Below are 60,948 nucleotides of genomic sequence, written 5' to 3'. Positions count from 1 at the left end.
GCTTCTGGGGGACAGGCTGGCTTTTACGCACCCGACTGGGGCTCCTGGGGGCAGAGGCCTCCCTTCCCTCTCAGCTTCGGGGCTCACCAGGACTGAGATGCGTCTCCCCTCAGACTCGGGGCTCCCCGGGATAGGGGCAGGGTCCCGCCCTCAGAGTCGGGGCCTCCCGGGACACGAGCTGGATTTCGGCCTCCCTCCGCGTGGGGGAAGGGGCTGTGGGACCAGCCGGCTCTCGTCCGGCGGGAGGGGGGGCTCCCCTGAGGCCCTGCCCCTTTCGTGACAGGCCCGAGGTGTCCGGTGACCGAGACACTCTTCGCTGGGTGCAGGGTGCGGCTCAGGGCGTGGTCACCGGGGGCTACTTAGGGCCGCCGGCGCGGGGGCTGGCGCGGACGCCGGCTGCGAGGCTGCGGCGCCGAGCGCGGGCCATGGCGTGGATGCTGGACTGCCTTTTCGCGTCGGCCTTCGAGCCCCGCCCCCGCCGCGGTGAGTGGGGCCCGCCGAGTCGGGGGGCTGGGGTCCTCGGCCGGGGGGCTGCCGGAGGCTGCCGCCCCGGCCGGGCGCCCTGGGGCTTGGATCGCCGCCCCTTCGCCTCCCTTCCTGAGGGCTTTTAGCTAATTGTTCCTGGCTCGAGGACTGCCCCGTCGAGGCCCCGCATAAATCACCGGCTTTGCCGGGAACAGCGAGCAATCGCGCTAATGGCTCGGCGGGACGCGGGGCGAGCGCGGGGGCGGAGTCGCTGGCTCAGCCGTCCTCGGGGACAGCTAGAGCGTCGGGGCCAGACACTTAGGAGCAAGAGTCCTGAAACCTAAGGGCCTTACAGGCCCCAGGATGACTGTCCCCGGCCCGGCAGCTCAGGCCCGCGAACCCTGAAGATGGAAGGGGGGGGGGGGGGGGCGGGGTTCCTTTTGCTTTGAAGCCTGTCCCCCATGTGCCAATCTTAACTACAGAATATCGACAGGGACCCCTTAGGATCATCACATTCAGCCCCTTTATTTAAGAGATGGTGACACTGAAGGCCAGAGATGGCAAAGGCCTGCCCAAGGTCACACAAGGAGTTGGCAGTCAGTCTGTTTCTGCAGAGGCTCTGTCAACTGCCCACTCCCCTAAACCGCCCAATGGCAGAGGCCTGGGGTCTTTAGTCTGGGTCTTCCCATGGGTACTTTGAGATCAGTGCTGTTTTCCCTATCCCTGTGGAGTTGAGGGCATAGGTGTACAAAAGATCCCAGGGCTAGGGTGCTATGTGGGTGGCCTTTCCTGGGAATTGCTTCTATAAAGTACATTTTGGAGACTCATTTATTTTTTTTTCCTCCTTAAGTTTCAGGAGACTTGTATTTTCTTTTTGAGATTTCCCAGGACCCCCACCCACACTGTCCTTCACGCTCCCTTGGTAGGCCCCACCCCCTCTAGGCTGCCACCTGCCCCCACTGCCACCTGTTTTTCCATAGTCTCCACCTCCAAAATCTATATTGGTGAGAGTGCGTCATTGGTCACCAGCCATAGACCAAACCTGGGGTTGTCTCCTCTTTCCTCTGCCCCCTCACAGGGAGGGGAGGGGAGGCAGAGAGAGGAGGGGCCTAGGCAGTTTAATGCTGCAGAAACCCGTTTTTAGTCTTTGCCAGCCAGAGCACCCTGCTGAGAACCATCCCAAAACTCTGACCTACTACTAGGGGGCTGCAGCATGCTTAGCAAGTTTAAGTGCAGTCTCTGGCAGGCCACACGTTCTCTGAGAAAGAAAGAAAGATCTGCATACACAGAGAGAGTTTCATTTTTTGTTCTGTATATATTTTTTTTAGTTTATGTGATCCTGGTATATAGAAGACAAAAATAATTATAAGGGAGTTTTATAAGATGCCTTTTAAGGCCTTTCAGCTCAAACACCCTACCCTTGAACAGGGGATGGAATGAACCATTCCACTCCTGCCTGACCTGAAAGCTGTGACTCCAATGAGATCAAGGATACGAAGTCTCCTTTATGAATAACCCCATTGAGAAGAGGGTCAGTATCACACAAGTAGCCCATTCCCAACTAAAGACAGTCATTTCTATTAGAATTAGAAGCTTTTTCCTTAAGCTGAACCCAAATCTCTTTTTCTGGCTCTGGTGCTGATCTTCATGATCCTTCCAAGAGAACAGGGCCAACCCTCTCCGTTCCCCACCCCCACTCACCCCTGTTTTCATCCAGGCCAAACCTCCCCAGTTCCTTCATCTGTTTAACACGTGACACGGCTACAAGGCTCCTACCCACATCTAGCTGCTCTTCTTTGAACGTGCTCCAAGTTGTGAATGCCCAATGACCTGACATAAAGAGGATTTCCAGCTGTGTCCCTGTAAACATAGTCCTGGATGGTTGACTTTCCCTCTGTTGGAAGACCAGGTTCACACTCATGGTACACAGACATGTAGCCGTAAACACACACATATGTACACATTCCCACCTGCAATGTCACCAGTGCACACATACTGCACATGCATCACATACTTTTCACACACAACATAACCACATCACACATGCACATGCCACACACAAATCCCTTGTACATGCCACATAGTTCACACAAATTGCTCATTTATATTGGAAGTACTTTCTTCACCTGAAGAAAAAAGTGAACTCAAGTTCTTTTCAGAGTCTGTATTCTATAGTTGTCTGACATATATTTGCTACTGCATTTCCAATCTGGTGAGACCTGTCCCCCTACATATGCCAGTGGGATACACCACTGCCTACACCAGTTCTACTACTTGTACAGAGCAGCTAATATATGTGAAGTGCTACCCAGATGCTGGGCCCCAGCCTCAGTCCTTTCCATATGTGATCTCACTTAAGTCATAGAACATCATTTTGAAATAAGTAATTGGTTTGGGGGTACAGTTTTTTGGCCAGGTAAGAACTAATTCACTTCAGTGTAACTTTGTGGTAACTACCGAGATTCTCTAGGGCTCCAGCTGCCCTTGGCGGCTCCTCTCAAATGCCTTCCAGAAATCCTCAGGAGTCAGAGGGAGGGAGTAGCTGACTGACGATTGGGAAGACTAGGGGAAGCATTCTCAATGTTCCTTTACCCACCCAACCACCTAACCACCTCTTGCTTGGGACATTGTTGGTATGTCAGAGCAATCTTTGGAGGGTGGCAATGGGCAATCAATGACCATATGAAGACATCTGGGAGAAGCATCAATTAGGTGTGGAAAGAATGGGGACCCAGAAAGGACTTCTTTCCCAGGGAAAGGGACAGCACAATTGACCCACTTGAAATTCTGTCCCCAGTTCACTTCTGGCATTGGATTTAGCCTCAGACAATCGGACTTCTGTAAAGCAGCCAAAACTCTAAAGTTGAAGGGACCCTAGGGCCCACTTTACATACAAATTTGATCTTTTCTGGGGGATGGGACCCAATCGTTGCACTGAGACCAGGCCTGGTTGCACTGCACAGGATTACTTTCCAGAGTGGGGGCAAGTTTGCCAATGAGACGCCCTGATTCTCTGATCATGGCATTGGACGAGCACCCCCATCCACCAATGGCAAGACTTCCTGAAGTGCCTTTGAAAATCATTTGTTTGCACCTCAAAAGACATTTCTCTAAAGGAAAAAAAAAGGTGACACTCCAGAGCTTAGGTTCCTAGGTTAGGCCACACTTTACCCATCATAGTATAAAATGCAGCATCTGTGTGATGAAAACCGGCAGAAAATGATACTCTTGCAAGTGTATCTCAGGTTCCAGCAGTAGAGCTGACATTCATCAAGCTTAAATATCAAATGACAGAAAGCATATTGGGCATTGATGGAGCAGGATACCAGGTCCCTGAGGGTGATGATGGCAACAATGAATGCAACGTCATTCCTTTTTTCAACTTATCAACCAAGACAGCCTAAATTTCCACTTGTAGGGGAAGGGTTAAATAAAATATATGACATCTCCACTTGTTAGACTAGTCTACACCCATAAAAATGCTGTTTATGACAAAGATGTAGCAACATGGAAAATGGTATGATTTATGTGTCAAATATGCATTTTTAAAAAGACTGGAAGAAAATTCAGCAACGAGGTCAAGTAAGAGACCCTATTAAGTTGATAGGATAATAGTTCTTTTTTCTCTGCTTCCCAAAATTTTTATCGAGTTTGTTCTTAAATTACTCTTATATTTTAAAGAGATTCTTGAAATGCTAGTTGAATGTAAATAGTCCATAGAATAGTCCATATAATATAGTCCATACAATAGTCCATACAATAATTATAATTATCTAGAATCCCACTATACGTAGTTTAAGGGATATTTTTCCTTCAAATTCTAGTGTAAATGTAATGACTAAATCAGGTCAGCCAAATGTGATCTTCCCAATGATCATGAAATGTCCCTTAATACAGGGTGGGAAAAGGCAGAATGGGCTTGAATCCCAGACCCACTTTCATAGTCTTGCAATGAGCGTGTCTTAACTTCTCTTAAAATAATGTAATAATGCCTACATTTTCAAGTTATAAATAGTAATAGTTATTATTTTAATAGCTATTTAATAATAGTTGTATTATTGTTATTGGCGATATCATTATTAAGTGCCTTCTATGGTTCAGGTGTCAAAAGATGTGTTTTATATCCTTCTCCAAATATTTGCTGTGTACCAGTCATCTTATACAAATGATCCCATTTAACTTTCATAACAACTCTTTGAGGTATTACCATCTTCACTATAAAACAAAAACTCAGAGAGGTTTAGTAACTTGCTCACTGCCACACAATAGCTGAGCAAGGACCACAACTCCTTTCCGTCTGATTTCAAAGCCTGCATGAGATTAAAAGAAATAACATTGGCAAAGCTTCCATTACTATGCTGGTACAGAAGCAAGACATTTACTAGGTGGTCAATATGATGATGATGTTTCCTTGCCCAGAGTCCAAATTCTGGTCTTTGATCTGCTTGATTACTTATAGATTCCTTTCTATGAAAAGGTGCACATTTCAACTGGAAAGATGCAATGCAAACACCACCTGTGTTCTTATTGCTGGGGCTCTGAGTCACTAGGAAACGATTTCTGTTTCCTTCTGGCAGTATCATTTGCTCTCACATGTATCAGCAGAAGTAGGTAGATGGCATGTTTGATGAGCCTTGGCAGCTACTGTCATGTCTCAGACACAGTTCTTGAAAAACCCCACACAGCTTCCTCGGGACAGGCACCTGCTACCCAGTAACTGGGAGGCCCTTGCACTCACTGATGCTTAAATGGCCGGGGCCGCTCTCAAACCCTTGATCGAGCAATTCTCTGTACCGTGTAGCTGACCCCTGTTACCCCCTCCCCCTTTCCTCTGCAAAGCAGGGGCTAAAGGACCTCCTCAGAAGCAGACAGGGATAGGAACTAGAGAAAAGCTTAAATTCCTAAATCCTCAGAGGGACTCACTAATAGATTATCTCACATGGTGGAGTCTAGGGTCTGTGAGGGTAGCATGCAGGATGAATACGAGAGGTGAAGAAGAGGGAGGAATCGAAGGCATCTTCCAGAGGCTGAGAGCACCTGGAGCCTGGCCGCTCAGAGCTTTTCTGCCATAAATCTCAATACCCTGTAGCCTCTTCATCCCTCCATGGGATTATATCCACCCCCTCCCCTCAACTTCTTAAGCTCCACTCCTACCTCCACCCCAACTCTGCCCAGATGCAGCTTCAGCGTGTAGTGACTTGTTTTTGTCTCTAGAGGGAGGCAATAGCATCAGAGAGGAAAGGGCCCTGATTGGGGTCTTCTCTTATACTTTACAAAGCGTAGGTTTTACTTTCCTTTCACTGCGAACGGTTAGATAACTAATTGGAACAGTATTTTAGGTGTTGCAAAGTATATTTCAGAGAAACATCATCTCTCCCCTCATCTACCCCCCCCCCAACGTTGGTGGCTGCTAGAAAAAGGGTGGCCTTGGGAGCCCCTCCTAATTTCTAGGTTTCGTTCAGAAAACAAAACAAAAAACATAACGGAAGTCGTGGGGGCAGTTTAGCCAGGGAATATTCACCCTGTCTTTCTCTGGGGTACAATGGCACACATTTAAGAGACAGGGTCAGAACTGGCTCTGATGTGAGGGCTGGGAAGTGCAGTCCATAGCTGGGATGGGAGGAAGTCTAGATGCTGAGCAGGTAGTTGGAAACTTTCCTATATGGAATATTACATCTGAAACCTTGGTCTCATTAACACTGCCAGGAGAAACTGCAGAGTGAGAATTGGACTTAGGGTCCAATTCTTCCGGGCTGCATTAGGCTATCAAAACATCACCCTAAAAGAAGAGGGGCTATTTCAAGAGTGTCAGACACACCAGTAATGAGGAAAATTGGCAGCTTAGTCAGTCAGCTTCAGTCCCTGAACACCCCAGTTGGGACACTTTGGGCTATGTGGGTGGGGGGTGACTTAAGCAAGAGAGGGAATTATCCTTTTCTTGAACATTTACTAGATGTGTTAGACATCTGGCTGACACTTTCCATATTTTACCTCCTTCAGTCATCTGAGCATGTCTAAGGCAGGTGTTAACATCTCCAATCTACAGATGAGAAAACTGAGGTTCAGAGAGATGAAGTAACCTTCCCAAGATCACACAGCAAGTAAGTGATGGAGCTGGGATACAAACTCAAAGCTGTCTGAAGGTCCTTATCTTTAAGGGTTTTACTCACATTTTCTTGGGAAAACCAAGATCTTTCTCTTCGATAAAATTCCCGTTTTGGTGCCTTGCTCGTATGGGTTCTTGTTTTTAGGGTGGAAACAAGCAAATTTCTGTTTACATTTGGCAGTAATGGAGGTTGTTAAAGCATTTTTTTCCACCTTTGCAATTCCTCATATAATTCTGTTATGAACTCCAAAGAGAGAGAGAGACTTACAGTGGGGATTTTAAGCTCCAAAGGAAGTGTGTGTGCATGCGTGCATGTGCGTGTGTCTATGTGTGTCTACCCCATGGTGGTGGCAATGTTGACAAGGGTCCTGGTAGCCCCTCCTCACCCACCATTGATGTGGGTTATGCAGCCTAGAAGTGCATCTTTGGAGTTAGAGCCTTGGAGCTTTTGGCTTCTTTAAAAGTGAAGCTTGTCCCCCATTTCACAGGTAAGAGTACTGGACTGGAGTGAACCAGTCACGAATTCAGGTGAGACTCAGACAACAGAATTTACATAGGTGGTCCCGTGGTTGAGTGGTCTGTGTGTAGGGGTGGGAGGCAGAAGCCTGGCAGGATGGCAGTGAGGAAGTGGACTTGCTATATTCAGAGGAGGGTGAGGAGGTAGCAGGCTGGCCCCCACAGCAGCAGGAAAGCCACCGGCCTGAGACCAGATGCTGGAAAACACCAAAGTTTGCATGAACTTCCTGGACAGACTTCAGCAAGGGGCTTCAGCTAGGCTGTGCCCTGTGGGACTTTGACTTCTCTAGAACCACTTTCCCCACTGCACTTAAAAACAAAAACAAAACACAACACTTTCTGGCTACGTAGTCGTTGAGGCAATGCTTCTCTTGCCCACCCAGGATGAGGTGCTGACCCAGGCCCAGCTGGCGGGGAAGCTTTATGGATCTTACAGCTGCTTCTCGTCTGCACACCAGGCTCATTTGTGCCAGTTGAAAGGGCACAATAATAACAGTGGCAATTTAAATCGTGCTTCTTGCTTTCTGCTTTCCCCCCTGAAAAGTGGCAAAGTGACTCACCACTGTTGAATTGTCCCTCTCTATCCACCCCCTGACCTCTTTGCGGCAGTCTAGGCTGGTTCCCTGGGGGCTCAGCTGGAAATCTGTTCTTCCAGCGGCCCTTTAGCTGTGATGGAGCCAACCCCCCTCTCCCCCCAATAAATGTGTTCCAAAAAAAATGCGATGTATTGTTTTAATTTGAAATTCTCAGATAAGACTGCTTGGAAGGGATCAGGGCAGCAGGAACCCCACTAGGTAGGCACAGTGTTCCCCCAAACATGAATAATACAAAAGGGGGCTCATTCAAAAATCTATTGGGGGGGCTCTGCTTATTTTTCTGTGTGTAGTTTGATATGGAGATGACTGGTCTGCTTGAAATTTACTACATATCAATTTCTGGTGGTAGTGCCATAAAAATGGGTCAGGGGGAACTGTGAAATCATTCACTTACTCCATCCTGATCCCTCACCCCCATTCCCATCCATGCTCAACTCCCCTGACCCTATGGCTAGAAAGTGCTCCTTCTCTGCTCTTTCTTTCAGCACCAGCCTAAGGAGAGCTCCCAGAACTGGAGCCTGAGAGGTGCTTATGAGCCTAGAGTAATTAAAAGATTTTGAGGTGTCAACAAAGCAGGTATGGTGGAGAAGCTATCAGCTGTCTCAGACACAATGAAAATAATCATGCTGAGCACTCTTGGTGCTGTCAGTAAGCTCAAAAGAAAGATTTGTTGGGAAGTGATACTGTTTGATAGAGACCTCAATGCCTAGCAGAAATGAGGGATTCTTGGTGAAGCTGCTAGGAAAAGAAGAAAGGTTTAGGGAGCTAGGCAAACCTGGATTCAAATATCACCTCTACCTCCCACTGGCTGTGTGACCCTGGAGAAGTTACTTAACTACTCTGAGTTTGATGTATGATGTGCAAAACAGTGATTAAGTCATAGCTCTATTACCTCACGAGGTCCTTGTGAAGACTCCAGACAATGCAGGCATAATGCCTGGTATACAATAAGTACTTAATAAACGGTAACATAATGATCATGATCATGATGACTATTATTATTTGTACCATATACCAGGCATTTACTACAGGAGCCCAAAGTTTAAAAGGAGAGACAAATAACTGCAGTTATGTATGATGCTGTCATGGGAAGTATGAAGAGAGCAACTATGATGGCTCAAAGGAGGGAGCCCTCAACTGGGAGGGAGGGCTACAGAAAAGCAGAGAAAGTTCTGTGACTCCGAAGTGAGTTCTTAAAAAATAAGTAGGAGTTTGTCAGGAGGTCCAGGGGGAAAGGGATTGCAGGCAACCATAGGTGCCCACACAAAGCCAAAGAACTGTGAAACAGCCAGGCCTTGAGCAAACAGCTGGGCTTGGCTGGGCAGGAACTGGGATCTCCTGGGGGGCGGGGGAGGGGATGAGTGACCAAGAATCTCTCCAGTTTACTCCCACCAGCCCCAGCACAGCGCCTTAGGCGCCCTACCTGGCCAATCCTGGGCGGCGCCCTCCTCTTCTCTCCTCTAGGCAGGCAGGTAAGCTCACACCCAGCCCCCCGGGGGGCCTGGTGCGCACCGCGGGGGGTCGTCGGACCCAGACCCGGCAATTCGGGGCACGAGGCGACTCTGCCGAAGTCGCGGGCCCCTAGCTCCTTCTTCGTCCCAGTCCTGGAGCAAAGTCCCCCTCCACCCCCAATTAAAAAACAAAAACCATCAAGCACACAGTCACTTGCGCTCTTTAGACAACCCCATGCTCTCACACACTACACCTGTGAAAACCACACGGCGACCCCCCTCCAAGACACACACACAGCGGGTCTTCAGCCCTCCATCCTAGCACAGACATTGGCTGCAGGCGTCCCCACCACACACAAGAGCACTTCACACTCACACACACACACACACACACAGTGCACCCTGACACAACCTTTGAACACACACGCCTTAAGTAAGCTCACATATAAAGACACCCTGCTCACAAACACACACTACACACCACAACAATCACCGCCCGTAAACCCATCTTGACCCAACACAGCTAAGGGTAAACACACACCAGACAAACACATGCACACAAGCTTCTCCGGGCACACAAACATACACACCCTGCACACACATATACACTACAGCACGACCACAGACCCCGGCAGAAGCATACATCGAACACACCCACATCCAGACCGCACCCACACAGTCCCACTCCAACCAGGCAGAAACGTACAACCTACAAACGTGCACACACAAACACACGCTCCACATCGGAGCTCAAAGCAAACCCACTTCACACTCAGCACTCGAACTAAAGCATGCAACACACATCCCACACCCAGCCACACACGGAACTCACACACAGGCGAGCCGCACTTGCGCGCGCACACACACGCGTACATGCATACATACATACACACACAGCCCGCCCCCTCCTTCCCTCCGGGCGGAAGAGAAGGGGGCGAGGATGGGAGGAGGGGGAGGAAGGAGGGGGATGGGCGGGCGAGGCGCTGCGGCCACAGAGGCTCTTTTCCCTTTGACCTGGGTGTCGTCCCCATTAGCCCGCCTGTTCCCCATCCCCAAGCAAAGGGAGTGAGTGAGTTGGTCCAGATGGGGTCCAGTCGGAACCCGGGAAAACTGGAAGGCCCGGGGAACCCGCCGGCTGGCGGAGGGCACGTGAGCTCCACGGAGACCCTGATTCTGCGTTGGTCGACCCTGCCGGAGGCTCCTCCCCCCAGCAGCCCCCCTCCCAGATCCCGTCGCTGCTTAGACCCCAGCTCCCCGCGACCGGGGGGGGGGGAGGTGGGGGGGGGATGGGGGCGGGGTGGGGGGGGGAGGTGGGGGGGATGGGGGCGGGGTGGGGAGGGGGAGGGTGGATGCCGCTTCCTCTCCCTCCAGGGAGCGTGAGCAACTGTTGGGGGTGGAAAGCTTTATTGGTTTCAAGAAGTAAGGAGTTTAGACCTGCAGACAAGCTTTTTGCGAAATTCGTTCTAATCTAGTTTGAAGACGTCTTTTCCTAGAGACCTCACTATTTTGCAAAGCCACTAATTTTCACATAAAAGGCGATGGCTATTAGGAATCACCGACACCGCGTTGGACACATAGTAGGGCGCCTTTTGTCACCAAATTTGGCAGGGCTATCTGCAGTCCAGCACCAACCTCGACCCCTTTTGGGCAGGCGGTGAGCTTTTTTTCTGGCACACAAGCCCTCCGGAGGACAGCCGCCTCGGCCGGGGAGCCACCGGCGGCAGGGGGCGGTAGAGTCGCCGAGGGTGCTTTGCCCTTCGGGTAGCATAGCCGTCGCCGGAAACTCTGAGGTCCCCTCCCACTGTAGCGAACTACAAAGGTCACTCCAGAATGTTCCGCGGCCAGATGACCATCTGGCTCCTGTCCTCCGCCTGCCTCCTTTCTGTAGAGGTGGACCGCGGGTGTCGGCGAGGAGAAGGAGGAAGAGGACTTCCGCCTGAGGCGGCGCATTGTGTAAAGCGCCTGGCGGTGCAAAACGCACAAGCTTCAGAGTCTGCATAGGTTCGAATCCCCACTCTGCCACTTTGCAGTTGATTGCCTGGCTTAGGCTGCAGGTTGGTTGTGAAATTTAAAGGAGGAAATACATGCAAAATGCTTATTCCAGTTAAGACCCCAACGATGTCCATTCCCTCTCCCTTACCCTCACTAAAGATAAAGATTTGGGAGATTAGGGAAGAGGGGGATCAGAGACTGAAGAAATGGCCACCAGGTATTGCCTCTAAGCCAGAGGCTAGACAGTAGCATTCAAGTACTTAAGCAACGTGCTTTGTTGAAGGGAAACACCCGCAGCAGTGATTTTAGTGGTGCCATTCACTAGCACAACACATTTCAATTCACCACCACTCTGCCCCTCACCTCACCTCTCAAAGGAACTTCCTGATTCATTCCCACCCCCACCCTGAATTCCTCTCCCCCTTTCCAAGTTGCCACCTTATTTTATTTTTTTAACGGGAGTGAACACTCCCTGGATGCCAGGGACACCTTCTCTTAACTTATGCCTTGCCAGTGCCTAGCACAGTGCCAGCTAGAGCAGAAGGTGTAGACATGCGGCAAATGAGGCCCTGGGTGGAATCCCTTGGAAACACCTAGACTTAAGGGTACAGAGGGGTTATCGTTAGGAGCCTAGAGAGAAGAATCCAGTAGCAGCACCCCAGGCACTGTGAGGGTGGAGAACAGTGGCTTTTAAACAGAGTGCTATTCCACTCCTCCTCAAAGCCCTCCATCCCTCAAATTCTCCGGAAGGGGGGGGGCGTTGTCTCACTGTGGCCAAGGCTTCTGCAGTCCATTAAGAAGAAAGCTTCTTTCCTGGAGGTCAGAGGCCCTGGCCAGCTAAAAGGTGAGTCACTGTCTCAGAGTTGGGCCGCAGAGGTGGCGCTAAAGTGGTGATGAATTAGTCCAAGATGGAAAGGGGATGTTACCTGAGTGATGATCAGGAGGGTAAAGCAGAAAGGTGAGCCCTTGAAGCTGGGACCCAGTGGTAGAATGTCTGTACATTAAGCATAGTCCGCTCCTAACCGCCACACTTCCTCCCCCTCCCCCCAGTCCCAAAGATGGCTGCCTAGCTTCTTAGCGGAGAAAGTGGAGTGGAAAGCATCCTTTCTGGGGGATGTTTGGGAGACCTGGTTTCTAATTCTGACTCGGTTACTTGCTGCGTGACCTTGAGCAAGTCCTTTTCCTTCCTGTTCTCAACACCAGAAGGAAGTTAAGGGGGAAAGGGACTCTGCTCGAGGCCCTGTGCTAAGTATTTTGGCAATGTTATTTCCACACAGTCTTCTCTGTAATGCTATATGGTGAGCATTTATCCCATTTTGCAGTTGAGAACACTGAGGCCGGGTGATACTCAATCGTCTGCTCTCTAATATATCATGCCATCTCTATGTATTTATGTTACCAAGGTAATCATGGTAGCTCAAGCCAGTTATCTGTCAGCCCTCTGCCTAAATTGGTTCCTTATGCACTCAGGTTCAGATTATGTCTCTCGGCTGCCCCTAATGCCAACGGCATTGGTTGGTTACCTAGGTGGGTTTCTCTTTTCATCTTCTATGACACCCACCTACCCCCAGCTCAGATCTTTCCCTGGCTTATCAGCATAACATCTCACATGGGAAAGCAAGCATCACCCGCAAGTTGCACGCCACTGTCTGTCCCTTATCCTGAGGGTGGGGGATCTGGCTGCGGGATGCTGCTGTAGTGAGGAAGGGGAGCAGAGCTGCCAGGGCCAGAAGGAGGGGCTGCAGAAAAAGACCAAGAGGAGAAAGAGGATGCCAAGGACAAGTTGGACCAGCTCCAAACTGCTGCTCCCTCCCTTTCTCCCCCTCTCCTCATCTGGTGCTCTAGAATGTATAAAGGGGCAGTACCCAGCCCATTTTCAGCAGGAGAGGGAGAGATCCTCTCCTTCCAGGGAAGGGAAAACCACCCTGAGCATTTAAATTACACTGCTGTGTTGGGTAAGATTAATTTAATTCCTGAGGGAGGGTGGTAAGAAAGAGGAGCAGGGGAAGAGGGTGCCTTTTTGGTATTGCTGGTGCTGAGGTGGTACTTAAAGCGAAAAGAGTGCCACCAAGGCTGCTTCGAGAGCCAGAAGCTCTCTTCCTTTGCTAGGGCTTAAAAGAGACTTGCCACTGGGCTTCTGGATCTCATTTCCAATCCGGATCCAAGAGCCACAACTCCGAGCCTTTGGGGAATAAGTTCACGTCTTCCAGAGCTGCCCCAGCACCTACGGATGTTTATCCTTCCTCCTCTCCTCTGCCTAGACTCTGCTCTGCCTCCTTCCCTCTCGCTAGGCTCATCCAGCCTCTGGCATTCTTGATTTCCTTCTCCTCTTTCTTTTCCATCCAGTTCCTCTGTCAACAACTCTCTCCATCCATTTGCTTCATCCAGGAGAGGAGAAAATTCAACTGGGAGGGGGTGTAATTGTGTATTTGAAATTCTCCCCACTTGAGATCTTGCCTTCATAACCCCATATTGCCCTTGTTGCGTCAGATGAGAATATTTAGTGCTTGTGAATAATACATTTTTGCTTGGATGAGTAGTGATTTGAATATATGTTTGTTGGACTGCAGATTAAAACAAGGCATTTTTTGGAAGTAATATTAGAAGGTAAGATGGTTTGGGCAGGTGTGAATGGCCTTCTGACTGCTCCAGATGCCAAGAAGATAGAAAGACTCTGTGTGTGTTGAGAAGGGGGTTACTGAAACCATTCTCATCCAGATGGGTGGAAGAATTCTGCTTGCTCTTGCTGTTTATTCATTTATTTATTTTTCTTGCTGTTTATTGAACTCTGAACAAAAGGATCTTTTTTGTCTCTGAGTTTGGAAGAGCAGAGGCTTTGGATGAGATGGCAAACAGGGAGTCAGAAGAGTGAGGCAAGGAGGCTCTGGGCGTTGTTCCTTGTGTCCAAAGGGATACCACCTGCCCTTCAGTGCCACAGACGTCAGGGCAGAGGGGAAGTGGAAGTGATGAGGGGTAATAACACGCATTCTGAGCTGGGTTCCAGGAATTCTGGGCCTTCCTCTTAGCTTGGCCACTAATTAGCTCAATGACCTTTGGTGAGTTTCTTAGCCATCTGAACCTCCACTTGTGCCTTAATGTGCCCTATAATGTGAGATAGAGTGCCACGGCCAGGGGAAGAGAAAGGGAGCCCTCAGAGGAAGGGACTGTTAGGCTGAATCTTGACAGGGAAATCAGCTTTGAATAAAGTGCGAGATGATTGAGGGGTACGGTTAGAAAGAGTGGGAGTAGCCCAGGGAATTTAGCAAACAGGTATGCGTAAGGCACTGAGTTGGCTGCTGCGTAGAAAATTGCTATGAATCAGCCCCTGCCCCACCGCAGGAGCTTCAGAGAGAGCGCGGGGGAATCTGAGCCGTAGAGCTAAGCTCTCCGCCGAGCCTGCAGCTCGTCCCAGGACGGGTCGTAGTCGCGCCGCAGGACTGACCAGCGGCTCACGCAGCCGTTTATTCCGTGGCCGGACCAGGAGAGTCGCCAAGAGGTAGTGCAGGGGCAGGGCTCCAGGGGCCTGAGTGCACCCGAGGGGCTGCGTGGGAGGTGAGGACACTCCGGGCGGAGGCCGGACGCGCGGGAGGGAGAGGAAGCCTGCGGGGGCTGGACGAGGTGCCCAGCGTTGCGCGTTCAGTGGCTCCAACGTGGAGCACGCAAGAAAGATTGCATTTTTCCAATTCACGGCAGCGGCAAGCAGCAGGAGTGATTTTTTGCGCGCGGCGGGGCTTTGTTTAACTTTGCAGGTTCTGCGCGCTCTTGAGCCACTTAGGGGCGAGACGCGCGGGGCGCAGTCCCGCCTGACCGCGCGCTGCAGCGACAACCTGTAGCCCGGGACGTGCCTTCGAGGGGAGGGAGCAAAGTCAGGGCCGGCCGGTTCCTGTCCCCCTCCCCGGCAGCCGGCCTCCACCCCACCCCGCCCCCATCCGCGGTCACCTAGCTCTGGGTCCGGGGCTGATTGCGGGACTGCGACTCCATTGGGGAGGGAAAGGGAGACCCGCTTCTATCCCCCCCCCCCACCCCGCTACTCTGGTGCAGAGAAACCTGCAGAGGGGCAGGGTTCTCTCTCCAGCTGAGGACAGCGCCAGCGTGACTCTGTCCTGGAGGCGGCTGAGTCCTGTAGAAGAATCAAGGACACGGCAGACGTGAGGACTATGTAGCCACCGTGTTCTCTGATAAGCCAGATAATAATAAATAAATGGTACTGCTTGTGTTTGGGGCTTGGGGATGCTCACAGACTTGCCCAAGGCCACTCAGCTGCTTTGCTAACTAGGCAGATCGCCTGACTCCTGGTCTAAGGGTTTTTCTCACCTCATCCGTAGGCCAAGACAGTGGTCTAATTTTTGAAGGAGGATAGATACAGGTAGTTAGACAGACACTGGTATTTTTAAAAACACGATTATTTAAGCGTAGTTTTAAAATACCATTCCTATCATGAAAACTATCAGAAAAACATCTCCCACAGCCCCAATTCCCTATGACAGCCACTCAGGATTTTGAAAAAGAAAATGCAGAAAATTGAATGCTTCTTGGGGGAGATACAAAGGAGGAGGGAAGCAGGTGGGGGTGGGGAACAAAGATGGAAGAGAGAGAGTTCTCAGCACGTATTTGGAGAACAACTTTATTCTAAGGTTTCCTTGACAGCTCTCTTTGTCCAGATGGTTTGAGGAGTTGTCCCCATGTTCTTTCCTCTCTCATGTCCACTGGTTGGAGCTCCAGCTGTGGTCTAGAGGGGCAAATGTTGGATGGTTCTCTCTTTAATTCAGAATCTCATTTCCCTCCTTCCTTCTGTTGTAGCAAATACACTGGGGAAGTCTATCCTGTGTGTGTGTGTGTGTGTGTGTGTGTGTGTGTGTGTGTGTGTGTGTGTGTGTGTGTGTGTGTGTGTAGATGCATATGTGAGAACACAAGAGGATGTGTGTGTATGTATGGATGTTTGTGGGAAGGAACGTGTGTGTCTGAAAGGGAATATGTCTTAAAGAAGGGGGCTTGGGGCCAGGGGAGTTGAGAAGATGGGAAAAATGAATCAGAGTTTACTGAATGCACACCAACAACCTATAGCTGAAAGAGTCTGGTCACTGCTGGTGGACCTGAAGAAATGGTCAATTCTTAATACTCCTTAAAGGAATAAAGGGGAGGAAATGTATTTCAATAGGGCAGGGAAGGATGATGTTAGACCCCTGGACGTTGCTTGATAGTCCTTCAGACTCTTGATGTGTATGTGACCTGCAGCTAGGCTATAAAATCCCAAAGGCAGGAACTGAGACTTTCCAGTTCAGATGGCTCCCCCCTTTCCTCCACCATCTCTAGCATGGATGGCTTACACGCTGTGCTGAAGGAATAAAAGGTATGGACTGAATCCCTTTTGTGAGCCAGTTAACTTTTGTTTCTCTGTTTCAGAGCCTAGACTGATCCCCGTCCCCCACAGTTAGCTGCCTTATATTTCTGATCACGCAAGACCCAGGGAAGAAACAGTTGAACTCATCCCCTGTGAAAGTGAGCTATCTGCTGACAGGGGATGGTACCCACTTTCACCCCTCAATGGACGGTACAAGGGCATTCTTCAGTGTGGACACTGTCTGCTTCATCCCATATAGCAGTACTTCTGTCAGTCTTCCTTTCAAATTTGACTCACAGGTATTTGTGGGGGGCGCCGTTCCCTACCTTGGTTCAGCACTGACCCTTTGGAGGATTCTTTCATTTCATCCTGTCTTTTATTTAATTTTTACCACAGCCACACCTAATAGGTACCATGATTTTTATTTTGTAAGGTAATGGGACTGAGGCTCATAAGAGTTTGAAAATTAGCTCCGGGTCACTTGGTTGGTGAGTGTGCAAACTTACATGTGGTAAGGCTGGAATTTGAGCCCGAGTTCTAGCCCATATCTCAGGCCCTTTTCAGAATTCCATACTGTCAGTTTGGGGAGTGAGCTGAGGCAAGAGATGTGATGGGTGGAATACAGAGCACTTTTGGTGACTTTCTCTCCATTCTTTTTCTCTACCTTTCATAATAGTGCCTTTCAAAACCATATATCTCTATCATCATTTATCTCTATCTATTTATCCTATCAATCACCTCCTTTCAATTCCCATTTCCCAAGAATAGTGTGTATAAAGAAAGACCTCAAAATCTAGCCATCTCTTTAGGAAAGGAAATCTTGACTCAGGTCATTCCAGTTCCAGGCAGCAAATGTTGGCGATGTAAACCAAGAAATGCCATGTTTTGGTGGGGAGGGCAAGACCAGTTCTGGGGATAAGCTACTTCCCAGATCATATCCCTCCATGGTATGTTAGTGCAACTTCAGGTGAGTTACAACCTCTCCGGAGTCCTAGTTTGTTGTTATCTGTAAAATGGGAAACGTAATACCAAACCTACCTCGTCCCCAGGGGTTGTTGTGAGAATAAAATGGCATGATTCATTTATCCATGAGTCACGAATAGCAGTTTTAATTACAAGACCTTTATGTTCTCTCAAAACTGTCAGAATTTATAATCCTGTGATTCACCCAACAAACACATTGAACACCTACTGTGTGCTAGGGTCTGAAAATAACAGACACATGGAAAACTTTTGAGAACGTGAAAAGCACGAGAAAAATTAGACATTAGAAAAAATTATCTCCTATTGATGGAACATCATATTTTCTTTTTTACTTTTTCTACCACAACATATTAGAAGTAGCAACCAAAAGGGAAAAAAAGATAAAGGGTGACACAGCTTGTGATACTAGCAGTATTATGCACTCTGACACATACTGCAGATAGCAGGGAGAATATCTATATCTAATACAACTATGTCTTGTTGTATTTGATGTCGCATTACCTCCTCTACACTATTGTTTGGGATGTTTATAGCATGAAGATTGCCTTTCACCATTCTGAGCTTGATTTCTTTAGTCAATAAAATTTTAAAAGGGCAACCTACATTCTATATAATGACAACTGTCCTTATTTTAAAAAGAGGTTGTAATTTGTGGTGGCTGTCTGCCTTCGGATATGATCTCCCTTATTTTATCGAATCAGGCTTTGATTACGTATCCATTCTTTTGATTTCATTATTTAGCTAATTATTTTGTAGCTATTAAGAGCAAAGGTGCATGAGACAGTGGAAAGAGCCCTAGGTCTGAGAAGAACTGGGTTCTTGCCTAGATTTTGTGTCAAATTGCTGTGTGGCCTTGGGCAAACTCCTGTCTCTGAGCCTCAGTTTTTTGAACTGTAGTATGGAAGCTTTGGACTAGGTGATGGCTAGGGTCCCTTCTACCTCTGATCCATTCTAATATTCTAATAAATTCTGGAAACATTTTTTGATGCCAGAGCTTTACTGAATGTATTTTAACAGTACTACCTTCAGTTTATGAGCGTCTGCTCTGGAGTGATGGACTGACTCACGTATTGAAGAATGCTGCCCCCGAATTAATTATCTTGGGGCAATACACTGAATAGGGTAAAATGAGCCATTTTGTTCATCACGACTGCAGCCTTTGCTGAAATGGAGGTTATGGAATAACAGCTTAAAGGCTAACTCATTAATGCCCAGGGACGAATGAGGTAATGTGCCAGCAGACCAAATTGGTGCCCGGATGTTTTCATCTAGAGACCTGTATCTCTCTCCCATGTTGTGATATATTAATGGGGATGTCTTTATTCATTGTTACTGCCTGTAGATGTTTGAATACCGTAGATGCAATATCTTCTGGGTACTCAGCCTTGCACACTATCAGTTTCTTAAAACTCCAAAGATCTCTTAGTGGCTAGAAGCAAAATTCTGATGGTGCCATAGAATGTCTAATGTATTAGGATTCTAACAACAGCATCAGTGCAGTCTTTTTTTTTTTTTTTCAGAGGTGTTTACTAGTGAGCCCTGTACCACCCCTAACTATTTGATGGGGACAATGGAGCAAATTAGTCCTCCAAATTGTGAGGGCTGTGGATTTATGCTTAGCTGAAACATTTCTGTCCTCACAGTGTCGAAGCTGGGTGACCTTTTTGACGTTAATTTGTTTCTCCATCTGTGCTGTGCATTTCAGGAGGATGTGAGGAACAAGCTTGATGCCACTCGTGTGTTTCCTCTCTTCACATTACTGGAGAGTTGATTGGGTTGTATCTCTGCTTTTTGTTCAAATTCTGTCTCTCGGTACCTGCTAATATCCTAGCTCCTTTACTGATCGAAATGAAATTATGTGTTCTTTTGCTAGTGACAGTGTGAAATTAGATGGTTTAAAAGATAGATCAATTTTGAGGCTTACAAGCATTTTACTAATCTGAATAGTAACATTTGAAAATTTGACCTATGCAATTAGTTTTTCTAAATTTTATAATTTTTTAAATACTTGACCCTGATGTCATTGGAGATTGAAGAAGAAAGATCTATTTGCAACAATCTCCCAAGATCTTTTTTGCCTGTTTTAATTTAATTCAAATTTTGTAAAGATTGAACTAAGTCAGATGGATGCATTGATACACATTCTAATTTTATGCAATTACTTTTGAAACCTGATACTTTCTGGTAAAGTCAGGCCCTCAGTAAAGAACCTTGAATATCAATGTGTTTATTAAAAACCAATGCTAAATATCACATATATATATTATTCAATTCTTATACAATTGCTGAAATGGATACTGTACCATTTCCCATATTATAGAGGAAGCCACTGAGGTTCAGAGAATTCAACAAACTTTCCTAAGGTCACACAGCTAAGAAGTAATAAAGCCTGGCTTTGAACTCAGTCCTATTTAGCTCTGACCCCAGGGGCCTTTACAGATATTTTTCTAAGGATATTGTTTTTGCAAATGTGTTGAATTCTAGGCTGAAATTGAGAGGGCTTGCTGTCATCTCCCTTCTTCCTTTTTGATGGTATGGTCACTTCTGGCCAGTGCCAGAGCATGCTGAATGGGAAGGGGAAGACACTTTGGAGCAAGAGAGGTCTCTTGGCACCTGGCTGTCTGTGAGGAGCCTCCTTTTGTGAGCATCTTGGAAAGTCATGCCCTAGGACAGATATTCAAATCTCAAGAATCTGTTATGTGCCTCTCATAGTGTTGAAGCCTAGTTACTGGTCCCTCCGCCCCAACCTGCCTATCTGCTTCTTGTCTGGGCACACTGACCTTCTTAATTCTCCTTCTGTCTGGTATCTACTGGTGCCTCGAGAGGGTTGAAGGCATGCAAGACAGTGTCAATTTTGCTGGCAGAATTGCAGCATAAGATTACTCTTAAGTTTAGCCCTGTATCTTTGAGCAGGAGGCAATGACAAATGGTTTATTCTAAGGCCTTTGATTTTCTCTGGAATTGTAAGCATCTAGGCTGACTCATCTCTGAAAGGCTTCTCCCTCTCTCTCTCTTGGCTGACACTGTTTTGAGGTTCTCTTATTTGTTCTCATCTTATTTGGGGAGAAGAAGAAGGATTGATTTTCATCTTGATTTTTGGGTGAAAGAACCAGCTATACTCTTTGGATAACCAGCTCTTGTAACTCTTGGCAAGAAGAAATAGCTGCAACTCCAAAACAGGTACCAAAATGTTTGAATTGGGTAAGGGGAAAAAAGGGAGTCACGTAAAAAAAATTAAACCAGAGCTAGGCTGTGTATGTCAGAATGAGACCTTTGGCTAATTGATTTTGGACCTGTTTTTGTGAATCAGGAATTACTGGCTCTTAATTGGGTACTATGGTTAGGTTCTCTGCATGTGCCTTTGGTTAAGATGGTCATTTTGTGGATGCAATTTGGTGGCTGGGCTTAGGTGTTCACTTTGGGGCCAAGAGATATTGCTTTGCAGTTGAAGGAACTTTTATAAAGATGTATGCTAAGATTTTGCCTTATAGCTCAGTTCAAAAGGCATAAAAAATACTCCTCATCCTATCTGCTATTGAACTTAATTATGAGGCAAGTGTTTATTTCTGACATGTGTGACTCTGGCCATTTAGGAAAGTGGGCAAAAGAGAATTTTGGAAACAAAAGAAGTGAAGGTTTTTTTTGTTTTGTTTTTGAATAGAGCTCTTTTATATAGATTATTGGATGATAAACTTCTATCTATCCTTTCTCTGTCAACACTACATTACCTGATCTTTGGAGTTTAAAGCACTCCCCCCTCCCAATAATATATAGAATATTATCATGAAACTGTTGGGCAAGGGGAGCTCAGAAAAGTTGCATGTGACCACTTCCCTTCTTGTCAAAAGGTTTAGTTCCCCATGTCCCAAATTATCTTCTCTATTGGGAATAAGCATCACACACTCACCCAGACTATAAACTTCAGAGCTAGCCTTCCTATTACAATAAAAGATTTCTCTAAGTCCTGTCAATTCTACCCATAAACTCCAGCCCCAATGACACTGACTTCTGTCAGCGTCTCTTGCCTCTTGGCTCATCTATCTACTTCAGGCTTTCTACCCAAACCAGGCTTTTCACTGCTCTGTGATTTTTCCAAGCTGCAGCTCTCTGTCACTTCCCACTTAAAAACCTGCAGTAGTTCTCTATTGCCTTCAAGAGAAAGTCCAGCTCCTTAATATGGCATATAGGGTCATTCATGATCTCATTCCTGCCTACCCAGATTTATCTCCGTCCATCCCCTTTATACAGCTTTAAGAATATAACAACCTCTCTCCCATGTCCTTGCCTTTGCACAAGCTGTTCTCTCTTTCCGGACGCTCCCCCCTCCTTATCTCCAGGCAGACTTAGAGGATTCCTCCTTTCTATTCCCACAGTAGTTTGTTTATATCTTGGGCGATTGACTTATCACAAGGTTTTGTAAATTGTTGCTAACCTGTGTATTTCCTTCACTGCACTGTTAAACCCTTTATGAAAAGAGTATTATTATTTCACTCATATTTGAATCTTTAGTGCCTGGCACAAAGTGGGCAATTAATAAAGCTATCTTTTCTTTTAAATGCATGCATGAAAAAACAAATTAATAATAGAGGTGAAGATGTGCAGTTAGGATGCTGTGTGGGGTCCAGGGAGATCCCCACTGGGGGGGTCCTGTGCATTCTGGAAGCAGTATGAGATAGTGGGCACCGTGGAGAGGGGGCATCTAAAACAGGTTTGCCAACACACAAAGAAACTTCACTATACCAATCCTCTATAGAAAGTGTCATTAGAAGTGGACTGGAAATGATGTCTGTTTTGGTACAAACTTTTTTTTTCAGGAAAAAATAACATAATCAAGTTGCACAATTTTTGGTAAATAGACAAAAGGCAACAGAATACTACCACTTAATACAGATGCCACCAGTAACTGGGTGCATTTATTTCAGTCTTTTATTTTTATGCATGTTTTCCTTCACATAGTTGTAATCATAATTGATACAATTCTGTATTTTACATTTATTGTTTAAAAGTTCCTTGTAAACATCACTTTAATGATTGCATAATTTTCCATACAATGGCTATTCCATGTATATAACTAGTCTTGTTGCTGGGCTAGGGTTTTTTTTGTTTTTTTTTTTTTGTTTTTTTTTTTTTTTACTGTTATGCTTCATGTATGCATGGTTTTTCCTTTCTATAGGAAGATTTCATTAGGATAGATTCCTAGAAGGGAAATCACTGGGTCAAAGGGCCTGGGGATGACTTTTGGCTTCAGATTCATGTGTCCAGTTTGCTTTCTGTAAGAGCTATACAAAATTTATAGGGCTCCTAACCTAGATGAATGTGCCCATTTCACCCAAACTGAACAGCATCAAGCATTATCATTAAAAAATAAAAATAAACTTCATCAGCGTTCTAAATAATTAATGGAAGAACATTACCTTATTCTTATCTTAATTTTCATTGAAAAATTTTAAGTAAGGTTGGTGGTAGGGGTTTTTTAAAATCTTTTTTTCTTCTTCTTTTTTGCCCAATTCGGTTTTTTCTTTTCTGGACTGTCGGTTCAGGGCTGGTTGGTTTTTTTTTTTTTAAGTTGGAGTTTTCTTTTTTTTTTAAATAAGCAGCCAGAGGCAGCTCAGCTTGAGGGTTAAGCCGCCTCCCAGTTTTCCCTCCCTCTTTATCACCCTCCCCGCCCCCCAGAGTTCTCTCCACCAGGTCCAGAGACAATTGGATGATGCAGTCCTCATAATCATCCGACGATTGCAGAATGGGTGGCTGCATTCCTTTTCTGAAGACAGCAAAGACGCGGTACCCCAGAATCATGCCCCCTTTGCTGTTGTTGTCTGCCTTGATTTTTTTAGTGAACGTCCTGGGAGGAGCCCCAGGACACAACCCGAACCGCAGGGCCAAGATGATCTCAATACATAGCCTCTCTGAGCTGGAGCGTCTGAAGCTGCAAGAGACTGCTTACCACGAACTCGTGGCCAGGCAGTTCCTCTCTGAATTCAGACCCGAAAGAGGTGAGCAGTACCCCGGTATGTGGCATCCTCGCCTTCGGGCTGAGTGGACCCTCCGGGCCGGGCGGAACAAATTGGGGGTTTGGGGTCGAGGGGTGGGAGGGACTCTCCTCCGGTCTCGGACCTGGCCGGTTCTCCCGGCTCCTGGATAACCGAGGGAGTGGGACTTGAGGGATGTTTGGTCAACTGGGAAGAGGTAAAGATGAGTTGAGTTGGGTCGAAGCTTGGGGGCTTGAGGGGCAGTGAGACAGGCAGATATCAGAGATAGACAGGTGGACAGAGGACAGGTGAAGAGACAGACGGACCAAGTGCGGTACGAGAACGAGTCGGGACGAGATGGAGGCGCAGAGAGACTCCGAGGGGACTGGGACGGACAGAGACAGCGCGGTTCAGAGACCAAGAGTTGGAGGGAGATAGCGAGACCGAGAGAGAGACGCGCCAATCCCGGCGAGTAGCGGGAGGGCGAATGCGGGTGCGGGGAGAGGCGGCGGGAGGTGCGCCGGGAGCGCTGCCCACCTCGGCGGGCTGCCGGGGAGCGAGCGGGACCCAGCGCGGGACGGGGGCCGAAGAGCACCGGGGGTCTCCCCGGTGCGGGCGCAGATTGGGCGGCAGAGGGGAGGTGGGGGGGGGGGGTCGCGCGAGCCCAAGGGGCGCCGCCGCAGTGATGAAAAGTGCAGGGGGCAGTGGGCTCGCCAGGCGCGCGCGCGGCGAGCGCAGCCGAAAATAGGAGCGCAGCGAAGGGCGAGGAGACCTCGCGGGCAGCCGCCGCTGCGGGGGTCGCAGTGCGGGGCCAGCGGCGGTCGCCGCTTCTCCTGCCGCAGCAGCGCGGGGAGCCGCTGGCCCCCCGGGAACGAGCGCGCCCGCAGTAACTTAGCGACCCCTTCTCGCCCGGGCGCCGCAGGCAGAGCCCCTCCCCTCGCCTGTTGCGCTGTCCCGCGGCCGCGCAGCCCTGGAATCTCAGGTTTAAGCGTCGTGTTGAGCTACTGCTTGTGCGTAACGAGATGCGCGCTGCGCACGCGGCGCTGTACGCGATCTGGTGTGGTGACATCCTTGGAGTCTCGGGGGGTAAACAGAATGGGTCCCGTTTTCAAATGGGGAAACTGAGGCTGAGTGAAAGCAAAACACTTCGGGGGGACAAGACAAAGCTGTTTGCCCCTCCCTCCCCCCCCTTAGTCCCTGGGGATCAGTGCACTGCGTGTTTTAGTCACTTATCAAATCCTTTTTGTATGCGAGTGCGTGTATTTTCGTTTTTTCTCTTCCTATAGCTCTACCTACTGACCGTCCAAACACCTTGGAGAAGTGGTTTCTGATTCTGAGAGGACAAGAGAGGGGTGAGGGTCTCTCTTATTGTACTTTCCTTAGGAAAGAAACAGCATGCTTCACCCTCCTGCATTGGAGAACCACTGCCCCTGGGGGGACTTGCTGTCCCGCGTCCCCTCCCTTCCCCCTCGCCCTTCCTCCTCCCCCCTCCCCCACCCCCGGCTTCCAGAAACCCCGCAGGGTATGGTTTCAGGAAATGGCGCATTAGTTGCTGGAGTGCTGAGCAGTCCTATCAGGTCTGATCCCCGGTGAATCTACCCCAGACAAATCGCCCAGAAGAAAGTGCCCTCATTGCTTCAAGGTGGTCACCCCCTGGCAGGTCTTAAGGCAGGGACCTTGTCGGGGTAGTGGAGTGGAGCTGAGTCGTTCAGCCAGATCACCGTAGGGTCTCTTTGGCTCCCTCCCGGGGGAGGGGCGCTGCGGGTCTGGCGGGGTGCGGGGGGGGGGGGCTGGGGGTGGTTGCTTAGAGGAGGGCTACAGCCCCTGCAGTTCCTCCCGATTTAAGCACTGTGGAGCGTTGACGTTTCTCATTGCTTCTCTCCCTGGCTCCCAAGCCGTGTCCCTCAAGACCTTTGGCATTCGTCTGGAAGAGGTGCTGGTGAACGAGCTTACCCGTCGCAAGCAACTTGAACTGAGAGCCGCGATGCAGATTGAAGAAGCCGCCGGTCCGGCTACAATCGGTCGTCGTCGGGGAAACGCGGTGCAAAGGATGTTTGGCCGCATCCGGCGCTTTTTCAGTCGCCGACGGGATGAGCCCTTCCTGCCCCAGGAGTTTACTCGCCGTGGGCGTAGAGTGAGTTCGACCTTCCAGGTTTCAGGCGGGGGCCCTTCGTGAAGTGTCTGGGATGTGGGGCGGGAGGGTCAAGACCTGTGTCCTCAGAGGGAAGGGGTTGCTGAACAGAACGCGTTGGAAGGGTGTAAGAACATGTCTCCTGTTGCGAACGTGACGCAGTCTTTAGGAAGGTCCGGAGTGACACCCCGCCACCACCCCCCCCACGGCCCCCCCATTTTCACAGAGTCTTTGTTTCTCCACAGGGCGCAGTTTCTGTGGACAGCCTGGCTGAACTGGAGGATGGGGCCCTGCTACTGCAGACCCTGCAACTTTTCAGGATTTCCTTTCCAATTGGCCAGCGACTTCTGGGATCCAAAAGGAAAATGAGCCTCAATCCGATTGCTAAGCAAATCCCCCATGTTGTTGAGGCTTGCTGCAGCTTCATAGAGAAACATGGTAAGGGGCCAAGAATGGCGGTGAAATCAACGTGGAAGGCAATTAAAGAGACCCGTATTCTAGAGATGGGGAAGGGCAAGAGGTCACGGGAGGAAGGGCTTGCAACATTCTTGCCGCCAGTTGGGTTTGGCTTGCGGTGGAGGCGGAAAAGGGTAGTGCTGGGGGAGGGGTGAGCAGAGATGCTGAGCTTCCCTTGGTCTTTTCTTTCAGGCTTAAGCACAGTGGGGATTTTCACCCTGGAATATTCCGAGAAGAGAGTGCGTAAGGTAATTAATCAACTTAAGGTAATAAATCAACTACGTTCACTCTTTTGTCCCTTCAGTCAGAAAAAGCAGGTGGGGTGGGGGCTCCCCCATAGACCTGAAGATACTGTCATGCCTGGTGAGGGGAGCATGGTCTTCTTTCTAGCCCCTCAGGCACACCATATAGCCAACTACCTCTACTGAGGGCTGAGATTTATTGACGGAGTGACCAGAAGGAAGGCTGCGGTGGGCAGAGCTTTCACTGGCAGTATTCTCTTTTTCTAGCTCCGTGAGGAATTTGACCAAGGTCTGGATGTGGTGCTGGATGACTCTCAGAATGTACACGATGTGGCCGCGCTCCTCAAGGAGTTTTTCCGGGACATGAAGGACTCGTTGCTGCCAGATGATCTGTACATGTCCTTCCTCCAGACAGCCAGTGAGCCTTCCGCTCTCCCTTGCTGGGCAGGGAAAAGAAATAGTACAAGGGATGTGGGGTTCTGGGGACAGCTCAGACTGCAAGACCCCAAGGCACTGAGGCAAAATGAATAGCAGAAGATGAAAATACCTCTCCAGATTCCATTACAAGTCTGTTCTTTGGAAATCTCTCTAAGCTTCTTGAGGCTGTGTGTACCCTCTCAGGGCAAAGTAAAACCTAGATTCTGTAGAGGCGGGGGTCTTTTTTTTGTGGGGGAGGTCTCATTTTGATGGGATTACTTCTGGGTTTTAGGGATCCTGAGCACAAATGCCAGGGGAATGAGCAAAGAAAAGATGCCTAGGTACCTTCCCCATAGCCTTCAGCAATTTTCAACCAGAATCACAGCTTGCTTTGTGTCAGGCTGCTGCCACGGGCTGCCCCCTAAGCCAGCCCCTGGTTTCCTCCCTCTAGCGCTGAAGCCACAGGATCAGCTTTCTGCCCTGCAATTGCTGGTTTACCTGATGCCACCTTGCCACAGTGACACCCTCGAGCGTCTGCTGAAGGTCCTGCATAAGATCACTGAGAACTGCGAGGACTCCATTGGCATTGATGGACAATTGGTAAAAAACTCTGGGAAAGGGTAATGAGGTTCATAGCAGGGGACATGTGTGGGAATATATGAGAGAGAGAGAGCACAACAAGAACAAAAGCGACCCTTCTATTTGTGTAATTGCTATTACTGCTTCTGAGTTGATCACTTTCTGCTTTCCTTTTACCTAGGTTTCAGGCAATCGTATGACGTCCACCAATTTGGCTTTGGTGTTTGGATCTGCTCTCCTGAAGAAGGGGGCAACTGCCAAGAGGGATTCTAGGAAAACCAGACTGGGGATTGACCACTATGTTGCTTCCGTCAGTGTGGTCCGTGCCATGATTGATAACTGGGATGTCCTCTTCCAGGTAGGTGGAAGCTTTGGACACTCGTTTCACAGCTCTCTCTCTCTCCTGTTCCCAAGACCAGGAAGAGTTCTACATGCATCCCTGAGGGATAGCCAAAGCAAGCAGCCACAAATCTCCCAGTCTAAAAGTCCTTCCTACATTAGCTGCGTGTGGTGCCTTCAGTTCTGGGTACCTGATAGAGAAGAGTATAGATTTTTAAAATGTTGTGTGATAACGGCTAACCTTGCTAAATTTACTCTCAGGTGCCTCCCCATATTCAGAAGCAGGTTGCTAAGCGTGTGTGGAAATCCAGCCCTGAAGCCCTTGATTTCATCAGACGCAGGAATTTGAGGAAGATCCAGTGAGTGTTTTCTGGGTTTGTTTATGCTTAGCCTGGAGGAGGATCTCCTATGGGGGCTTCTGACCCCAGGTCACCTTTATGTTAAGTCAACCCAAGTATATCAACTGACTTGCTTTTTCAAATTCATTCCCCTTTAGGAGTGCACGGATAAAAATGGAAGAGGATGCTTTACTTTCTGACCCAGTGGAAACCTCTGCTGAAGCCCGGGCTGCTATCCTTGGTCAAAGCAAGCCCTTTGATGAAGGTCAGTTCCCTGCTAGCGGTCAGACCCTTGCTGAAGGTCAGGCCTTTGCTGCAGGTGAGTCCCTTGGTGAAGGTCAGGGCCTTGCTGAAGGCCAGGTCTTTGCTGAAGATGAGCCCCTTCAAGAAGATGAGTCCTCTGACGATGATATGTCAGTCAATGAAGAACTAGTATTTGAATATCTCAATCAAGGATTAGCCTTTGCTGAACTTCAAGGTCTTGCAATTCCATATGACCTTGAGATTCAAGGTCCGCATCTCGAAGGCATTCCAGAGCTTGATGAAGATGATGATGATTATGATGACGATGACAGTGATGATAACAATGATGATGATGCCCTGAATTTGGATGATCTTCCTCTCTTTGAGGACATTCTAGGTGCTGATGATGATATTCCAGACCTCATTGAAATTCCAGACTTTGAAGAAATACCATATTTTGATTTTATTCCGGGCCCTGATATAGTTCCAGATGTGCAAGAAGTCCCAAACCTTGGAGAATACCCAAACCATGACCTTGATGAAGGACAAGATGTTGAAGACTACCAAAACCCCAACCTCGCAGAAGTTCCATATCCTGATGCTGTCCCAAACATTGAAGAAGCCTCAGATCCTAATGAAATCCCAGACAATGAAGAAGCCTCTGACCTTGATGAAATGCCAGACCATGCCAATGACTCCGATAATGATGAAGATCCAGAATTTGGAGAGGACCCCAATCTTGACAATGTTCTAGCCCTTGAGGAAATCCCAAATGATGAAGCCTTAAATGCTGAAGAAGTTCCAGACCACCAAGAAGCCCCAGAAATCAATGGGATTTCAGACTCTGATGAGGAGTTTGATTATGATGAAGTCCCAGGTGTTCATGTGGTCCCAATCCCTGAAGAAACTCCTGGCGTTCATGTGGTCCCAATCCCTGAAGAAGCCCCTGGTGGTCATGAAGTCCCAATCCCTGAAGAAGCTCCTGGTGGTCATGAAATCCCAAATCATGAAGAAGCCCCAGAGACCAGTGGACTCTCAGACTCTGAAGAAGACCCCAATCTTGAAGAGGTTCCAGCTCTTGATGGAGTCCCAAATGAAGAAACCTCAGCTACTGAAGAAATTCCAGAAATCAATGGAATTGCAGGCTCTGAAGAATACTCCAGTCCTGAAGAGGTCCCCACTTGCCATGTGGTAACAAGCCCCGAAGATGTCTCTGATACTGATGAAATTCAAAGCCAGGAAGAATCCTCAGATGAAGACGGAATACTGAGCAATGAAGAAACCTCAGATGTTGAAGAAATCTCTGGACGCGAAGAAGCTGCTGCTGTCCATGAAATCCAAGACTCTGAAGAAAATCCCGATCTTGAAGAAGACTCAGTTCTCAGCGTGGTTCCAGAGCCTAAGGACACTCAAATTCGCAGCGAAATTCCAGTTTTTCAGAAAGACTTAGGCAACACTTTTGAAGAAGATGAAGTTAATGTGACTGCAGAGCTTGAAGATGTTTCCATTCTCAGTACAATTCCAGACCCTCAGCCAGACCTAGCTGTCAATCTTGAAGAAATCATGAATACGGAAACAGTCCCAGTGCCTTACATCGTTGACTTGAAAGAAGTTCAGAATCCAAAGACCGTCTGGTTCCACCAAGAAGATGCAGATGTTACATTTCTTGTAGATCTCACCTTCTTTAAGAACCAGTCTCAGCTTGGCCAAGTCATGAACTACAGGTCCTTCTTGGAGTCACTGAAGAACAACGCCTGCTTTCGCCTCTCCATGAAGTTCTGTAAGCTTCTGGGTCCGGCTTTGTTACTCCTTTGCTTAGTAAAATTAGTCAGGCTGGCTGTAGGGTGGTGGTGACTGTTAGGAGGCCGCCCTCTTCCCCACTTCCCTGGTGGTGGTTTCCATTTGCTCTGAGCATGGGGTATCTGTCTGACTCTTCTCTAACACGGCCTTGCCCTCTTACCCTCCGTCCCCCACAGTGGGCCTAGATATACAGATATATGTTCTACTGTTAGGCTTCAGTTTTCTTACATGTTAAATGGGGATAATCACTTCTGCCCTAACTTCTTGCTTCATACTGTATTTGAAACTCAAAATTAGGTCTTAGTCTCTTGGGGGTGGTGCAAAGTCTGAAGTCTAGAACCATGAGTTAACATTGTTACTATTTTCCAGGTTCCTCTGAGGAGCCAGCTGTGCCTCCCGGCACTGCCCGTTCCCATGACGATGAGGAAGGAGCGGGTAACCCCCTCATTCTGGAGCAAGACCGCCCATTGCTCCGTGTGCCCCGGGAGAAGGAGGCCAAAACTGGCAGCGGCTACTTCTTTGCTTAGATGTTTTTCCTTCTCTATGGTGCCGGACAGGGGGAAAGGGTGGGGGTAGACCTGGGATGTCACAGGAAACATTAAGGAGAGTCTCGAGGGTAAAGATCTGAGGGTGAGCAGGAGTTCTGCCTGATGCTCGGGTCAGGCTGAGAATTCCAAACACACTGCCAGCCCCTTTCCTGGGGACGTTTGGTTCCTTCTGCTGGTAAAAGCAGAGATGTTTCTGTGTCATGCTCAGGCGCCCTGGTGCTACCTTGCCTCTCTCTTTTACCCCTGATCCTGGCTTTCCCCTTACTTCAGCCGTCCCTTTCATTGACGTGACATTTGTAGTAAAATACCTGTCCCAGAGAAGCTCGCAAATCTCGAGGTGCTTTCCCTCCCCCAAAGGGGATTGCATGCTTTTCCTGACTTTCCTCCCCTCCTCCTAAGAGCTCAATTGGAAAGGCCCTCAAGAGGCATGCTAGGATGTTAGGTCAGCCTCCTGACAGCTGACTAACGATTAACGCTCGATCATGTCACACCAACTCATAGCCGTGTCCCCGCAGTCACTCCACTGCCTCAGGAAAATTCTCCAAATTATTCAGGCCAGTGGTTCTTCAAACAGCTACTCCCCAAATACTGAGAAACCCAACGAGCTTTTCTGGAGTCAAAAGTTAGAGGAGAAATTTGACTTTATTACCTAGATCCATTTTACAGAGAGCTGGCAGGCACATCCTGTTGTCAGCAAAACAGCTAGTTAGGTATGAACACGTAGTTCCAAGTAGTAAAACTCACCTGATTACAGAAGTTCTAAATTATCGTCTCTGTAGTTCCTCTATGCGGGACAGTACAAATTTGCGGGACATGCTCCGGTAACACACAGATATGGGTTACGTATGACATCCAAAATTATAGCTGTTACTGAGGCGTAACAACGGCCAAGGTCCATAGAATGAAGAGTGTACTGTATTGAGGGATAGAAATTGATCACACAATGGGTAACAACCACAGAGCTCGAAGATTTGTGATAGTTAAAACTTCTCTGGCATTTAATCCTTAATAAACATCTGTATTGTGGCAGCAGCATATTCGTGGCTTACTGGTTTGTTTTTTGTCTTTTTGTGAAATTTTGTTGGTGAGTTGGGAAGCTCTGACTGGAGCTGAAGGGGAAAGCGAGGTGGGGAAGAAGAACAAAAGAGAAGAGGGTGAAATAAAGCGGAGGGGTGACATGGTATAAAGGGATGAAGTCAGTGGAATAAAGGGGAAGGGGTGATGTGGAATAAGGGGATGGAGAAAAATGGAATAAAAGGGGTGAGGTATAATAAAGGGGGGATGAGGTGGCAAATGGGGGTGGGATAAGAGTGGGTGATGAGTCGGGAGGGGGTGAGATGGGATAATGAGATGGAGAGAAGTTGAATAAAGGGGAGTGATGTGGAATAAAGGGAGGAGGTGGGATACGGGGTGATATGGCATAAAGGAGAGCAGGTGGTGAGTAAAGGGGAGGGGTGACATGGGATAAAGGGAGAAATTGAATATAGGAGGTGAGGTGCAATAATGTGGGGTGATGGAATAAAAGGAGGAGGTGGGATACAGGGGGGTGATATGTCATAAAGGAGAACAAGTGATGAGTAGAGGGGAGGGGTGACATGGGATAAAGGGATGGAAAGAAATTGAATAAAGGGGGTGAGGCGCAATAAAGGGGGGAGATGGGATACAGGGGCGATATGGCATAAAGGAGGGCAGGTGATGAATAGAGGGGAGGGGTGATGGGATAAAGGGATGGAGAGAAATTTAATAAAGGGGATGAGGTGCAATAGAGGGGGTGAGATGGAATAAAGGGGTGAGGTGGGATAAAACAGCAGGTGATAAGAGCGGGCGGGGGTGACATGGGATAAAGGGAAGGAGAAATTGAATAAAGGGGGTGAGATGCAATAATGGGGGGTGATGGAATAAAAGGAGGAGGTGGGATACAGGGGGGTGATAAGTCATAAAGGAGAACAAGTGATGAGTAGAGGGGAGGGGTGACATGGGATAAAGGGATGGAAAGAAATTGAATAAAGGGTGAGGTGCAATAAAGGGGGGAGATGGGATACAGGGGTGCTATGGCATAAAGGAGGGCAGGTGATGAATAGAGGGGAGGGGTGATGGGATAAAGGGATGGAGAGAAAATAAAGGGGATGAGGTGCAATAGAGGGGGTGAGATGGAATAAAGGGGAGGTGGAATAAAGGGGTGAGGTGTGATAAAGGAGAGCAGGTGATAAGGAATAGAGGGCGGGGGTGACATGGGATAAAAGGATGGAGAGAAACTGAATAAAGGGGAATAAAGGGGGTAAAGTGGAATAAAAGTGGTGAGGTGTAATAAAGAGGCAAGTGGGATACAGGGAGGTGATGTGGGATAAAGAAGAGCAGGTGATGAGTAGAGAGGAAGTGGTGACATGGGATAAAGGGATGGAGAGAAATTGAATAAAGGGTGAGGTGCAAAAGAGGGGGTGAGGTGGAATAAGGGGGGGAGGTGGAATAAAGGGGAGAGTTGGATACAGGGGGATGATATGGCATAAAGGAGAGCAGGTCATGAGGAATGGAGAAGGGTGGTATGGGATAAAGGGGTGGAGAGAAATAGTATAAAGGTGAGGTGAAATAAAGGGGTGAGGTGGGGTACAGAGGGGGTGATGTGGGATAAAGGAGAGCAGGTGATAAGTAATAGAGGGCAGGGGGTGACATGGGATAAAGGGGTGGAGAGAAACTGAATAAAGAGGGTGAGGTGGAATAAAGGGGGTAAGGTAGAATAAAAGTGGTGAGGTGGAATAGAGGCAAGCTGGATAAGCAAGGTAAGCTGGCAAGCTCCATCAAGATGGAGGTGATGTGGGATAAAGGAGAGCAGGTGATAAGTAATAGAGGGCAGGGGGTGACATGGGATAAAGGGATGGAGAGAAACTGAATAAAGAGGGTGAGGTGGAATAAAGGGGGTAAGGTAGAATAAAAGTGGTGAGGTGGAATAGAGGCAAGCTGGATACAGGGAGGTAATGTGGGATAAAGGAGAGCAGGTGATGAAGAGTGGAGAGGAAGGGGTGACATGGGATAGAAGGATGGAGAGGAATAAAGGGGGCGAGTTGGAGTAAACAAGAGATAGGTGGGATAAAGGAAAGTGTTGGGGAATAAAGGGGAGGGGTGATATGAAATAAGGGCATGGAGAGAAGTGGAATAAAGAAGTGAGGTGGAATAAAGTAGGGTGATGAAGAATGAAGAAGAGGGGTGGTGAAGAATAGAAGTGATGCGGAGAAGTGGAATAAGATGTGAGAAAGAATAAAGGGGTGTGGTGTGTGATGAAGGAGAGTAAAATGGAAGAAGGGATAAAGGAGAAGTATGGGGAAAGAATAAAACTTAAGAGGAGGCCCTCTAAAAGGTGGGAAAAAGGGGAATAAAGGGAGAGATCACTCAGTGTTCTCAACTAAGAAATTCCCCCTGGATTGTCAAAAATGCAAACCTAGAAACACCTGGAGATATGATTTCCAAGGGCAAGAGAACATGCTTCTGTTTGACTGATGGGACAGCCAAACTTTCTTGAAATCCTAAGACTTCATGACATGCTCAGAAACTTCCCATGTCAGGGACAGGCTTCCAGAAAGAGGAATGGTGTGTATTATTGACTTTTGAACACTTTGTTTTAGGAAATTTCCTTCTGTAGAGTTTTACTGACAACAGAAATGTAATATTGGGTCCTTCCTATAATAATGATTATTTTATAATAACATAATGACAGTTCACACATATTGAGCTCTTTGAAATATATTTAAAGCTTTACATGCATCATTTAAAAAGATATTCCCAGCAACTCTATTAGATACATGTTACTGTTATGCTCATTTTTCTTCTTGAGGAAAATGAGATACAGAGAGGTCAAATAACCCGCCCAAACTACACATCTGGTTAGTGGAAAACAGCTGGTCTTCAAAATTTAACCACTGGATTATATTCAGTTCAGTTCAGTCGCTCAGTCATGTCCGGCTCTGCGACCCCATGGATTGCAGCATGCCAGGCTTCCCTGTCCATCGCCAACTCCCAGAGCTTACTCACACTCATGTCCATTGAGTTGGTGATGCCATCCAACCATCTCATCCTCTGTCTTCCCCTTCTCCTCCTGCCTTCGATCTTTCCCAGCATCAGGGTCTTTTCAAATGAGTCAGTTCTTCACATCAGGTGGCTGAAGTATTGGAGTTTCAGCGTCAGCATCAGTCCTTCCAATGAATATTCAGGACTGATTTCCTTTAGGATGGGCTGGTTGGGTCTCCTCGCAGTCCAAGGGACTCTCAAGAGTCTTCTCCAACACCACCATTGAAAAGCATCAATTCTTCAGCACTCAGCTTTCTTTACAGTCCAACTCTCACATCCATACAGGACTACTGGAAAAACCATAGCTTGACTAGATTGGCTTATTCTAAAATTTTAGGATTCTTACTCTAACACAAAGAGGCACTGAGATGTCTGCACTCAGTTTTTTTGGTTTGGATTTGCACTTTTAACAAGCAAGCTTCAGGTTCCTTCCTTATAGATCCTTTCTTCAGACAAGCCACTAGACAGTAACTGTGACATCTCAGGCAGATTCTAGCAGTTATTAAAACCAGCAGAACATACAGAACTCATCCATTCCAGGACTTCATGGGGCCAAAATAGTACCACATGTCCTTGGAAGAGTTTACCTGTGCTTTTCCCACTCAGCTTGAAGATCAATAAATGAACCAGATAGCGAGCAGGTGAGTAGATTGATTCAAAACCTTCCCTTCACTTCCTGGCCTTCCCTGACACCAGGTTTTTTCCTGATCTAATTGCTTCCCCTACAGTCCTCCCTAGTGCTGACTACCAACCAAGGAGTTGGTACTGAGAGTGGTGAGTAGATATGGGTATTATTCTCTCTCTTCCCCATACTTGAAGGGCCAATTCAACAGGCTTCCTTGACACTTCAAGTCCTGTCCTCTTTCTAGGTGACCTCAATATCTCCATGGAAGGTCCATCCCACACAACTTGGCCTTTCATCCTTTAATTTCTTAGCATTTCAACTGCCTGCAGCCACCTGGCATCACTGGGCATGATTTCACTTCCAAAGACTCAACTCCAGTATCCCGTTATGACTCAAATCTCATAACAATAGCTGGATCCCACATCATCTGCTATTTGGTCTTGTTGAGATGCCCAGTACCCCAAGCATTTTCTTTTCTCTTCCCTTCTTTTCTTATCCAGGCAGGATCTCAGGGTATATTAATTCACGTATCTTCATCCCCTTGTCCTGGAAATACCACCTCTGTACTATTTACTCTCAATCTTGGGTCCTTTTAAGCATTTGATTTCTCCAATCTCATAATGACCACCATGAGAGAAATGTAGTAACCCTCCAAATATTGGTTCATCTAATAGAATTTCCAACCCCAACTGAGCCCTCAGGCCACTCAGCAATCTTCTTGCACACCCTAGGTTATGTCTGTCTCTAATTCTCCCATTCATATTCCATTTTCTACATCATTCCCCTTAAACAGCAGTCTCTTTCAATTTAACTCATTCCAAATACATTCTCTCTTCTGCTTTATGATTGTTTATTTTCCTCTTCTTTTTCTAGTCTTTAGGTAGGAACTTAGATTATTGATTTTCTCTTTCCTAATGTAAATATTCAGTGCTTTAACAGTGTATCACAAGTTTTGAGGTGTTGTATTTTCATTTAGTTCAATATATTGTTCAAATTTCCTAAAGGTTAATTTACTTTTTAAGTGTTTTGAGTTTTCCTGCCATCTTTCTGTTATGGATTTGTAGTGCTGCCTGGCTCACTGTTATGGGTGGGCCTTTCATTTCAACCAGAAAAAGGATGAGCATATTTAGGTCACCTTCTCTTTCTACAACTAAGCTTGTGTTCTGGAAATGGCAGACCTAGGTCATCTTTTTCTGTTGCGTAAGAGTTAATAAGGGCTTCCCAGGTGGTTCAGTGTAAAGAATTTGCCTGCCCTGTGTCAGGAAGATCCCCTGGAGAAGGGAAAGGCAATCCACTCCAGTATTCTTGCCTGGAGAATCCCATGAACAAAGGAGCCTGGCAGGCTACAGTCCACGGGGTCACAAAGAGTCTGACACAACTGAGCGACTGAGCATAGACACATATACTAGTTAATAAGATATCTGTACTGTGCTGTTTCTCTTGTCCTAGGGTCCTAAACCTTCCTCTTCTATGTTTTAGATTCTCCTTTGGTTTTCTCTGAAGATATTTCCAGAGCTTATAGTTGTACATGGTAGGGAGGAGTTTGGGAGAAAGGGGGCTATGTGATCTTGCTCTGAGCAGAAGTCTGGTTATTCTTAAAACCTTTATTTAGATATTTCCAATTTATTCATAATTTCCAATATTTTAGAGTTTACAATATCGTTAGTGTATTTACAGAGTTGTGCAACCATTGCTATAATCTAATTTAATAATATTTTTATCACCCCCAAAGTAACCACATACTAATTAGCAGTCATGTTCTATCTTCCCTATCCCCCAAGTATAGGCAGCCACCAAACTACTTTCTATCTTTACAGGCTTGACTATTCTGAACATTTCATATAAATGGAATCACACAGTATGTAACCTTTTGTGACTGACTTTCATGTAGCATAATATTTTCAAGATTCAGCCATGTCACAGCATGTACAGAACTTCATTCTTTTTTAATGTCAAATAATATTCCATTATCATTATGAATGGGCCATATTTGGTTCATATTTACCTAAAACAATAATGTTGGAGCTTCCTGCGTGGCCCAGTGGTAAAGAATCCGCCCGCCAATGCAGGGGATGCCAGAGACACAGGTTTGATCCCTGGATCAGGAAGATCCCCTGGAGTTGTTGTTCAGTCACTAAATCATGTCCGACTCTTTGTGACCCCATGAACTGCAGCACGCCAGGCTTCCCTGTCCTTCACTGTCTCCTGGAGTTTGCTCAAACTCATGTCCATTGAGTTGGTGATGCCATCCAACCATCTCATCCTCTGTCTCCCCCTTCTCCTCCTGCACTCAATCTTTTCCAGCATCAGGGTCTTTTCAAATGAGTCAGCTCTTCCCATCAGGTGGTCAAAGTATTGGCGTTTCAGCTTCAGTATCAATCCTTCCCATGTATATTCAGGGTAGATTTCCTTTAGTATTGACTGGTTTGAACTCCTTGCTTTCCAAGAGACTCTCAAGAGTCTTCTCCGGCACCCCAGTTTGACAGCATCAATCCCCTGGAGTAGATAATGGCAATGGCAACCCACTCCAGTATTCTTGCCTGGAAAATTCCATGGATAGAAGAACCTGGAACTTTTTTCATATTTCCACCATCCTTTGGTCAAGTATCTTCTGCCGATTTTTATCTGAGATTTTTGATTGAGTGTTGAAAGTTCTTCTCTATATTCTGGATAATTTTTTTCCCAGTCTGTGACTTGTTTTTCATTCTCTTAATGGAATCTTCTGAAGAGCAGAGATTTATAATTTTAATGAAGCTCAGCTTACCATGTTAAAAATGTTTAGGATCTTATTTTTGGTGCCATTTCTAAGAAATCATTGCCTATTCCACACGCATTCTCTCAAAGTCTGCACCAGACGGAGGAGATGATTGGTTTAGGGTATAAAATTTAAGAAGTATCTCTCAAAGTTGTGCAAATCCCTGAGAGAGAGGACATCTTGAGTTTTGTACCCAAGTCCCTCATTTGCCTCACTTTACTCCTGGTCCTGTTGTCTGCTGTTTTTTTCCTAGAAGTTTTGTGGTTTTATTTATCTAATAATCAGTTGAGAGCCAAAAGAATTGTTTCTTCTCTTATTATAAGCAATGCTGTTTTGAAATTCATGTACAAGTTTTTATGTGGAGATACGTTTTCATTTCTCTCAGATACGTACGTAGGAGTGTAATTGCTGGGTGATATGATGACTCTATTTTAAACATTTTTGGAAACTATCAGTTTTTTTTAAGTGACTTAATCATTTTGTGTTCCTACCAGAAAAGCATGAGATTTCCAATTTCTTTACATTTTTGTCAACAATTTTTATTATCTTTATTATTGCAGTCCTTCTAGTGGTGTGAATGCTTTCTCACTGTGGTTTTGATTTGCACTTCTCTGAAGACTAGGAATGCCAATCAATGTAATATACCATATTAAGAAACTAAAACTTAAAAAAAATTAGTTTTTCTATTTGTGTCTACAAATTTTTTGGAGTTGAATTTATATATAGTGTGAGGCATGGATTGAAGTTCATTTTTTTCTTCTACACATATATGCACATTTTATAGCACCATTTATTGAATAGACTGTAATTTCTCCTTTTAATTGCCTTTATAACTTGATCAACAATTGGTTGATCATTCATTTTATGTATATTCCTGCATTTTCTCTCTGTTTGATAGATCTATTTTTCTATTTTTATGTAAGTACTGTGTTTATTGATTACTCTAGATTTAGAATAGATCTCTAAATTGGGGCATACCATCTGCCCATTTTCCTCCAGTTTACTGAGGTATAATTGAGTATAACACTGTGTAACTTTAAGGTATATAACATGATGATTTGATACATGCCTATTTCTCAAAATGTTTACCAGAACAAGGTTAGTTAGCACATAGTTTACCTCATATAATTACCATTTTGTTGTAATGGTGATGATGGTGAGAACATTAGAGTTCTTTACTCTCCTAGCAACTTAAACTACAGTTACCATGCTGTACATTATATTCCTGGAAATTATTCATCTTACAACTGACCAATATCTCCCTATTTCCCACCTCTCAGGCAAATCAGCCACCATTCTACTCTTTCTATGAGTTTAATGTTTTTAGAGTCTACTTATAAAGTGAAGTTATATCGTGTGTATTTCTCTGTCCGACTTATTTCACTTAGCATGATGCCTTGAAGGTGCATCATTTGTTGTTGCAAATGACAGAAGTTCCTTCTTTTTTATAGCTTAATTATATATCTATACCTGTATCTACTTGTCTACCTATATAGATAGATATAGGTGTAGATATAGATATAGATACAGATCTTACACTTTCTTTATTGATTTATCCACTGATGGACACTTAGGTTGTATCCATGTATTGGCTATTATGAATAATGCTGTAATAAACATGGGAATGCAGATATCTCTTTGATATCCTGTTTTCATTTCCTTCGGATATGTACCCAAGTGGATTTCTGGGTCATATGGTAATTTTAATTTTATGAGAAATCTCCATTCTGTTTTCCATAGTGGCTATATCAACTTATGTTTCTACCAGGAACGTGCAATGTTCCTTATTGTCCACATCTTTGCCTTCATTTGTTATCACTTATCTTTTTGATAACAGCTATTCTAAAAGATATATGAGGTAACACCTCATTGTGGTTTTGATTTGCATTTTCCTGATGATTAGTGACATCAAGCACCTTTTAATGTATGTGTTGACCATTTGTTTGTCAATGGTCATTTTTCTTTGGGAAAAATGTCTTTTCAAGTCCTCAGCTCATTTTTAAATAGGACTATTTGTTTTGGTTATTCAGTTGTGAAAGTGAAAGTCACGTCCGACTCTTTGTGACCCCATGGACTACACAGTCCATGGAATTCTCCAGGCCAGAATACTGGAATGGGTAGCCTTTCCCTTCTCCAGGGGATCTTCCCGACACAGGAATCGAACTGGGGTCTCCTGCATTGCAGGAGGATTCTTTACCAACTGAGCTATCTGGGAACCCTCAGTTGTATGAGTCTCATATATTTTGGATATTAACCCCTTATCAGACATAGGGTTCACAAATGTTTTCTCTTATTCACTAGCTTGTCTTTTCATTCTACTGATTGTTTCTATTGCTATACAAAAGCTTTTTAGTTTGATTTAGTCCAACTTGTTTACTTTTGCTGTTGTATCCAAAAAAGTGTTGCCAAAACCAGTGTTGGGATTTCCCCCATGTTGTTTTCTTCTAGTAGTTTCATAGGTTGGGGTTTTACATTTGTCTTTAATTCATTTTCAGTAAGTTTTTGTGAGTGCCATAGGATAGGCCTCCAATTTCATTCTTTCACTTGTGTTTATCCAGTTTTCTCAATGTTATTTATTGAAGAGACTATCCTTTTCCCCTTGAGTACTGTTGACCCTTGAACAACATGGGTTTGAACTCCGTGGGTCCACTTACACGTGAATTTTTTCAATAAACTCATACTACAGTGCAACCTAAGGTTGGTTTAATCCCTAGATTTGGAACCATGGATAGAAGGCTGACTGTAAAGTTATATATAGATTTTTGACTGCATGGGAATTGATGCCTCTAAATCCCACATTGTTCTAGGGTCAACTGTATTTTTTACTTTCTCATCAAATATTAGTTGACCATACATGCAGGGACTTATTTTGGGCTCTCTACTCTATTCCATTGGCCTACACATTTATCTTTATGCCACTACTATGCTGTTTTGATTACCACAGCTTTGTAATAGAGTGTGAAATCAAGAAATGTGATGTTCTCAGCTTTGTTTCTTTTCTTTTTTTTCAGAATTGTTTCAGTTATTTGGGGTCTCTTGTGGTTCCACACAAATTTGGGGATTGTTTTTTCCTATTCTTGTGAAAAATGTCTTTGGAATTTTGATAAGAATTGCTCTGAATCTATAGATGGTCTTAGGTAGTATGGATATTTTAGCAATGTTAATTCTTGCAGTTCATGAACACAGGATACCTTTCCATTTGTTTGTGTCTTCAATTTCTTTTATCCAAGTCTTGTAGTTTTCAGTGTACAGATCTTTCACTTCCTTGATTAAAGTTATTCCTAAATATTTCATTGTTTTTGATGCTGCTGTGAATGAGATTGCTTTCGTAATTTCTTTTTCCGTTCTTTTATTGTTAGCACATAGAAACACAACTGATTTCCATATGGTGATTTTATATCCTACAACTTTACTAAACTTGCTGATTAGTCCCAACTGTTTTTTGGTGCAGTCTTTAGGATTTTTTATTTGTAAGATAATATCATCTGCAAATAAAGACAATTTTACATCTCTTTTTTCCAGTTTGGATGCCTTTTATTTCTTGATCTTTCCTGATTGCTCAAGCTGGGACTTCCAGTACTATGTTGAATAAGAATGTTGAGAGTGGACACCTTGGTCTTCTTCCTGATCTTAGTGAGAAAGTTTTCAAACTTCTACCATTGAGTATATTACCTGTGGGTTTGTCATATATGGCCTTTATTATGTTGAGATATTTTCTTTCTATACCCAATTTGTTGAGAATTTTTATCATGAAGGATGTTAAATTTTGTCAAACACTTTTTCTGCATAAACACTTTTTCGGGTTTTTGTCTTTCATAAAATTGGCATAAAACTGGAGAATTGTCAAACTTTGAATTTGTTTCCCATCTTTCTGGGATAACTATCCTTTGTTGTATGGTTTCCAGTGCCTTGAGGAACTATTCTTTCATATATTTTGACAGTTTCTTAAGTTTTTCAGGTGAAATGGTATATTTGTTCTCTGTTACTCCTTCTTGTTCAAAAGAAAAATTATAAGTGTTAATTTCACACTAGGGAGTTTCTAGATACCTTTCCATTACTTATTTATAATTTAAATATACATGGTCATAGAACATCCTTTATCTGACTCAATTTCCTTAAATTTGTTGAAGTTTGTTTCATGATGCAGAATTATGTTAAATCTTGGAAAATGTTGTATGTGCATATGAACACAATATTTATTCTACTGTTGGGTGATGTATTTTCTATATATCAACTAAGATCAGTTGATTAATAATTATCACTCAAATCATTTATATACATATTTTTTTCTCTGTACTTGATTTATTAATTACTGAGAAGGAGTGTTGAAACCTCCTATTACAAATATGGATATCTTTATTTCTATATAAGTTCTATATTTGCGTCCTCTATTTTAAAGCTCTGTTGTTAGATGCATGCACATTTAGAATTGTTGTTCACTTGGTGAATTGACCCCTTCATAATTATGCAATGGCACTTTTTATCCATGTTAATGTTGCTTGTTTTGAAGTTTACATGTCTGATATTAATATATCCATTCTATATTTCTTTCCTTTCCTTAATATTTGAAAACAGCTTTGTGAATGTATATGAATGGCTGAGTCACTTTTCTGTGTACCTGAAGCTGTCACAACATTGCTAATCAACTATACTCCAAAATAAAATAAAAAGTTAAAAGAAACAGCTTTATGGAGATATGTTTCAGATGCCATAAAACATACCCATTTAAAGTCATTTAGTGCATGCATTTAATGGTTTACGAGTTCCATAAAGTTGTGAGACCAACTCCACTGCCTAATTTTAGAACATTAAATTCCCCAGAAAAGAAATGCCATACACATTTGTGGTCATTCCCCACTTCTCCTTAGCCCCTAGCCCAAGAGGCAATCACTAATCTAAATTCTGTGTTTATAAATCTACCTATTGTAGACATTTTCTGTAAAGAACATATTCTGTGGCCTTTTGTCACTAGATTCTTTTACTTCACACAAAATGTTTTCAAGATTGGCTCATGTTGTCTTATATGTAAGTACTATGTTTATTTTTTACTCGCAAGAAACATTCTATATTATGGACATAGCTTCTGTCTAGTCAAGGCTATGGTTTTTCCAGTAGTCATGTATGGATGTGAGAGTTGGATGGTGAAGAAAGCTGAGTGACGAAGAAATGATGCTTTTGAACTGTGGTGTTGGAGAAGACTCTTGAGAGTCCCTTGGACTGCAAGGAGATCCAACCAGTCCATTTTAAAGGAGATCCGTCCTGGGTGTTCATTGAAAGGACTGATGCTGAAGCTGAAACTCCAATATTTTGGTCACCTCATATGAAGAGTTGACTCATTGGAAGAGACCCTAATGCTGGGAAAGATTGGAGGCAAGAGGATAAGGGGACAACAGAGAATGAGATAGCTGAATGGCATCACCGACTCGATGGACATGGGTTTGGGTGGACTCCAGGAGTTGGTGATGGACAGGGAGGCCCGGGGTGCTGCGATTCACAGGGTCGCAAAGTGTCGGACCCGACTGAGTGACTGAACTGAACTGAACTGAATTTTATTTATCCCTTCATTAGTTAGATGGTGGGCATTTGGATTATTTCCACTTTTGAGTGTTATGAATAGTGAACTATGAACATGTTTCTACAAGTTTTTGCATGAACATGTTTTTTTGGGTGGGAAGCCCTTAGGGAGGGCTTCCTTGGTGGCTCAGATGGTAAAGAATCTGCCTGCAATTCAGGAGACCTGGCTTCAATCCCTGGGTCAGGAAGATCTCCTGAGAGGGGAATGACTACCCACTCCAGTATTCTTGCCTTGAGAATCCTCATAGACAGAGGTGCTTCATGGGCTATAGTCCATGGGGTTGCAAAAAATTGGACATGACTGACCAACTAACACTTCACTTCAGATACTTAGGAGAGGAATTTTTGGGTCAAATAGAAACTCTATGCTTAATATTAATACTTTGAGGATATGTCACACTATTTTCCAAGGTAACTGCATCATTTTCTCATCCCACAAACAATGTATGAGGTTTTCAGTTTCTTTAAATCTTTACCAATGTTTGCTATTCTTGGTCTTTTTTGTTGTTGTTGTTATAACCATATTGGTCTGTGTAAAATGATATCTCACTGTGCTTTTGACTTACACTTCCTTAATGATTTATGATACTGAGTATCTTTTTGTGTGTTTAATTGCCATTTGTGTATTTTCTTTAAAGAAATATATATTTAAAGTTTTTTAATGCTATTTTATGTTTTAAGTATTGGGATTTAAGTACTGTTTATAAATACTGGATATGTCTCCTGTCAAAAATATAATTTTAAGTATTTTCTCCCATCCTGTGAGCTGTCTTTTCATTTTTTTGATTATATACTTCACAGTACAAAAGTTTTTAATTTTGTTGACCTCTAATTTATGTTTTATCTTTTGTGCTTTAGTTTCATACTAAAGAAGCCATATGCTAACAAAATCATGAAGATTTATTCCTAACATTTTTCTTCTAAGAGTTTTATAGTTTTAACTCTTACATTTATGTATATGATATGTTTTGAGTTAATATTTGTGGAAGATGTGCATGTAGATATTTGGTTATCTGAACAGCATTCATTAAAGAGAATATTCTATGCTTATTATCTTTGTTTCTGTTGTTCATAGTATTCTTTTTTTTTATTTTTCAGTGGGTTTTGTCATACATTGATATGAATCAGCCATAGAGTTACACGTATTCCCCATCCCGGTCCCCCCTCCCACCTCCCTCTCCACCCGATCCCTCTGGGTCTTCCCAGCCCACCAGGCCCGAGCACTTGACTCATGCCTCCCACCTGGGCTGGTGGTCTGTTTCACCACAGATAATATACATGCTGTTCTTTTGAAACATCCCACCCTCACCTTCTCCCACAGAGTTCAAAAGTCTGTTCTGTACTTCTGCGTCTCTTCTTCTGCCCTGCCTTCTTTTATAATACTTTTTATTTCTCTAAGGTTGGTAGACATATTCCCTCTCTCATTCTTTACTTTAGTAATTTGAGTCTTCTTTTTTTGCTTGATCATTCTGTTTGTTGACTTTGTTGATCTTTACAAAGAACCAACTTTGGGTGGTTTTAGTTTTCTCCATTGTTTTTCTATTTAAAATTTCTGCTCTAATCATTATTTATCTCTTCCTTCTATTTACTTTGAATTTATTTTACCTTTCTTTTCCCAGTGTCTGAAGGTTGAAGGCAAGGGTGATAATTTGAGATTTTCCATCCTTTATATTGTGTATTATACAATTCTCAATTTCCTGCTAAGTACTGTTTTCACTGCATTATTATGTTTTTGCTTAATCAACAGACTTTGTGTGTGTGTGTGTTTTTTTTTTTTTTTTTTTTTTTACAGTTTATGTTTACAAGAAAAAGTGAGGAGAAGTACATAGATTCCATATACTCTTCAATGTCCCCAACTTCCCCCTTTATTTAATATCTTGCATTACGGTGGTATATTTGTTACCATTGATGAGCCAACATTGATACATTATTATTAAAGTCCATGGTTTACTCTTTGTGTTGTACATTATAAGCATTTTGACAAATGCATAATGATGTACATTCCTCTTTACAGTATCATACAAAATAGTGGTTTTATTGCCCCAAATATCTGTTATAATGCTCTGATTACTTATCTTTTCCTCCCTCCCCCAGAATTCCTGTCAAGCACTAATCTTTTTACTGTTTGCATAGCTTTGCCTTTCAAAATGTCGTATACATAGTTGGAATCACACAGTACGTATGCAGCCTTTTAAGATTAGCTTCTTTCACTTAGCAATGTGCATTTAAGTTTCCCCTATATCAGAGTTTAGGATCTAAGCACAGATATGACTGTGGAGACTGATTTGTACTCTATGGCCTGCTGCTCACTTCAAGAACCACGGAGGATTTCTGTCCGTTTCAGAGCTTGGATGACAGTTGTTTGATTCTCTGATAAGTTCTCTTAGGTCTCCAGTCCTGCCTCCCTTCTGGTTTTCTGTGCTTCAGGAGATGCCACTTTATACTGATGCCCTGCCTTCACCCACTGGGCCTCTCACCTGCCCTCTGTCTTCAAAGGACTACTTTAGCTGCTACTTTGTATTAGTTGAAGATTTAGATTTTTGTGGAGAGATGTCTGTCAACTACCCTGACTCACTGTTGGCTTTTATCAGTCTCTGATTTATACCTACAGAAGACCTGCAGTGATTCATAATAGTTTTTCTCAGTTTTTATGCACAACACAACTTGATGAGGGATATTCCTGTCAGCTTTAATTGGATCACCAGATTTTATTGTATTACCCCCATGCATTTAGTGAAGGCTTTGGGAAGCTGTTAGGGGGTGAGTAAAAACTAGCTAATTGAATGAGATTCCTTGGAAATCTAAAATGTCATCCTAGTCAACATGGGACATTTAATGCTTCTTTAAGAAATTTGGCATATCTCTCCCTACCATTATCCATGGCATTCTTCTAGGGATAAAATTATCATGAGTCTCTCAAGAATGGCTTATCATTTCTGGAAAAATAGTTTTCTTTTTTTTCCCAACATTTTGCACCTAAAATCTCTGGAGGTATTAGAAAAAAACATTATACTTTTACATGTTATCTGGTTTGTTCTTGTTCAGAGAATGGGGGTGATGATCTTTTGTGATTTTCTACATTCTATCCAAAAAGTAGGATCTGCTGAGTGTCTTGTCCTGAAAGAATGTCAGATTTTGTCAATCGCTTTTCTGCATCAGTTGAGATGGTATGTTTTTCTTCCTTCATTCTATTAATGTGTTATATTACATTGACTGTTTTTCGTATGTTGAACCACTTAGCTAGCATGACCAAGAGAAAAAAAAAAGAAACAAGACTCAAGTTACTAAAGTAAAGAATGAGAGAGGGAATATATCTATCAACTTTATAGAAATAGAAAGGATTATAAAGGAATATGATGAATGACAAATTAAGTGAAGAAGATAAAAGGAACAAATGCCTAGAAAGACACAAACTATTAAAAATGACTAAAGAAGAAATAGAAAACATGTGTAGAAAAGTAGAGAATTTGAATTAGTCATCAATAATTTGTCATAAATAAAAGCCCAAGACTGAATGGTTTCATTGGCAACTACCATAAAACTTCTTTAAAATAAAAAAAGTATTTTTAAAGAATTAGCATCAATCCTTCTCAAATTCTTCTTAAAAATAGAATACAATCACTTCTTTCCAATTACTACTATGAGAGCAATATTACACTGATATTAAAATTGTCAAACACAACATAAGGGACTACAGGCCAATATCATTTATGATATATGCACTAATACCAGATTCTTAACAAAACATCAGCAAAGTGAATTCAGAAACATATAAAGAAAAGAGCATGCAATATGACTAAGTTGAATGTATCCTAAAAATGTGAATTTGGTTCAGATTCCAAAAGTAAATAAATGTAATATAGCATATTTATAGAATAAAAGACAAAACCCCCAGATATCTCAATAGACAAAAAAGCATTTGATACCAAGATTAGAGAAAGACAATGTAAGAAAATAAAGCCTCAGTCCTATATAAATACAGATCAAAATACTGTCATACTGAATCCAGTAACATATAAGGAGGATTATACATCATGACCTAGTGACATTTATTCCAGAAATTCTAGGTTTGTTTAACATATGAAAATTAATCAAATACAGCATAGTGACTGAATAATGGATAAAACCACATGACTATCTATGTCAATAATCCCTGAAAAAGTATTTGACAAAATTCAACACCTGTTCATAAGAAAAACACTCAACAAATCATTAATAGAAGGAAAGTTCCTCAATATGATAAAGGGCTCTATTAGAATCCAAGGTCACCGTAGGACCTAAGGACTTTTCATAGATACGTATTTTCCCTGCTTCTCTGTGATAAACTTCTAGTTGGTCTACCTTTTAGTCTATTGTAAATATATAATGAAGCTACCAGTTTTCTCTTAATTGGCCACCGGTAAAATTGAAGTTGTTTTCAAAAATGCCTTTGGACTTGAACTTGCTCATGCTTTTTTAAAAATAAAATTAGTCCCTTTAGTCTTATCTGTGGAGCTTTTTGTTCTCATGTCTGCTTTTTTCCTTGGAAGAACATATGCCAATGCAAAGGAGCAAGAGGTAGAGATAGAAGCATGCTTTTCTTTGCTGTTGGAGCAGGGCTCTGGGCGTGAAGCTTAACTTTTAAAAGTCTATAACCTCTGCCATTTTAGAGAGTTGGATCAGGTGTGTTCAGGGTACAACACACTCTGCCTGCTATGTTTATGAGAGTTTCCATCCTATGAGTAGGGACTGGGTGGGAAAAGGAAGACTGGTCCACTGTGATTGTCCAGAATATCATCTCAGCAATATGAAGCTTAGGATTATAAGTGATACTGGTAGCCAGCTCCGCCCAGTATAAAACTGTGGTCCTAGGCTGGGAGCTAAGTGGAGAGGAAGCCCATCTATTTGATTGCAGATGCTTGGAGTAGAATTTTTATCACACTGAGCTGGTAGTAGTGGGGATATAAACATATCAAGGCTTATATAAACATATAACTCATAAATCTGACTATTACTTCTCTACTACCCTTAGGACATTTCCAGAGGCTTTAAATGTTTTTGTACAATAGCTTTCTGTAGGTAAATGGTTGTTTTGATGAGGATAGGGTCTACTGTGCTCCTCAAACTACCATTCTGGAAGTCTACCCAAAGGAGATTTTTTTTTCCATATGGGTATTCACTTCACTCAGAACTATTTATTAAACACACCATCTTTTATTCAGAGTACTGCAGTTTCTTCTTCTCATAGGTCAGATCATCATATACGTATGTGCCTGATTCTGGATTTTATATTTTGTTCCAAGAATTAGTTTGTCTAACCTTTTGGCAATACTATAGCCTCTTGATTACTGTCTTTTTATCATAGGTATTCTTCTCTGGTAACTATTTCCTCCTATCTTTTACAAAACCTTAGTTATTTCTGGCCCTTCGCATTTCCTTATGAATTTCAGGATCAGCTTATAAATTTTCCAAAAACATACTGGGATATTCATTGGGATTGTGTTGAATTCATATATTAATTAGGGGAGAATTTATATCCTAACAATAGTCTTCTGAGCTGTAATATATCCATTTACTTATGTCTTTAAACGTTTTCTCAAAATATGATTTAATATTCAATATAAAATTCTTTTATACTTTCATATCTATATCTAGGCATTTGATTTCTTACATAATTTTAAGCAACGCCTTTTTCAGTCAAGGTTTCATCAGAGAAATAGAATCAGTTTAAATATATATATATAGATGTGTGTGTGTGTACACATACATATATATGTATTTAAAGAGAGAGAATGTGGGGGCAAGTCTGAATTCTACTGGGAAGGCTGAACAGGAAGACTGGAACTCTTCAGCATCAGCTAAAGTTGCAACCACAGGCAGATTATATTAAGATAAATCTCAGTTCTGCTCTTAGGTTCTTTCAACAAACTCAATCAGGACCTCCTGTATTTAGGACAATCTTTTACTTCAAGTCAACTAATTATCATATCTACAAAATACATTCAGAGTGGCGTATATATTTGTATTTGAATATCTGTAGACTAGAACCTAGCTAAGTGGACACAGAACTGTGTCACGTGTCATTAAATTTCCTTTTCAATTTTTATATTGTATTTAATATTTATTGATAATACAGTTATATTATTTGCAACAAAATATACTCATATGCAATATATTTATATACTTATTTTATGTTATATGTGTATACTTTTAAATTTACATTGTAATGGAAGCTTTATTTTTAATGGTGGAGACATTATAAACAAGCAAATAAGATAGATAAATGCCATGAAGAAAATTAAAGCAGGAGTTGGGTAAACACATCTGTCTAATGAACTTGAGGTGAGGGAAGTAAGCTTAGAAGAAAAATGGTGGTGAGTGGCATGAAAATAGAATGGAACAGGATGGCCAAGATGCACCCCTCCCAGGTAGCAGATGTTGTGGGGGCGCCTGTGTGCAGTAGAGAATGGCACAGGAGGATGGCTCGGATGGAGAGTCCAGGTTATTCAGACGATAACATTTCCTTCCAATTTAAATATCTGTTGCTGAAATAAATAAAACTGATTTTCATGCCCAGACTTGCTAAATTCACTTAATTCTAAGAGTTTGTTCATAAATTCCTTGAGTTCATTAAGTATCCAATCTTGTGTGTAAGTAATGAAAATTTTATTTCAACCTTTCTAATCCTTACGCCTTTAATTTCCTTTTCTTGTTTTATTGTACTCATTTGGACCTGCAGTTCAAATTTGATTAAAAGTGATAATAGAAGTCATCCTGTGTGTTTTGTCTCTACTAGTCATGGTAAAATATTTCATTTTTACCACTGAATGTAATGTTTGCTGAAATCTTTTTTGAATGTATTTTCTTAGAATGAGCAAGTTGCCTTTTATTCCTATTTTGCTATAAATGTTTATTATGAACAGATTTTAAGTTTGTCAAATACCAGTTCTGCTTTTCTGCTTCTATTAATATGGTCCTGATTTTTCTCTTTTTAACTTTGATACTGTGATGAATTACATTGGATGATTTTTGAGTGATAAACCACCCTTGGATACCCAGAATGAAGATCACTTGATTGTGATACATTCTGTTGTTTTATTTATTGCTAGATTTGAAATGTTATATGTTTAGTAAGGGTTTTTTGAACATCTATATTCATGACAGAGATTCGTCTGTAATTTTTCTCTCTTTCAAAGTCCTGGTCAGATTTTGGAATCAAAGTTTTGCTGGTTTCTTAAAAACAGTTGGGATGTCTATATTCTTATGTAGGTATGCACATAAATTTTGTAAAATTAATGCTATTTCTTTCTTAAATGCAGGATCTGGGCTTTTTGTTATGGGAAAGTTTTAAGTAATGAAGTTTCTTTATAGATATTGGACTATTAAAATTGTCTATGCATTATTTTTTCTGCCTTGGTAAATTATGTTTTCAAGCAATTGCTTTTTCTCTCTAAATTTTAAATTTAATTGCATATATTTGTTCATAATAACCTCATTAGTTTTTAAATATCTTTAGGATCTCTTGCAATATGCCTCATTTCCTTATGTTAGTAATCTCTGTTTTCTCTTTTTCTTAACCAATCTTCTTAGACATGTATCAGTTTTATTCAGCTTTTCAAAGAACACAATTTTGCTTCTTTTGTTTTTCTATTTTATATTTTTAAAGCTCAATTATTTATAACTTGATCTTTATTTTCTTCCTTATAAAATTCTAAGGTTAAACTTTATTGTTATTTTTCTAACTTCTTATAAGTTTAAAATATGATTTTCAGTGTTTCCTTGATTCTAATATGAGAATATATATATATACACACACATATTCCACTAATTTCTGTTAAAGCTATATACCAAAAATTTTTACATATTCATTGTATTTATTCTATTTCATCTTGAAATATTTTATACTTTTACTTGTGATTTCACCTTTGACCCACTGATTATTTAATAATGTATTATATAATATATTCTCTTTATTATATTGTTGTTGGTTTCTAAGCTACTTCCACTGATGTCAAGAAAATGCTTTGAATGATTTCAATCTTTATAAACATGTCGAGGCTTTCTATGTTGTGATATTTTATTAAATGCTCCCTGTACCTGTTAAAAAAAAATAAATTCTGCCATTTTTGGTTGGAGTTGTTCTATGTATAACAAAAAGGTCATGTTTCATTATGTTGATCACACTTTCTTTGTCTTTACTCATTTGTGTGTGTGTGCTCAATTATTCAGTTGTATCCGACTCTTTGCAACCCCATGGACTGTAACCCATCAGGCTCCACTGTCCTTGGAATTTTCCAGGCAAGAATACTGGGGTGGGTTGCCATTTCCTACTCCAGGGGATCTTCCTGACCTAGGGATCAAACCCACATCTCTTGTGTCTCCTACATTGACAAGTGGATTCTTTACCACTGGGCCACCTGGGTATGTGTGTTAATGTTTTATACATTTTTTATGTAGTGTTTTTGCCAAGACTGCTTGTCCACCCCACTAGGAAGTAGAAGTCCTTCCATTCCTTTTTATCAAACACCACAAACACATTGTCAACTCTTAAATACATTTCCAGCTAGACTTTCCATCTGAATTCAAGTTCACATATCTAAATGTGTAATGAGTATCTTTACATCTCTCTGATACTTCACATTCATGTTAAAATTGAAATCATCTTCCACCTCAAACTTCACCCCATCAATCTTCCTATCTTACTGAAAGAAGTACTATCAGTTAAATTTTTCATGTAGAAAAAAATAAGAGCCTTAAGTTTAAACTCCATTCTCGATGTCCATAGCACATGCAGAAAGTCAATCAGCTCTACGTTTTTGACATCTCTCTGGTCTATCTCCTCTCCATATCCACAGATACTCCTCTATTATCTCCTGTTTGAACTCTTTCAGAACCTTTTTAGTTGGCTTTCTTGCCCTTAGGAAGAACCTTATTCTCTCTTATTTGCTCTCCATATAATTGCCAGGGTTAGCCTTATAAATCATAAATCTGACTTATTACTTCTCTACTTAAAATCCTTAAACAGCTTATTACCTGCAAGGTACAATTTAGACATCTAAGTCTTTGTAATAATGTTCTTTTTTCCTGGAACATCATTCTTGTATTCCATCTCGTGATTTTGTCCACTTGGAAAACATCTTTTCTATTTTGCAAGAATGAGTTTGTCAATTTCTTCGCCCATCCTCAACTAGGATAGCGTATTTCCACCACTGTTCCATTACTAAGTCCAATCCGGCCTTCTATCACAAAACTTCTAAAACTTCATCTCATTTAATTTTACAAATCTGTGACACCCATCTACCCCAAGACTCTGAACAATTCAATAGCAAGAATTTTGACTGGTTCATCTTTGTGTAATTCAGCACTGAACTTGACAGTTACTGGACACACAGTAAATATCAGTTAATTGAGTAAATCGAAATGTAAAAAACTTCATGCGATTTGCTGTATTTTCACCAATTTAATGTGAAAAATTTTGTGTTCATTTTAATCCATTAATCTGATTATCTCCTATATTTGATCAGAAACAATGTTATTCTGTGAATAGCTCTGTTTTGTCTGTGAAGCCCTAACTGCTGTAGGCTATGTCTGGTATTTCAGTTAATCAGTTAAGCTACCATAGAAATAAACAAGAGGATAAATGACTTAGACAGAATCTTTAATGTGACATCTCTCATGAGAATGGGTTCATTTTGCCATGTAGCAGAGCAGAGAGAGTAATAACAGTCATGTAGGTGATCCTGAGAATAACTGCCTTTAGAATTCCCACAGGTTAAACTCATCATCTCCCCACAACCCTCTCTCCTTTTCCACTCTCCATCACAGTGAGTAGAATCATCATTCATATGGTTGCAAAATCACACCTGTTATGGTCAGTTTTTCACTTTCTCCTTTGTTTCACCCTACATTCTTCAATCCATTTCTAAGTCCTATGGACCTTACCTCTAAAATAGTTCCCACATCTGTTAATTTTCTTCCCTTTTCACTGCCACCACCCTCATCCAAGACACCATCATCTTACAGCATGTGTAATTCCTTGTGCATGTGTGCTAAATTGCTTCAGTAGTGTCTGACTCTTTGTGACCCTATGGACCATAACCCACCATGCTCCTCTGTCCATGGGATTCTCCAGGCACAAATACTGGAGTGGGTTGCCATGCCTTCCTCCAGGGGATCTTCCCGACCCAGGGATCAAAGCCACATTTCTTATGTCTCCTGCATTGGCAGGTGGGTTCTTTACCACTAATGCCACAGGGGAAGCCCATGTAATTCCTTACCATAATATTTCTTGTATACTTCACTCTTCTCTGTCACCAATAGGCTGTAAGTTTCCTGAGAACAGTGTATGTTTCTGATACTCTATCCCTCTACAAACATGTTGTCCTCAAATATGAAAGTGGGTGCTAATAGTGTATTACTTACTCCAAAGTTCTGGAGAAGGGAATAGCAATCCACTCCAGCATTCTTGCCTGGAGAATCCCATGGACAGAAGAGCCTGGTGGGCTACAGTCCATGGGATTGCAAAGAGTCAGATAGGACTGAGTGACTAACACTAACCCCAAAGTGTTCTATTTGCATTTTAACAATAGCCTTCCAGGAATGATGCTTTAGGACAAGGTTTCCCATATGATAGTCTGTAAAACACTAGTCAGGTATTCTGGGTTAAATAACTGGGGAAGCTACAAACTTTATCTTCTTCTTGTATATGGTATCCATTTACTGTATTAAAGATTTTGAAACATACTGCAATAAAGCATGCAGATCAATTGTATATAGCCCAGTGTTTCCCACACTTACTGGACCAGAGAACTTATTGTTCATGGCATATCCTTTAAAGTCTTGCTGAATGGTGTTTTTTGGACACAGCATATAAAATGACTTATAAATGATCAACTTTGAACTCTGTCCAATGTAGGACAGTTATAAAGAGCAAGCAAGGATTGGGTTAGCCCTGAACTTCTCTTGAAAGCTGAGGGTGTCTTCCAAATGACCTCAACAGCTTCTTAACACACTATTAACACACATGGTTTTTTTGTTTGTTTGTTTTGTTTTTAGCTGTCAGTCCCACAGTAGCTCATTAGTTCTGTTTGATTATTTTTCCTTGGGTAGAATGAGAAACTTCATTTATTTATTTTTTTAAGTTAATTTTTAAATTTTAATTGGAGGCTAATTACTTTACAATATTGTGGTGTTTTTTGCCATACATCAGCGTGAATCAGCCATGGGTGCACATGTGTCCTCCCATCCTGAACCCCCCTTTCACCTCCCTCCCTCCTCCACTCCTCTGGGTTGTCTCAGAGCACCAGCTTTGAGTGCCTTGCTTCATTCATTTAACTTGCACTGGTCATCTGTTTTACATATGGTAATATACATGTTTCAATACTGTTCTCTCAAATCATCCCACCCGCACCTTCTTCCACATAGTCCAAAATTCTGTTCTTTACATCTGTGTCTCTTTTGCTGTCTTGCATATAGGGTCAACGTTACTGTCTTTCTAAATTCCATATATATGTGTTAAGATACTGTATTGGTATTTCTCTTTCTGACTTACTTTACTTTGTATTATAGGCTCCATTTTCATCCACCTCATTTGAACTGACTCAAATGCATTCTTTTTAATAGTTGAGTAATATTCCATTGTGTATATGTACCATAGCTTTCTTATCCATTCATCTGCTGATGAACATCTAGGTTGCTTCCATGTCCTGGCTGTTGTAAACAGTGCTGCGATGAACATTGGGGTGCACGTGTCTCATTCAATTCTGGTTTCCTCCATGTATATGCCCAGCAGTGGGATTGCTGGGTCATATGGCAGTTCTATTTCCAGTTTTTTAAGGAATCTCCATACTGTTCTCCATAGTGGCTGTACTAGTTTGTATCCCCACCAACAGTGTAAGAGGGTTCCCTTTTCTCCACACCCTGTCCAGCATTTATTGTTTGCAGGCTTTTTGATGGCAGCCATCCTGACTGGCATGAGGTGGTACCTCATTGTAGTTTTGATTTGCATTTCTCTGATAATGAGTGATGTTGAGCACCTTTTCATGTGTTTCTTAGCCATCTGTATGTCTTCTTTGGAGAAATGTCTGTTTAGTTCTTTGGCCCACTTTTTGATTGGATCATTTTTTTTTCTAGTATTGAACTGCATGAGCTGCTCGTATATTTTTGGAGATTAATTCTTTGTCAATTGTTTCATTTGCTATTATTTTCTCCTAGAATGAGAAACTTTTAGAGTTGCACTACTCAGCTGCCTTCCTTCAAAGTTGGCATAAATAATCTTTAGGGGAAAACATTCCCAATCATCATAAGAGGACTCTGGTTCTCTTGTGTGGGCATTTTTTTTTGTGTGAAACAGACAGAGAAAGAAAGAGAGGGAGAGAGAGAGAGAAAAAGAGACAGAAAGGTGGAGATATTCATTTTTATATGCCTCTTCTTTAGTGTCTGTGGAAATCACAACTATTCAATAGCTTGGGAGCTTCCCTGGCCCATGGAAAGCCCTTGGAGGCTTTGTCACTCATGTCACCCTACCACTGACCCAAGGCCATGCATATCTTCTCTCACCATTTTCCAATCCTCAATCTCATTATTCCCACATCTGCTAAGAAGACAACTGGTATCACATCTGTCATCACAGTGGAAGTCTCCTGGCAGAGAATTATCACCTTTGTGTTAGTCTCTCCTCCTAAGAAAGGGTGTCCCTCTCCTTTATAAGACAAATTCCTACTCTGAAAATCTCTTTTCATCAAGATCATGAGGGATCTTGCTGCTATATTTTCCACCTACTTATGTATTCATTCACAAGTAGTTATTAAACTATTCCTATGCTCCAGTCACTGTCCAAGGTACTAGGATTTACAGTTGAGAATGAAATAGTAACTATTCTTGCCCTCATGAAGCTCACTCATTTCAGTTCTTGAATATCTTCCTCTGCACTGTCTCTTTCCTTCCCCTCAGCCCTCCAAACCAGTCATGGGTTTCACATATAGAGAAAAGCAGTTATCCTTTCTTTTTTTTTTCTTTTTTTTTTTAGCCGTTGTCCTTTCAATGGCCATCTTATTCCTGTCACACACCGCCCCTACTCCTTTCCCCACAGTTTGTAAAATGACCTTTCTAAAGCACAGATATGATTCCCCACTACCTATACACTGAAGCTCCAATTTCTTAGTGAAGTATCCAAGGCCCTTCACAGCATGGCTCTAGTCTGATATCCTGATCTAACTTCCTCCAACTCCTCACTGCAAACGCTGTGCTCAAAGTGGGACTAGAGTGAGGTGCCTAAGATAGGAATGTAAGAGTGAATGCTTCCTTAAATTTTTGTATCCTGGGTACTTCACTCAGCTTATCTGAGTCCCAACCCTGCTTATCTTGGGGCCACACTTGATGGGCTCTGAGCCCCCAGACACACAATGTGACTTTACATCTCTGTGCCTTTGCAACGTTTGCTTTGTTTTCGCCATCCCCTCCTCTCTTATAATTAAAGGCAACTTTAAGATGTTTTAGTCACACCTTACTAGAGTAGAAGCCCCGAGAGAGCAGGCATCCTGTCTATGTTGCTCACTGTTGTATTTCCCGCAATTAGGAAAAGGAAGGATAAAATGAATCCGCTTCAAAAGCCACTTCATCCATGGAATCCTCTGTGACACTTCTGTCCCTCTGCAAATTCAATCTCTATTCCTTTTGTGCTCACACAAGGCTTCAAGAATATAACTTGGTTGTAGCTTTATCACACTGTAAGATATTTACGTTGAGTATCTCTCTTCGCCTATATTTAAATAAATGTTTGTATGTTAGAACAGTTTAGATTCACAGAGTCATTGCAAAGGTAGCGCAGAGGTTTTGTATACCACACAGCCAGTTTCTCCTATTATTAACATCTTACAATAGTATGGCACATTTTCACAATTAGTGATCCAATTTTGTTACATAATTATTAAAGTTCCTACTTTGTTCATATTCCTTCTGTTTTTCACTGATGTCTCTTTTCTGTTCCATGATATTTCACCCAGGATACCACATTATATTCACATGCCACATCTCTTTAGGCTCCTCTGGCTTGTGATAACTTTTCAGACTTCCCTTGTTTTTGATGACAATTTTAAGGATTACTGGTCATGCATTTTGTGTGATGGATTTCACAATTTATTTTTTTCCCAACTAGACTAGAGTGACATATATTTGGATGGACTACCTCAGAGATAAAGTGCCGTTCTCATCACATCCTATCGAAGGTATAATATCAATATACATTAACCTTGATTATCTGGCTTGGGGTAATGTTTGCCAAGTTCTCCTCTGCAAACTTACCCCTTTCTCCTCTCTTTCCACACTGTCTCTTTTGGAACAAAGTCACTATGCACAGCCCACACTTAAGGACTGGGAAGTCATGCTTTACCTCCTTAAGTGTGAAGCATCTGTGCAAGTTATTTAGAAATCTTCTGCACCTGAGATTTGCCTATTATTCTCATTTATTTAGTAATTTATGTCAGCATTTATTTATATCAAAAGTTTTATGCTTTTAGATTACAAGCTTATACTATTTTGCTGCTTGCTTTGTTCTAGCCTAGATTATTGAGAGGTATTTCAGTTGGCTCCTGTATACTTTTCACATTATCTCATTTTATTATTTTTAACATTTTTTAAATTTCTGGCATTACAAGATACTCCAAAATTATCTTGTATAATTCTTGTGCCAAGGTTAGGAGCAGTCATTTCTTCAAGAAGCTCTGGTTTGAAAAGCTATGTCCACACAAAAACATGCAGGAAAGGTAATCTATATTATGATTCTGTTTAACTTACCCAGCAAAAGTCATATGGATCTTGTCAGGTGAGGATGAGCTAATATAAAATTAACAAGAAATAGCCCCTACTCATGCTTCTCTACAAATTTGGTATTCTTACTCTAATGAATCATTTCGAATATATCCTCTGATATTTGGTATGTGACTTTCTTTGATAAAACTAAAGGATTTGTTTTAATATTCATCAGAAAGAAGGATGTGAAGTTATTCACATTCACCTGGATAGACAGCAGCCTATATTAATAGGTCTTCATTAAGGTCTATTTGAACTCTTCAGCTCTTTGTAAGAATATTCTCAAGAGAATTTGATAGTGTGGAAATTCTATAGGATCTCATGCTAGTCCACTAATATTGATAATCAATTTACTTGGCTCTGATAAAAAGGAAGTGGCAAATGTTCTGTATTCATAACTCCAGAGGGTGGTAGATAAATCTCATAAGGACACAGGGACTTGTTGAATTCACAGGGACACATTGGTGAATTTTTAAAGGATCAAGTTATCTGGGCCACAAAGGCATGCATCTTCCTTGAAAAGGACATGTTATTGTACTTGCATCTCTTACTACTGAGAAAGTACTACAACGCTTGGTAGGTCTTTTTGGATTTTGGTGATTACATGTGCTGTCTTTGGAAATACTGGCCTGACCCACCCAAGAGATGACTTTGACATGTTAAGTGGTGCTAAAGGCAAGAAGAGGCGTTGAGGAAGTTCTGCCTATAGTAAGGGGGGCACTGTCTCTTGGGATAAATCACTTGGCAGGCCCCATGGTATCAGAGATGTTTGGGGTAGATTAAGATGCTAGGTAGAATCTTTGGTGAACCTGAACGGTGAAGGTGAAACACAAATCCCTAGGGTTCTGAAGTAAGTCTATTCTGTCTGCCACAGAAATATATACTATTCAGAAAGAAGCTGCATATATGCCATTCGGTTCTGATAGAGAATGAATAAGTGTTTATCCATGGAACATTAATCGACTATGCAGCACTCATGAACTGGGTTCTGTCAGACCTACCAGGCCGTAAGACTGGGCCATCACAGGAGCAATCCATAGTATGATAGAAGTAATGTATTTGGAATTACATCTATGTCCAGGGAGCATGAGTAAGTCACAGAACCAGTGCCTCAGTCCTTATTGTTGTAATAAGGCCTCTCTTTCAGATCACATTTATGGCCTCATGAGGCATTCTCTATACCTAGTTGACAGAGGAAGAAAACGTGTGGGTTTGGTTCCTGTGTGTGAACCAAAAACGAATGGCAGCTCTACTGCAGCCCCACTCATAGGCAACTCTGAAGTACAGTAGGAAGGAGACATGCTTCTGGTCCGCAGAGCTGATCAATCATCCTCTGTGGGTGAAGACATAAATACGCATATGTATGGACTTCTGAGCAGTGGCCAATAGTTTGACTGGTTGGCCAAGTTGTTGGAAGAAGCAGGATTGGAAGGTCAAGGCAAAAGGGGAGGCATGAGGATGGAACGAAAGGTGTGCACACAGTGTGAGGATCTTTGTCTCACAGCAATGCCCATGAGAGGACATCCACTGAAAGAGAAGAAACACTAAACAAGTCAACAGGATGACTTGTTCAGTAGATATCAGCCAGCCTCTCTGTTTGGCATACCAGCACTTGCACAATGCACCTATGAATGGAGTAATCATGACATCAGAGATAGAAACTATATATTGGACCAACAACATGAGTGCTCTCCTACTAAGACTTACTAGCTACAACCATTTGGTATCTGGAGTATCTTTTTGATCTGTCAGTACCAGTGGCTAATGATAAAACTTCAGTTTGGTACTTGAAGAGACAAACCAGACATTTGGTGGCAAGTTGATTACTTCCTGCCTTGTAAGGAGCAATGGTTTATTTTACCTATGACTTACTTGTACTCTGAGTAAGGAGTTTCCTTTCCTGCCAGGATTGCGTCAGCCAACTCTACCATCTGAGTTTCCAAAGAAGTCTGATTTACCAACATGAAGTCCTGAATAATATTACCTTGCATTAATGAATTCACTTCATCACAAAGGGGGAATGACAATGGGTGTGTCACTATGTAATCCACTAGTTCTATCATATGCCACATTACCCAGAAGCTGCCAGCCTAAAAGAGTACTGCCATAGTCACTTGAGGGATCAGATACAGTAACATCTTAAATATGATGCCTATGATTTGGGTACTCTGTTCTTTAATGAAGCAGTCTATGTCTTGAATGAATCATCATTACATGGTGCATAAAGCACCAACAGGTAGACTACATAGATATGGGGGGAAATGGGTGGAAAGAATGGCCCCACTCACCATCATTCCTAATGACTCACTTGGAAACTTTAAGTCTGTCATTCTAGATGGCCTGGTTTCTAGAAGGTAGATGCATATCCCAGGGGACACTGTATCATTCCTAACAAGCCTAAAGATACAGCTGCCACCTGGTAATTTGGGGGTTCTCATGCCAATAGAACAGCAGGCAAAGCAAGAGATTAATATACTGGAAAAGGTAAGTTGACCATCATGAGTAGGTAGAATTGTTACTCTGATATCCATTTGTTGACTGTGAATGGACAATGGGCCTGAAAAGAAGGGACTGGAGCACAGACAGGCCAGTCATCTTCCTATGCCCAGCCTCCCAGAGATCCTGAGCTCCTCAG

At 43.1% G+C, this 60,948-nt stretch overlaps 1 protein-coding gene across 2 annotated transcripts; it reads left to right on the top strand.

The window, feature by feature from the left end:
* Positions 1–412: 412 nt before the first annotated feature.
* ARHGAP36 (Rho GTPase activating protein 36) lies at positions 413–30,972 on the top strand. 2 transcript variants are annotated; one of them, XM_065915813.1, is made up of 12 exons: positions 413–483; positions 23,286–23,444; positions 24,707–24,772; positions 25,316–25,554; positions 25,797–25,989; positions 26,200–26,255; positions 26,517–26,667; positions 27,118–27,266; positions 27,427–27,603; positions 27,846–27,943; positions 28,081–28,187; positions 30,335–30,972. In XM_065915813.1, the coding sequence occupies exons 1-12, from the start codon at positions 426–428 to the stop codon at positions 30,490–30,492; spliced, it is 1,611 nt and encodes a 536-aa protein (XP_065771885.1). In that variant the 5' UTR covers positions 413–425; the 3' UTR covers positions 30,493–30,972. The 2 variants fall into 2 exon arrangements, with proteins under 2 accessions (XP_065771885.1, XP_065771884.1); XM_065915812.1 differs by lacking the exon at positions 413–483 and having other exon boundaries at positions 23,192–23,444.
* Positions 30,973–60,948: the final 29,976 nt, after the last annotated feature.

Source organism: Muntiacus reevesi, chromosome X (genome assembly GCF_963930625.1).
Source record: "Muntiacus reevesi chromosome X, mMunRee1.1, whole genome shotgun sequence".
Taxonomy (NCBI): Eukaryota; Metazoa; Chordata; class Mammalia; order Artiodactyla; family Cervidae; genus Muntiacus; species Muntiacus reevesi.
The sequence above is the reverse complement of the archived record's forward strand: the minus strand, read 5'-3'. Positions and strand labels throughout refer to the sequence as shown.

What these genes read in the sequence shown, in the direction of transcription:
- ARHGAP36 (XM_065915812.1), top strand. Translation starts at nt 23,192, where the DNA reads ATGGGTGGCTGCATTCCTTTTCTGAAGACAGCAAAGACGCGGTACCCC. An exon ending in TTACTCGCCGTGGGCGTAGA is followed by an intron (nt 25,555 to 25,796) that starts GTGAGTTCGACC and finishes GTTTCTCCACAG; the next exon opens with GGCGCAGTTTCTGTGGACAG. An exon ending in TTGGCATTGATGGACAATTG is followed by an intron (nt 27,267 to 27,426) that starts GTAAAAAACTCT and finishes CCTTTTACCTAG; the next exon opens with GTTTCAGGCAATCGTATGAC.